Source organism: Anas platyrhynchos, chromosome 5 (assembly GCF_047663525.1).
Source record: "Anas platyrhynchos isolate ZD024472 breed Pekin duck chromosome 5, IASCAAS_PekinDuck_T2T, whole genome shotgun sequence".
Taxonomy (NCBI): Eukaryota; Metazoa; Chordata; class Aves; order Anseriformes; family Anatidae; genus Anas; species Anas platyrhynchos.
Window position 1 is genome coordinate 20,474,419 of NC_092591.1, and position 72,089 is coordinate 20,546,507.

The window sequence follows — 72,089 nt, forward strand, 5'->3', positions numbered from 1 at the left end:
ACAATCCCCTCCCTTGACCTGCTGGCCTCTTTTTATGCAGCCCAGGATGCAGTTGGCCTTCTGTGCTGCAAGTGCTCACTTCTGGCTCTTGTCAAGCCTTTCGACCACCAGAATTCATAAGTCCTCTGCAGGGCTGCTCACAATATGTCCTTCTCCCACTCTATGTTCATGTCTGGAATCACCCCAACCCACATGCAGCACCTTGCACCCAGACTTGTTGAACATCATCAGGTTCATATGGTTCCACTTTTCTAGGTTGTCTAGGTCCCTTTGTATGGCATCCCTTCCTTCTGAAGAGCTTACAGCCTTCTATTCCAGAGTTCCAGTTACACGATCTGTCCCACCACATTTCTATGATAGCGATCAGGTCATAGTTGTCTAATTGCACCATGGTTTCCAATTCCTCCTTTTTTTTTTCCGTGCTGTGTGTATGTGGATGCACTTCAGCTGGGCTATTGGTTGCATCACTTTTCCAGAAGAACCCTTCCTGATTGCTTTGGGAGAGTTCACAAGTGTTGTTCCTGTTTCTCAAAGTAACATTGTTCTCAGATTTGCTTCCTTCACTCAGAGGTACATCACCATCCCTCACTGCATTTATTTTAAATCCCTCCTGATAAGCCCAGAGAGCTTACTGCCCAGGACACTCTTGCCCCACCTAGTCAGGTGAACCTTGTCCAGTGTCAGCATGCCCCCTGTCTCAGAAGTACTAAGACTGCAGAACCTAAAACCTTAAGCATGGCACCAGCCTCACAACCAATCATTCACTTGATCCTTTCATCTCCTTTTTCTTGGGTCTCAGTCACCAACCAGGAGGACAGAGGAGAATACTACTTGCGCTCCTGATCCCCAAAACATCTTTACATCCATGACACCTACCTCTGCCTTCAGGACCTAGGGAGACTTCCAAAGACTGGAGTTCCCTGGAACTGAGGGTCTGGGCAGCTCTTTCAATCCTTGGGAGGTCTGTTTTGTTGTAGGCATCTACCTGGGGAAGTTGTAGCTCCTTCATTTGGGATTCAGCTTCAGACTGGCAGGCTTTGTGGGTGGACATAATTTCTGTTACACTAGAAGGCCCTTTCTCTGCTGCTTTCAGAATATAAAATGACCCACCTTGTGCCCTGCTTGCTTGCCCTCCCTGTGCACAATGCCATGAAAACTGCTGCACCCTGCCCTGACTGATGTGCTGTGCCCTATTCACTGAGTCCTTGTTGTGTGTGTTCCCAAGGGGCTGCCTTTGTATGAGAGTTGAGGGCGATTCTGGCCCCATCACAAGCCTGGTCAGCCACCCTTGCAAGGGCTGCTGCGTCCTGGTGGCTCCCTTGTCTGCCTCAAGTGGTCTCAACTCAGGAAACCCCCTGCACGCAGCTGGAAACTGGATGCAGGAAACCCCTGCTCCACTGCCAAACATCTGTCCCAGAGCCTTGTTGACTTGGTGACTCTCATCAGGTTCCAGCCTTTCAGCTGTAAAGATGCTTTCACAGAGGCCCTGAATCTATTTGATAAGAACTTCCACTACACTGTTCTGGAACATCCGTTCAGTTCAAACCTTTGATAACATAAAAAATTAAGAACCTCATGAGAGACATTGAGAACCTCCATCTCCTATTAACTTCAATGAGGAATAAGGGCACTCATCAACTCAGTAGACCCAAGAAAACATCCCTGCATAAAAGAAAAATGAATTTTCCAGCACATTTAGTTCCAGGAATATCACAATAGCTTTTCTTCTCATGGCATGATTCCTAGTCAAATTATGTAGTGATTACTCTATTTCAGTTTCTGCATTGAATATGCAGTTTAATTGCTCAAAAAGAAACACTTTGCTATTGAATATTAAAAAAAAAATAAAAATAAAAAGAAGAAGAAAAAAAAAGAAAGAAAAAAAAAGAGGAATCATAATCATTTTTGGCTGAGTCTATCTTTCTGTTGTGAAGCAGTGGGTTATCATTTTGGATGTACAGATTAGAGAAAAAATATCTGGTTGCTGCCTTGGGTGCAACCAGCAGAAATTAAATGCATTTAAGAAATGAAACTTTTCCTCCTACTCCTTGAAATAAATGCTTTCTGTCTATAATATGTTAACTTTCTAGCAGTACTGATGACATGCTACTCAAATGACACCTGTAGTCAATAGTCAGGAAGACTCAATTGGATTGTTATAAAATCTATCCTTTAACTGGAAGAATGTCATTCCTCATAACCAAGTGACTATTAATCACTCCTGGCCAACAAACTGAAAAAGTGTATATTCATAAATGTCTAAGACCAAAAAAAGAAAAAAAAGGCTGCTGCCATAACTTCAATAATGCCAATTAATAAGATTTCATTCTTATTTCATCAACAGTGATCAAGTACTTATTTATTAGTAGTATTAGTGTTACTGTTACTATTATTACCATTATTACCATCATTACTATTACTATTACTGTTACTGTTACTACTATTATGTTACTACTGAAAGGGTTGTGAGGCATTGGAACAGGCTGCCCAGGGAGGTGGTGGAGTCACCATCCCTGGAAGTCTTTAAAAGCCGTTTAGATGTAGAGCTTAGGGATATGGTTTAGTGGGGACTGTTAGCGTTAGGTCAGAGGTTGGACTCGATGATCTTGAGGTCTCTTCCAACCTAGAAATTCTGTGATTCTGTGATTCTGTGTGATTTACTATTACTACTAGTCTTGTTGTTATTACAAAAAAGGAAATAACAATGACCTTATATTATGACAGGGGAGGTTTAGATTGGGTGTCAGGAAGAATTGCTTCACTCAGTGAGTTGTTCGGCATGGAACAGGCTGCCCAGTGAAGTGGTGGAGTTGTCATCCTTAGAGGTATTTAAGAGGTGTGTGGAAGTGGTGCTCAGGGACACGGTTTAGCCCATGGAATTGTGGTGTTTGGTGGATGGTTGGACTTGAGATCTTATAGGTCTTTTCCAACCTAGATGATTCTATGACTAAAACATCCCTAAACCTTTCATTGGTTGGTATAATGCATTTTACAACTCCCAAAATTATTAACTAATAAGTATTGATATATATTGACATATCATATATTATATTGATATATAAGTATATATCTCTGCTGTCTTACAATAACTGTAAATAACCCTACTGCTTACACTGGTGGTGGTGTTCTAGTTTTAGCTATTATTTTGGGAAACCCTTGTATTTTCCCACTTCAAGAGCAATAAAATTCTTCATATGCCAATAATTTGATTTGCTGTTCTCATGTTGACTCCAGTTGAAATTTTGACACTAAGATTTTCAACTATGCAGGTTAATGGAAGCCAATAGGGATATAATATATACCAAATTGAAATATTTTCTTTTTACTTAAAATAGGACTGACTACCTTTTGCTCTGCATCCTTTTCTGGATCTTCAATTTTATAATAAATTCAAATCTAATCCATTTACGTCGTCAATTACAAAACAACTGAAAACTTTATAGGAAAACAAGATCCGGGAAAGGAGATATTTATACAACAAGTCTTAAAGTAAGTTAAAAGCATGAATGATGATTAAATTATGTACAAAGCATGTACAAAGCTAAACTAAAACATGAAGTAGATACTATGTTAAAGAAATTAGGAAGCACAGATGAATATGTCCTTACACAAACTATTAAAACTATTGTCCAATTCTGCTTTTCTGAATTAGGTATTTCCTCTGAGGCTACAAGAATTAAGCTCAGTACATGACTTGTTAATCTATGCTAGAAACCCTTTTACTTTAAAATATCCTCACAATTATGGCTACCTTTATATTATTTTCTCATTCTTCCAAGAGAAGAAAAATAAACATTCTGCAGGTCTTTTGGGGCTATTTTCTTCTGTGATCATAAGCCACAGAAAATAGTAGTTCTGCAAAAATATGTGGAATCATATTAATGATTTATGCTGGAGAAAACAACTAATTCAAAGTACTTTGGTTCTTAATAAACAACTTTGGTTTTTTTTGATGCCATTAAAGAAATTTAACTGAGATTGGGGTTCTACCAATTGTCTTTTAATTGGAATGAAAGTTACACATATCAAGAAAGCTAAATTAATATGAGAAATGTATTGTCAAGGCAGCTGTTACTGAGACACAAAAAATGGATCTGTAATTCAAATCGGACTTTTTTTCTTGATCTGAAGGAAAAGAGAGCAAGGGAAGTCAATATTGGGAGAAAAACATAGATGATTTTTAGTATAAAATTTAAAAAATGTAGCAGCTCCTCTTCATTTTCAAAAGTAGTCTTACTGCAAAATAAAAAGAGCAGATGAAAATGCAAAGACTGCATTGTACCCTTTCCTAATCATGTAAGATAAATAGTGATACATGACAGACACTGAAATCTATTCACAAATGACCACTTTCAAACAGATGTTTAAGACAGGACTACTATGGCAGACCTATCACTCAGTAGGAAAAACAATATTTTAAAACTCTTCACAATCTTACCTTGCTAAATGGGAAAAGAAAAGGTTCAGAAAATACAGGCTGAGAATATAACAGAGAATGATCTTCCAAAGGCTCAGGAGAGATCAGAGAGTCCAATCAAACTATCTATTTTCTGCTGGGTAAGTCATTATGGTATCAAAATACACTGCATAAGGTTGTGGAGGGTTGTATGTTTTGTGAACTAAGCTATAACCCAAGTGTGAGAGAGAGAGTTAAAACATATCTTCTTCAGTTCATTATTGCGATCAATGATCAATGCCTATTACAAGTAAAAGATACTTTTACTTGATATTTAAATGTGTTTTTATAAAGAATCCACATAGATTTACATTTGTTTGGGTCAACAGGTTTCTAGGACTTTTATTTAACCTTCAATTAGAAATGACAAAAGCAGAATGGGTAATTCAAATATCTCTTAGATTGCTAACTGCTGAAAAACAGATTTTATCAGAAAAGATTGGACTATTTAGGTTGTTGGTGTGTTCAAACCTCAAAGCAAATAGAAACTTCAGATTTCAGAGTGCTTCTCTCCACATAGCTATTCTTAAAGTCTGGTGAATTCCAGTTGTGCAGACCAGTTGGTCTCTCCAGATTTGCCCAACTGAGGAGAGACCAAATTAATCTTTTTAATTAAAAAAACGCTCACAAACTGTTTTATGGGTGGCCCATATAAATTAGCCATTTTGTAGTTATAAAACAAGAAGTTTGACAGTTATTAAATAGAAATATATTTAAATATATATATATTTAAAAAAAAAAAAAAAAACTCTTGATATGATAATGGCCAAGAGACACGGGGATATATTTATTGGGGATTTTAATGCTGCAAATATCATTCGTATATGAGGAAGAATATGTCCATTCTCACTTATGAGAGAAAGTGTGTTCTTTGATTTTTGGATCTTTTTTCTTTCTGTAGGCTGCAGTTTAATGTTTCTGTAGCATTAAGATCATCATTAAACAATCTCATTACCTCTGAGTGATGTAGAAGCAGCAAATTTCTGCATATGGATTGTATATTAGCTTGCATCCAATATAATCATAATCAGTTAACTTACTGTTATAATCTTTGATGCTGAACTTCCAAATGCCAAGTTATTTTTACTCTCTTGTATCCAATACCCTTGGGTTTCCTAACAAAACTCCTCATAGTCACCACAGAGGTATCAGTGCCTATAGCAACTCTATTAGGAATGAAGACCTCTTAGTCAGACTTCTTTGTCACTGACATTTTAAATGTTTCCAGTCTTCATAATCCTTTGCTAGTTTTAACTGGTAACATATCAGAAAGCCCCAAAACCACATATTATCATTGTCCCTATCCTCTAACAGTCAGTCCAAAGTATGGTGATTAAGTGAAATATAGGGATTGAACTTGGTTTTATTCTGAAGTGCAGCAATAGCACAGCTTCAAACATAATAATGAAGAATGTAGAAACTCAGAAGTTGGCTCCCATTCTCCTCTGGTTTAAGATCCTCATTTGATATTACCAGTGGGAATTCCAGTGCTAAACCAGATTTCTACTGGGTTGATCAGTGATTTAGGTGTTGATTAATAGTGACTTTCTCTCTCTGTCTCTCCAATAATTGAAGAGATTAGTTAGCTCCATGCTATAAAGGTGAAGTAATTAGAAGTCAAATACAGTGAGGAAAATCTTTCTCCCCTGCAAACACAAAATGTGCTCATGACTTTTGGACAGAGAAATCAACTGCTTTCCTCGTCACTTTCTCTGGACTTCATAGCAAAAAATCTGTATTTAAGTTCAAAGGAGGTAGGGAAGACGGAGGCAGCATGACAGAGATTTACAAAAACACTTTTATCACTATCTTATACAACAGAACTCATTTCCAAGCAGTGCCTTGAATCAAACACTTGCTATTTTGAAGCATGTAATAGTCTGATAGTTCAAAAATGAACTACTTTTGAGCACTGAACCACTGTGAGCTAGACTGTGTTGGAAACTTTTCTACAATAATTATGAAAGGAGTCATGGGTAATGCCACTTTAGCTGTAGATCCTGAGGACACTTAAAATTAGGTGAAATACATCAGACTTAATGTCTTTGATAAAATACTACATAAAGTTTAATTAATTAATGTAGGAAATAAGTAAATAACAAAAATTTAATACTTCTTTTATGAAATAAAACTTCAGAAATAAAAGCATATGCTCAACAAGAACAGTGTAAGAAGCCCTGAAAATCACCAAAATGCTTAACATCAAATAAATAATAACCCATTAACTAGAACATCTGTATACACAAATAACAATGAGTTCGGAAAGAGTTCTGCTTTAGAATAATGCAGAAGATATCCATGATGAAGTCAATAATCTCTCAGTTAAAACAAAAACAGTTAACAGTTAAAACAAAAACAAAGGGAAAGAAAAATTTAATACTTTTATCATTCTTAATCATTTTAATGTAAGATACTATTTATCTTTTGGGAAAGAATAATCTGAGTTGTTACCCCAAGCTGAATTCTGAAAATTACTTTTGAACCACAGTTAGAATTACTTTTCTTGTTCAATTTCCTTTTTAATAAGTGAAGAAGATGCCAAGGACTTAAGCAGAGATTTCCTCCAAGAGAAATCAGAAACAAGCTCATCCAACTCTAGTTAGGTTTATAATTGTTTAAGTTTTCCAAATCTGTCTTGACCTTTTCTATAACTCTAGCAAGAAACATCAGTGTGATGTATATCTTAACTTCTACTGTATACACTTCTGTCAAAAATCTGAAGAAAACAAAAACGTTTAATTCAGTAGCAGAATGCACATGGAGGTTTGGAGAAAATTTTCATGATGTTTTTTGAAGGAATCCTTGAAATTGAACTTGGATGAATTTAAAATTTGACTTTAAAAAATTATTTGCTTTCTGCCAAGATATAAATTAAAACTCTCTCTCTCTATATATATTAACATATCTAATAACTATATTTGTTAGCAGTGGTCTGTGTAGAACAACAAGAACTTACACCTTGACAAGCATCTTTTCAAGCTATCTTCTGAAATGTTTTTATTTCTCGAAATTGCTAATTACATTCTTCATAATTAGTAATAATTTCATATTGTTATAAAATGGTCATGTAAAACAAACAAAATATCTATCACTAAAAGTGATGGGGACCATCTGTGTACTAAATTGCAGCATTTCTCTTGATTTTTGTAGTCTCTCTAAACCAGTTCTTTTGGAAAAATTAGCAACCTCATCTGGACATACAGGTATCAAAAACATGGTCATATCTACAAAACCTCTGAAAAAAAAATAATAACTAGACTTGTCATAATAGGAATAGGATATTATGAATCCTTTGTGACAGAATGACTAATTCTACTTCAGTAAACAATAAAATTGGTATTGATTTCAGTAAATTTTGGTTTATTAGAGGATTTTATACAAGTTCTACATATCACCAGTATATATGCAAGTAGAACAAAGAACCTAAAATAGAAATGGTTATATTTTCTGTGTGAACTTAAGGCATTCCATTTCAGTTGATAAAAAATTTGTATTCTGCATGAATAATGGGTATTCCACCCCCTAAACATTAAGGGACAGTTTCAGTCTTTCCAAATGCTTACTGATTTCAGTGTCAATTAAAACAGATTGAGTAAGGATGGAAGGGAGTTAATATATTATTGAGAGCTGTTTTTGTTTTTGGTGGTGTGGTGTGTTTTTTTTTGTTGTTGTTGTTTTGTTTTTTTTTGGGGGGGGGGGTGTTGTTTTGCTTTTGTTTTTGAGCAAATGTGGTATTCATTTTATGATACTTTCTTTCCAATCTTCTGGAACCAGGGTAGGGAAAATATATCATAAAAACCCTGAAAAGTCTTTTGCATGATTCCTGTTGCTATTTTTTTTTATGGTTCTAAATATAAGCTGGCTAGTATTTTCATCCTCAAATGGTAACTCCACAACCTGCTTGGCATGGGTACAATTATTCACAGCTGTATGCAAGATGTTGTTAAATGCAGAACAGCATCTCTAGCTATCTCCTGCCTACTGTCAACAAACAATATTCAACTGATTCCTCTATCTAAACAATTCCTTCAAATGACAAAAACCTGCATATCAAAGACAATTTGGCAACTATGAATAGGGTCTATTTGGTTCAATATCATCTCATTCTTCATATTGATCAGATGAGTGCAACCAAAATGGGCACTGAGATGTTTTTTGTCATCTGCATAAAAATATTTGGTTATTCAGTGAATTCCCTTTACATTATCTTCTCTATAATCACTGGAAAATAATTCACAGTGGTCTCTCTCTACATGAACCCCTTGTAGAAAACTCAACCTGGGCCTCAGATTTAAGTTGTTTTGTAAAAAATTATGATTATGCAGTGCAAACCTAGTTTGTATACTTGCCTTGTCATTCATTATATCCATGTTATTGTCCAGGTGTATATTTCAACACTGCTACTATCCTAATGTCAGAATATTATTAAAATATATTTTAGACTGAAGGATGCATTTGGAAAAGCATCAAAACTACAGATTATTTTCTAGTATAATAGAAAATTTCTAGTTTATAGTTTCTAATTTTCTAGTTTCTATAGATTATTTTTCTAGTTCTACTTCAAACCTTAATTTTTTTATCTCTAATTCACTTCAGTGTACTACATAAGAGTTGCTTTTTATACTCTAAGATCATTATAGCTTCGTAAGGAAAATAAGGAACAAGGTGTTACACATGTTGTTGTATAATACAGTATTTCTGTGAATTACTGTACTGTAGGAATGACTGTAATAGAAAGTCACCCCTTAGTAAACTTGATATGTGACTGTTTTCTTCTCATATTGTGGGGCACATATTATATATATATATATATACACATACATATATATACACATACATATAGGTATATGTGTATGTATGTATATCTGTATGTATATACAGATATATGTAAAATACCTCCTGTCAGAAATTATTTCTCAGAAAAGAGGCCCTATTTTTTTTTAACCTTTTTTTTTCTTTTTCTCGTCACCTCTACCTCCACCTCCCCCCCCCCCCAAAAAAAAAAAAGACAATAAGTATTGTAAAAGTGAGTCTCTTAACAAGAGAATTAAATGAGAAAGATAAGTATTGACTAACAGCACAGAAATCTAAAACTATAACATTTTCACTTGAGAGTTCAGAAATTAAGATATCTGAAAAGTTCTTTCTTTTCAAGACCAAGCTTGAAATGAAATGCTAGAGGAATAATTTCAGTGACAAGGTAACCTAGCTTTTCTGAAATCATCTTTTTAAAGTCTTACTTAAATAAAAAATATATTTCTGACTTTCTCAATCCAACACAAATCATTTCACTGCAGTTTTTAGATTTTTTTCTATATGTAACGAATATTTTCTCTTTTGTATTTGAAGATTTCATCACTGAAACTCTAGATTAATTCTAGGAGTTGTGCTAAATTAGCAAATGTGGTTAATGTTACCAAGCTGTGGTATTTCATCTAGAGTTCACAAGGTTTAGTAGAATGTTTCTTTCCACCCCAACCAGTTATAGCTATTCCCCATGATAGCTGTGAAATTCATTTCTATGTAAAGTGGAGGTAATGCTCTTCAAAAGTAGTATCTTCTCCAAAAGAAAACTAGCAAGACTGGGGCAATTTGAATAAGAAAGGGAGAGATCTCTGAAAATTACCAAGATAATTAGATTCCAATTGCCTTGAGCCAACTTTGTGTCCAGAGGAGGGCTACGAAGATGGTGAAAGGCCTGGAGGGGAAGACGTATGAGGAACGGCTGAGGGCACTGGGCCTGTTCAGCCTGGAGAAGAGGAGGCTGAGGGGAGACCTCATCTCAGTCTACAACTTCCTCGTAAGGGGGTGTCGAGAGGCAGGAGACCTTTTCTCCATTAACACCAGCGACAGGACCCGCGGGAATGGAGTTAAGCTGAGGCAGGGGAAGTTTAGGCTGGACATCAGGAAGGGGTTCTTCACAGAGAGAGTGGTTGCACACTGGAACAGGCTCCCCAGGGAAGTGGTCACTGCACCGAGCCTGACTGAATTTAAGAAGAGATTGGACTGTGCACTTAGTCACATGGTCTGAACTTGGGTAGACCTGTGCGGTGTCAAGAGTTGGACTTGATGATCCTTAAGGGTCCCTTCCAACTCAGGATATTCTATGATTCTATGAACTTTAAGGCCAAAAAAAAAAGCAACCAACCAAACAAACAAAAAGTTCAGAAGCTCAGGTTGTCACCATGAATCATCACAGAACATCTTACATTGTATTCAGTGAAGCATTTAAATATAATTAATTTCCTAAAAAACTCTGTAGTCATTCAATGTCTTACTGTAATATGGTGGACCTGTTATGACTGTAAGCTTTTTGTTTATGGACACTGTTGAAGGTTTTTGAACATTGGAGCATGCCCACTTTACACATCTGCTATAAGATCTAAAACATTAGCAGTGGAGCTGCCAAATCATCAACCTTAGAACAGAGTTAATTTAAGTGATAATGTATTCATTTGTGCTTTTGGAGGCAGTTTTTCAAATGCCTGAACCATCAATTATTTTCAGAAGATTCCAACACACAGGCATCGGAATTTAAAACTACTTTGAAAATGGTCACAACTGAGAAAATAGACTGGTGCTTATACTTCAGAAGCATTTCACCAAATGTAGTGGGTTTACGTGGCAAGATTTTGGTAGCAGGGGGCCATAGGGGTGGCTTCTGTGAGAAGGATTTAGAAGCTGCCCCATGTTTCGTAAGGGCCCCACTGCTGACCAGAGCCGAGCCAATAAGCGATGTTGTTTTGAGCCTCTGTGAGAGCATATTTAAGACAGGAAAGAAAACGCTGCGCCACACACAGCAGCTGGGAGAGTGAGAGGAGTGAGGAACAGCCTTGCAGGCGCCAAGGTCAGTGAAGAAGGAGTGGGAGAGGTGCTCCAGGCACCAGAGCAGAAGTCCTCTGTGGCCTGTGGTGAGGACCATGGTGAAGCAGGATGTCCCCCTGCAGCCCATGGAGTACCACGGTGGAGCAGGGTTCTGTGCTGCAGCCCATGGAGGAGACCACGGTGGAGCAAGTGGCCCTGCACCGACGGAGGCTGTGGCCTGTGGAAGACCCCTGCCGGAGCAGATTCTGGGCTGGACCTGTAGCCCGTGGAGAGGAGATCACGCAGGAGCAGGTGACCTGGCAGGAGCTGCTGCCCATGGGTAGACAGGTTGGAGCAGTTTTCTCCTGAGGGATGGACCCCATGGTATGGACCCATATCTGGAGCAGTTCTGGAAGAAGTGCTGCCTGTGGGAAGCCCACGCCGGATCAGTTCATCAAGGACTGTATCTTTTGGGAGGGACCCCACAGCACAGGGGACGAGAGTGACCGAGAAGGAGCGGCAGAGAAGAAGCGCTGTAGACTGCCATAACCCCAATTCCCCCGTTCCCCTGTGCTGCTCAGGGGGAGGAGGTGGAAGAGGGTGGACGGGGGAGGGGAAGGTGCTTTTGGATTTCTTTCCTTTGCTTCTCACTTCTCTAGCTTGTTAGTAATAAGCAATAAATCGTACTATCTCCCTATGCCAAGTCTGTTTTGCCCATTACAATAATTACTGCGTGATCTGCTTGTCCTTACCTCAAACTTTGAGCCCTTTAAAATCTTATTTTCTCCCCATTCCTCTTTGAGGAGAGGAGTGAGAGAGCGGCTGTGGTGGAGCTTGGCATATGCAAGAATCTTACTGCAGATTAAGTGTCAGAAATATAAATATCTGAACTGATAAATTCTTTCAGATGATTGTGCAAGTATGTCCATCTCTTCACTACTGTTTTTACTTTGAGTGCAATAGCTTTTCATTTTATATTACAATATATTTTAGTACATTCCTGGCTAATTCTTATATTTTTGTTCTGGTCAACACCTGCTTGTTAGACTATTATAACCCATACTGCTAAACTTTAACAACAACAACAACAACAACAACAAACTCATTTTTAAGGAAAAAATAATAATAAAAATTAATTTTTGCAATATTCCTTTTTCAAGAACAAGAATATAAGCATATTATTAAATTTTATTTCCATTACCATAAATGTTAAATATGAAGTACTATTTTACATATGGTGAAAGTCAGAATACAAATCGCCACAGCTGTGCGTAATGTCGTTCTATACTTTTGTGAACTACATCTTCTTGAGTATATGCCAGTTTAATAATGGCACACAATTTTAAAGTCACTTAGCAGTCTCTAAAGAGACAGACACCATATATTACAATTTTAATCTTTACTGGACACAGCTGGAGACTAAATTATAGTTCAGCAATGGCATGAATGGAATAGGAAATAATTTACAGTGATTTTTCCCTCAATCTATTGGGGGGAGAGGGGGGAAGGGCTAGAAAAAACAAACCAACCAACCAAACAAACCGAACAAGTATGGCCCTCCTGGATAAAATAAAATTAAAATAAAATAAAATAATAAAATAAAATAAAATAAAATAAAATAAAATAAAATAAAATAAAATAAAATAAAATAAAATAAAATAAAATAAAATAAAATAAAATAAAATAAAATAAAATAAAATAAAAAAGGAAATTTTAGTAAATTATCTCCTGAAACAAGCAAGCCAGATCAAAATGACTCTGAATTTGAAAGCAACCATATAGGCTATTAGTTTTATGTAACCTGTGTTCAGAACAGACAAGTTGAAATACAAATATTTTCTGTGAAGACCAGAAGTACTATAACATGTACAGCTCACAGCTCACAGCTTTGTGAGTATGTCAAGTACACATTAATAATTACTTAACTCATTAAGTGGAGTCACTTATTTAAGAAAAATTTTACAAAGAGTCTCCATAGAATCTGAGGTTGAAGACTTACTGAATGTTTTAGTAAGATTATTCATCATCCACAAACCCAAGATTGAAGTTATGGCCTACCACAAATGATATACATTGTAGACCAGCCAGAGTAAGATTTACTTCTTCTTCTGGATTGACTACACGTTTCCACACATTCTGTGGATTGCAGAATGTGTGGATTCCTATAACAGATTTCACATTTTCCCTCCAAATGCAAATGTGGCGTGCATCTAATCTCAGGTTTCTTAGGCTAGAAAGATTTGAGAAAACATGTTGAGAAAAAAAAAAAAAAAAAAAAAGCCATATAAAACAGAACACAAGAAAACTTTCTCCCATATAACAATCTGCAGTGAACTTGAAACAATTTTTACCGGTGCAGAATCATGAGACTTAGAAGTAAAATACACAGAAAGTTAAGACAGTTATAAAGCCTCCCACTCAGGTATGCCCTTAAGATATGAGTCCCATTGCAGTTATAATTTACTGCGTTTGCTTTCATTTTTATGTAATCTTACAAAAGTAGAAAATATAACATGGTGTATGCCTTGTTGAAAATAATATAACATTACTTCTTCGTATGCTAAATCATACTAGATTTTTTTACATCAAGGGAAAATCTAGCAGGGGCCTTGCATATGTTGTTATTTAGTGTACCACTAAGAGCAAAACTGCATTATTTCAATAACACACTTCATCCAATTGCATTTGGAACTACAATGAAAACACTATTAGCAACAGAATGGTAATTGATTGGCATGGAAATTATGACAAGGGAATGGTCCTTAAGACCAGTTAAGACGTAAATTAGAGTAGACAAACAGGAGTGATAAATGATGATTTCCTGAAAATGCTACTTGAATGAAACTGAAATATGTTGAGAATACATGGAGTTGCAAAATATTCCTGGTTAACAACTTTTCTGGTGTTGTGGTTTCAACAGTTTCAACAGAGTATAAACTAATTTTGATCTTGATCATGTATTTATTTCAAAAAAATCTTGAAACCCTAAACTTTACTTTCCATCCTTAAACATTAACCTTTTAATCTGTATCTCACTAGATCAAAAGGTAACTTTGAAGTAGCAGAATTTCCTACAGACTGGAAATTGTAAGTTTTATTCAGTACTATTTTTACCAGCATCATCACCATTTATTCTGCAGTAAAATGTGAAATGTAAATAAAAGGAGAGGAAAAGGAAAAGGAAAAAGAAAAAGAAACGGAAAAGGAAAAGGAAAAAAGAAATAGGAAAAGGAAAAGGAAAAAAGGAAAAGGAAAAGAAAAAGAAAAAGAAAAAGAAAAAGAAAAAGAAAAAGAAAAAGAAAAAGAAAAAGAAAAAGAAAAAGAAAAAGAAAAAGAAAAAGAAAAAAAGAAAAAGAAAAAGAGAAAAAAAAAAAGAAAAAGAAAAAGAAAAGCCATGGTATTCAGAATTATTTACAGTCATGGTCACAGTTCACACCTGTGTTGCTCTACATCAAGTTTTCTTTCTTTGTCACCAGGCAAATGGACTTTCAAGACCAAGGCAAAAAATACACTAAAAGAATTTCCCACCTCATGTGTATGAGTTAGCACCTAGATCTTCAACTTGCAGTTATTTGAAAATGCAATTTCCTATGAAATGAGATGTGACACTGGGGGTGGTTATATTGCTGACAAGCCTTGAGAATATCTAAATCCTGGAAAACCTTGGGTAGTCTGCTACAGGAAAATAAAGCACTCTAAGTCCTTGTAGGTAGTTTTGTGCTTCTGGCCAGAGGTCAAACAAAATGTCTGTTTAATATCACCATTTTTGATCAATTCTATGTTGAGAGAAATGTGGTAACAAGGTGTTGGGATATGGGAAGCAATGTGACTACAGCTTGAAGTATGTAGGAAGCATCCCTCTTGGAAGCCCAGAACTTGTGAATTATCTCCAGGTGTTATGTTTTCTGCTGTACATAGCTTCGATATCTGAAAAGCATCTAATAGATAATCTTTATTTTGTTTATCATTTTTAAAAAGGTGACTTATTCACTAATTCACCTGAACTTTGAAATGCCTATTAGAGATACAGAATTATGTTTCTAACTGATTTTTTTTTTTTTTATATTATGAATCAGGTCCCCTGGGTATCATAAATCACATGTGCAATGAATTTCAGGCACAGTTGGATGTTTCACATCTCTGTCCCTCATTTTGCTGTTCAGATGGGAACATGTTAGCAATGTTGTAAATTGCAAACATAATTTCTGCTGCCTGTAGCTTGAAATTGTATGACAAGCATTTGAAATTCTGTGCCATTGTCAACAATTCAACATTCCTATTGAGTGGAAACAACAACTCTTACTTTAAAGGCTTTATAATTATTAATTTGATTATCAACAATTGTAAATCAAACTCAAAAGCACAACAACCATGGTGTTTTAAGGTAGAAAAGCAAAGACAAATAAATAAGTAAATAAATCCAGTGTATGCCTGGTTGTTTCATTGAGAAGATGGACATTCTGATATGTCAGAAAACCTGAAGTTTTACAGAAATTAATTAAATGGTTGTTTAAACATTGTGTTATGATAGAAGGTGCAAAATCTAGTCTGTGTGAAGGCTGTAAATAAACAGCCAGGAAGTCAAGAAGGTGGAATGAGGTGGTAGGTGAGATCTGTATGTTCATCAGGATCAACTACCAAATCATATCGACCTAGTTGGCATTTATCAAGAGAATTGCATTTCCTGTTTGAAATAAAAGAAAGTTTCTTTTGTCAGGGCATTGACAGCTGCCTCATTGAGACCTGAGACTTGCTGAAATTTGAGGTGATAGTTTTGGCAAGTACTCTGGGTACCAGTCACTTCAGACAGAGCTAGCAGCATGAAAATTATGTTTATTATGTGTGCAGAAGTAAAATGTGAGGCTTCAGGAATACCACCTGTCCACTGATGCAGACAGTCACAATCCAGTTTTGCACTGGAAGAGAAAAGGAAACTCAGAAAAACTCAATGCCTCTTAGAAGTTTTCAATTTATATTATTATTAATAACTCTTTTATATTCACAAGATGTTGGCAAATAAATATTTTCTCTTATCTGTTTATTTTAAATGAACATAGTTTTCAATTTAAGAGTGTTATTGCTTGTGACATTTTTATTTTTATATTAATAATGACTGCATTATCTACATTACGTTAACAAGAAATTTCAACCAAAATCAGTCAAGAACACTAGGTTTTTAGGCTGTGTGTACTCTTAAAATGTATGCCTCATACACTATTGAACACAGGAGTCCAAATTTTAAGGACATTAACATTTTATATTCCTATTGTAGTATGGAATATTCCTATTTGTTGCACACAGGAACAGGCTCCCCAGCGATGTAGTCATGACACCAAGCCTGTCATAGTTTAAGAAACGTTTGGACTGTGCTCTTAGTCATATGGTCTGAATTTTTGGGTAGACCTGTGTGGTGTCAGGAGTTGGACTTGATGATCCTTGTGGTTTCCTTCCAACTCGCGATATTCTAGGATTCCATATCAAAGGTCATACCTTTGACCTTCGAGTTAACAAGTTATATAAAGGTTATATAAACCAGATATGGCACAGGTGAAAACATTCAGTGAGCTCTCTTGAGTCTGAATCCAGTGCCTTAACATTAAAAGCATCCTCCTTTAAGGGCTAGAACATTTCAAAAATTGTTGATAACAGCATTAATATGCATTAATACATTTGTGTTATTCTAGAACACATGTAAGGTAATGCATCTCAAAATTGTTTTCCAATTGGATCATCCAAGATTTTTAACTAGAAAAGTAAGTAAATGAAAAAGACATCAACCAACACTTGAGACATGTTCCAATTTACCTAATTTAGGTTGTCTAGTTTTATACAGCCATACAGGTTACTTCTATAGTGAAAGGAGAGAAAAACAGAAATACATCTCAAAAGCACAATTCAGTCAAGCCTAGGGTATGGTTTAGGACTGTTTTGAATTCTCTTCCAAGATAAATCAGAGTAATTGCCTTTTGGAGACACCCTCAGTTTACCACAGAGGTGCTTTATGTAAATGGTTTAGAACATAAATGTATTTAAAAGTTTCTTTTGTAAATCCATTTTTAGATGGTTCCTGATGAGGACCCGCTCCTTTCCTGTGCAGCTGTACTTTATACATTGTTAGAAGTAATTTAGAATATATGAGTAAGTATACTTAACATCTCTCTTTGGACTTAGTATTTTATTGTATTGTATTTTTTGTATTTTTTTTTTCCAAAGATATGTATATATATATGTATATACACCATTTCCTTTTTTTTAACCCTCTTTGAATTGTAATCTGAAAAAAGATGCTCTTATTTTTCCTATTTCTCCTAGGTTTCTGCCATTAAGTTAGAAAAATGTTTTGATTATGATTTGTAGAGGGAAAAAAAAAAAAAAAAAAAGAAAAAGAAAAAGAAAAAGAAAACTGCAATAATTTGTCTTCTGATATTTATTATTAATATGAAATGAAAATCTGTAATTTCTAACAGTATCAGAATTGCATGTTGTCCCTTATTAAATGTACTGAAAAGTATATTCTTTTCAAACCACAGAATACAGAAAAAAGAAAATATATTCAGTAAAACTCTCAAGTTCCATTTTATTCAATTCGTTTTCCAATTCTGTATCTATGAGAACAATTTTCTATACATTCTTAACTCCAGAAATAATTATGAGACTTTTAAAATCTACAATGTAAATTATTTCTTTAAAAGTAAACCAATTGAAAGTATTCTGACTCAGTATTTTCATTTTTTTTCTTATGACATTGGACCACAAAACCGATAATGTAATAAGCTTGGGGTAACACATCTGAGACTGTTTTCTAAATTTTCCCTGAAGAGACTGCTGGATCCATTCAATGTAGAAACATAAAATATAAATGAAGTCATTTATGAACTGCTGTAACTCAAATCCTGTTCCAGGCCAGTGCTGAAAATGAGACCCTCAGTCTCACGTTTTTCTCATATTGGAGGAAATAAATGAAATTGTTTTCTAGCACATGAGCAAAATATTACTAAATTCCAAAGAAGAAGAAGAAAAAAGAATGGAGCTATTTCTAATGGTTATATTAAAATACAAAATTATCCTAAATGTTTTTCCATTCAAACAGCCTATGGCTGTTTACAGTAGCCACATAACACGAAAGGGTAAATATTCCTCTCTCAGAGAAAACAGCCTAAACTTAGATTAGGTACACGGTGAATGTTACGGATTATGGATTCTAAATTTTGTTCAGAAGAATTTCCATATAGATACAAAAGAACAAAAAGAGATAGCTGAATCTTATTTTTAAATGTATACCAAAAAGCAGAAACCAGGAATCATGACATGACTGTATTTAGACCTTCTGGTTACAATACATACATGCAAAGTCCTCATTTCAACATGAAACAGAGTAAGTCTCAAATTCAGGTACCAGTCTTGTCATACAGGGCTATATTTAAGAATTATATTTAACACAATGATTCTCATCTAAATTTGTATTTATTTGTTTGTATTTAGAATGATAAACCCTTGGGAAAAAATAAATAAATAAATAAATAAAAGAACTGTAAAGCACTATATGATTTTTTTATTATTATTATTATTTTTTTTTTAGGTAGCCTTTGATGTTGCATAGACTATTAACTATCAGCACAACAGCATAAAATGCTGGTTTTAAGAAATTTGTCATAATCATCAAAAAATATGTCTTGCACAAGAGAGATATAATCATCTGTGTGGTGCCAGGAGTTGGACTCGATGTTCCTTATGAGTTCCTTCCAACTCAGGATATGCTATGATTCTATAATTCTATGATCTGCTGTAAGCAGTATCTTAAAGGAAGATAAGGAACAGAGGAGTAACTGAATAGTGGAATCCTGGTACAATTTAGGTTCTACCTTTCAAAATCACCTAGTCCAACTACATGTTCAAAACAGGACAATCTGCAAAGCTGAATATTTATTTGAAGTTAGCTCAAGTTAAATGGGGTCTTTTCAAGTTTTGAAGGCCTCCAAACGTGGAGACTTAAAAGCCTCTTTGAGCAATGTGTTCCACTGCTTTACCACTCTCATGATGAAGAATTGCTTCCTTATGTCTGATCTGAATATTATTTGTCGCATTTGTGGCCATTGCCTCTTGTCCATTTCACGTACGTTTTCAAAGACAGTCTGACTCCGTGTTTTCTTTATCCTCCAATTAGTCAGATGATGACAGATTCTCATTTAATTTTCTCTTCTTCAGCCTGCACAAACAACTCATATGTCAGCTGCTCTTGTCCCCTTAACATCTTGGTGGCATTCCACTGACTCACTCCAGTCTGTCAATGTCTTCCTTGTACTGACAACCTTAAAATTTTACACAGTACTCCAAATTTGGCCTCTAAGGAGAAATAATCACTCCTCCTGATCTGCTGGCTGCATTCTTGTGATTAGTCCTGAATAGTGCAAGAGATAACTTCTGATCTATGTACAATTTTTTTCCACACGGACTCCCATGTCTTTTTAAACAAAGGTAGAATCATAGAATTTCCTGAGTTGGAAGGGACCCAAAAGGATCATCAAGTCCGATTGCTGGAACTTTCCTGCCAGTCAATCCCAGGCCTGTACTGCTGTGTGAAGTAACTCTGACATACCACACTGCATTTGCTTTTTTGAACTTCTGTGAAGTTTTGTTTAGCTCATTTCTCCAGGTTATCTCCTGAATGGCATTTTTATACTTCATATGATTTTGCTGAAGATACAGTCCATCCTACTGTCCAGGCTGCTAATGGCAATTTTAAATAGTATTGGCCTCAGCATCACCCCCTGAGAAATGCTGTTGTAACCGGTCACCTGTCCAGACTTGAACCACTAAATCCTGACGGTCCAAGCATTTTTCCATCCACTATCTAAGCATGTCTTACCATCAGTATAGTATAGTATATATACATGTATATTGCCAGTATAACCATCCAGACAATATCTCTTCAGTTTGGGTAACCTTAACCTTTCAAATTTCCTTTCTTATTTCTGGCAGCTCACACAGGAGGAAGTGTGTGCTTTTATCTGTTATTTATTGATTTATTTGCAAGGGAGATTAAATGAGAAGCAGTGACTATTTTTTTGTTATTCTCTGTTTTGCCTCCCATCCTTATGAGGAAATCGTCCTTTCACTTTTGAGGCAGTGTCTACAAGATACCTGTCCTTGGGATAATGAAAAGCTTCAGTCTTTAGTGTTGTCAATAAAAAATTTCACCAGCACTGAGCTACTGTCATGGAGCCAAGATGAGAGAGAGAGAGTAATATGAAACATTATCTACTCAAATTAATATTTGGTCAGTCACTGAATTAAAATACATTCTTCCTATAATGCCATTTCCTGAACATGCCATACAGAAAGGCAGAACCTTTTTAGCAAGTGATAGTACCAGCCTTCTATTTCTTCCTTTGTCTTTCCAATCTCTATCTGTCTATTTTGGCTTTCAAAAGAAAATACACGGGGCATATTTAAAGCAAATGGTCATCATGATTAATAAGGACATCACACTGAGACATAAAACGGCCCTGTCTCCTTCATCTGTTCTTTTGGTGCAGTGATTAACCTTTGGGTTTATGAGTATTTTTGCAGTTGCCTCGGATAAAATGTTTTATTACTTACCTCCCAGGCAACCTGGATTAAACTTATCAGGTCCAGGAAGACAGTGGACCATAATGACTATTCTCTTGGAAATCATATCTACCTCCTTACTGCATTATCAGAACATTCTTGGCACGAAACAGATGGAAACATCAAGATGAGACGATACAACTTGCTAAGGTCATGTTCCACCTTCCTATACATCATTCATGCTTAGTTGATTCCCAGCCCCTCCTAGAGACAGATTGCTATACATCATGAATGCTGAGAATATCAAAAGTTTGTTTTCTTTTGACATTAATTCCAATTTGTAGTCTTCTGCCTTTACTGAAGTTGCTTTGGTAGTGTGCTTGCTAATGACATATCACTGCCTTTCAACACAGAAACAGGGCAGAAGAAAGCATATTTATCTTTTGGCAAAAACATTCTTCTCTGACACAGCATTTCAAGTATTCTGTTCTCAGTGTCAGAGAAGGAAAACCTAAGAGAACAAAGGAGATTCAAAGGAAACCACAAGACGGATCCCCAGAGATTGTGCAGTAAGTAGTTTAAAATGGCATCTTTCTATGTACTTCAGAACTGGTTTGAGGAATGCTGCTTAGCTTCCCTCTCACACCTACATGACATCTCCTTCTACACTATACAAAGAGGGAGTCAATCATTTTGATGCATGTCTTCTAACAGGGAAGATGAATATTTGAGTGTCAAATCTGAACTTGCTGTAGACCTCCTAATCATTTAGAGATACTGAAGTAAGTTTAAGGAGGGGAGGGAGGGGACAGGAGGGACAATAACAAAAACACCACAAAGCTGTAAACATTGTTACCAAAGATCCTGCTCTCTTTTCTAAATATGCTTTCTCTAGCTAATTTAAACAAATGCAATGTGCATGAGTTGCTATCTATAAAACTATTAATATAGTGATGTAGGAATAACTATACGAGGGTGAAACATTACCTTCAGTCTGCACAAAGTATTAAAAATATCTTCAAAGAACTTAAAGTGTAAGACTCCTCTGGCTGCAGCAGTTCAAAATATAGTTATTAAGCCAACAATAGCAGGCAGTAGTCCTGGCAGAGAATATCTTGGATTTAGAATCCGTATCATTACAATAAAACTGTCTGTATACAACTCTTAGAAGTGAAAAACTGGTTTCTGGAAGGGAATTACTTCATTGCTTCTCTGCACAAAGTGAAAAGAGGTGGATGGAAGTCTCTTTTGGTTCCATAGTGCTACAGTCTATCTAAATCATAGAAAAGAAACACAACAAATACTGAAAGCAGTATTGGCCTTTAAAATGTTTTTAAAATCCAAGACTCTGTCCTGTTTAAGTCGCGAGCATGCTGAAGGCTGACTAAATTTAAAATAAATAAGTAAATAAATAACTTAATTATATATATATATAAAAGCATCCAGATATGGATACTTTTAATCTCAGTTTACTATTAAATATATTTTGAATAATTTCAAACCATTCTCTAGTTTTCATCTCACATCTTCAGTTTGCATCACCACATAAGAATATACAGATCCTCTTAGATTAAGCTAAGGTAGTGCCACAAGGAGCACTCCCTATGTTATGCATTTCCTCTTTTAAAACAGAAAACAGATGTTTGTTGGTGGAGTAATTTGGTAGTAGAATGAAGTGCAGATGAGGATCTTTCTTTGTAACTGTTGCTAACACCTGCTTCATTTCCTTTGGCACTCTCAGGATCCTTTCATGTGAACTGAAACAAAGGGAAGAGGAGAGGAAGGAAAACCAGAGGCTTTTTTTGCCTTATCCATTTTAGAGAGCAGCTTCATGTATCAGTTTGCTGTAGAGAGAAGTATCATCTCTGTATTGCTGTCTCTGGCAGAAATATAAACTGTAAAAAATCTTTTATTTTCCGTAAAACGCAGACATTTAGACACGAACTTTACAGCTTCATTGCAAGACACTCTTCACGCAGAGGAACTGTCAGGTCAGAGAAGGAGGATAAAAATGAAACAGATGAGTTTCCTTTACAGTTTCCCGGTGGGAGTGCTTTGCTGAAACGCCAGTCCAACTCTACTGGTTTCTGCATCAACAGATGGCAGACAGCATTCCTTGTGTTTGCTTCCCATTTGGTAAATCACAGGTCACATCTGGTCTGGCCTCTGTTCTTTCTGAACAGATGGAAGTACACATTCATTATCAATTGCAGTGAGGAGATATGGGAGGAGTAGGGAGGAGTGTTCTTGGGGGGATGGAAGTTGAGAAGGAGTTAGAAAATAGAATAGAAAACTAAAGAAGTCTTAAAAAATGAGAGAACTTAAAATGAACGCTAACAAAATAATACTGCTGGTGAAAATGAAAATTTTTAAAAAGTGGTATATAGATAAATGGATACTAGAAATTACTTCCACATGTAAAGGCACAATTGTGAGAATTTACTTAGAGAATATGATGAAAATCCACAGGTTAAATGACTGTCACCTCCTATTCAAAGCTATTGTACAGGACACTATATATATATATATATATATATATATATATATATCATTCCTGATTTCTTTCTACACAAGTTATTAACTAAAAAACAGAAAACACACAGAGAAATGTTCATATGAAATGTTCATATGAATATGTTCATGCAAATGAAAGATTTTTCATTCAACTTTCTAATAGAAAATGGGGTGATATTTCTGAGTCTGTATATATTTTCCTTTAATCAGGTTATGACTGTGAATTTTTCATATTTTTAATAGCAATCTTTTAAACATTTATAATTACATACAAAGTTAAAGATTTCTAATTACCTCAACAGAAATTTTAAAATGTTGATTTTCAGTTAGAATTTGAGTTGTAAAGAAAAGATTCTAACATATTCTACTTTCAGAAATGTAAATAACCTGAAGCTTAAAAGTGAATGTGTTATCATAGTTTCAAATACACACAACACAAACCTGCTTAAGTATAATAAATTCTTCTTTTAAGTGGAAAAAATGCACACAAGGGCATAGACTTTGTACATATACATGCAAAACACAAACATTGTTGATCCCTAAACAAGATGTAAATGTATTTTACACTTGCCAAATACTGCCAAATGAGTAATAAAATAAATTTACTTCTTTGGTCTTAAGAAGCAAAGTAGACTTGAATGACTTGACACAAAGCAATGTCATGCAGAGCACACTAATCAGAGCCTTATAGGAAGAGCTCTGTGTTTTCCTGGAATACAATAAATATTTTTTAGGACACCTAATTTGAACAGGCTGTTTTGACTCTGGCCTTTTGGTGTTTTACACATTTCTACCATCTGAAAATATATTTTGACAAGCAGCATTGTCTATTAGCAGTTGTCTATTACTATCACTACTGCTAATAATACAACGTGTTTGAAAATTAACTGTTCAATAATTTTCCCAGGCGAAAAGAAAAAAAAGTGTTTTTTTTTTTTTTTTGTGTGTGTGTGTTTTTTGTTTTGTTTTGTTTTGTTTTTGTGTGTGTGTATGTTTGTTTGTTTGTTTGTTTTTTCCCTTTCAGCCGTTCAAATGGTTGTTTTTCTTCAGCTTAAATAAAACAGGATTTAAGGTGGCTTTATAGAGAATAAGATTGTTATCATTGTTGAAAAGGTTAAAAGTAATTCAAACAAAACTAGAACAGAACAGATAAGCAAGTAAATTTTTTTTCCTATTTTTGGTCCATGTCAGTGTGAAAGTCAGCATGGACATTTGTACCTAGCTATGAGCAGCAACAGAAAGACAGGAAAAACTTTTATAATCATAAAACACAAAGCATAGTAGCTCAATCACCTTAATATTTCCTGTTCTTGAATGAACCCTAAAAAGAGAGATAAAGTATGTTTTTGTTTTCAGAAGGTTCTTTTAAGACCAAACACTATTTTCATACAAAATCAGGAACAAGCTTATGTACTTTTGGAAGTGGCATATTAGATCTTAACCAGATATAATGATTTCAGAGTACCTGAAAAAGTTCAAGGATATGAGCCTCAACACACATCAATCCCAAAGTCAAAGAACATACAAAGTTCCCTGTCTTATTTGGTAAGTAGAAAACAGTAATGTCACCAGATCAAGAGTATTGTTGAGTTAGGCTTTCTGACAGAGCAGGAGTCACAGTTAGGAATAAATAAGTAAATAAATATTTCCATTCCTTTAAAAAACTCCTTTAATAAGAGCTTTGTCTAAACTAGAAGCTCAGTATAGGAATAAGGCCTGGCTTTACATAACTGGCCTGTGTTTGGATGGGGTTGTGTTTGTTTTTGTTTTTGTTTTTGTTTTTTTGTTTTGTTTTGTTTTTATACTTCTTCAATACTCTGTTTGAAGAATATAGAGTAGAATTTCAGGGCCTAAATATGTCTGCTTCTGGCTTTAACTGAACTGGCAAGTTCCTATTGACACTGAATACAGAGATAGTTCAAAATATGTGTTTAGAAAAACAAAAAAATTTCCACTGCATATAAAATTAAGCTGGGAACGAGCAATGCAGTGTAAAAGCAATGGAATTGGTTGTCCTGGTTTCAGTTAGAACAGAATTAATTTTCTTCCTAGTAGCTGGTGGAATGCTGTGTTTTGGCTTAGGATGAGAAGAGTGCTGATAACACCCCGATGCTTTAATTGTTGCAGAGCAGTGCTTATACTAAGCCAAGGACATCTCAGCCTTTTGCTCTGTCCTGCCAACGGGCAGACTGGGGGTGCAGTAAGAGCTGGGAGGGGACAGACCCAGGACAGGTGACCCAAACTAGCCAAAGGGGTATTCCATACCATCTGACGTCATGCTAAACAATATATAGGGGTGGCTAGCCGGGGGGGGGGGGCCGGACTGCTCGGGGTTAGGCTGGGCATCGGTCAGCGGGTGGTGAGCAATTGCATTGTGCATCACTTGTTTGTACATATTATTATTATTTCCCTATTATCACCATTGTATTATTATTATTATTATTGTTATTATTATTTTGTTATTATTATTTTCCTGTCTTATTAAACTATCTTTATCTCAACTCACGGGCTTCACTTTCCATTTCTCTCCCCCGTCCCAGAGAGGGAGGGGGGAGGGTGAGCGAACAGCTGCGTGGTGTTTAACTGCCGGCCGGGTTAAACCACAACATTGGTAGAACAAAAAAGCTGTATAAGACAAAATCAAAAATTATGAAAGTGAGACAAAAAAAAAAAACAAAAACAAAAACAAAACCATAAAATGTTTGGGAGTCAAGAGAGCTTTTAAAAAAATGTTATGTTGTGCTTCAAGCAAGCCAAAATCAGAAAATATTATACCAGAGAAATTATGATTTTTCTGTTTCCTTTAGCTTATGAACAGGCTAGACACAGCTTCTATACTGTCCTAAAGAACCTGAGTAATAGTAGGGATAGCATGAAATCTAAATTAAACATAATGTGTAATTCAGACTTTAGAAGACTGGGCAGCTGTAGTATAAGCCAATAGCACTGGGTACTATTAAGTCAACTTGGCATTTTCCATTACGCAACTTTGAATACTTGCTGATACTGGAAAACAGAGATTAACGCCAGCTAAGACAATATGGAGTTAACTATAGGAAGAGATATTACACAGAGAATTCAAAAATGGGGATAAAGGGGAGAAAGAGAAAAGGCAGCCAAAGAAAGAAAGAGGACAGGCAAGAAGAGAAGAGGAAGTGAAAGAGACGAGAGGAAAGAGACAGGAGGGTAAGAGATCAAGAGTGGTGAGGGAAGGAGCAAAAGAGAGAGAGGGAAAGAGGAATTGAGGGGAGAAAGAGGGCAAGTGGAGAGAACATCAGAGAAGAATGGAGAAAGAAGATGAGAGAAAAGGAGAGAGAAAGAGAAAAGAGAGAAGGGAGAAGGTGGAGAATGAGAGTGAGAGTGAAAGAAAAGAGGGAGATCACAACAGAGAAAGGGGAAGCAAAAAGAGGCAAAGATAGATAAGATGATAAGGAGAGAGAGCATACGAGGACAAGGGGGAGAAAATTGAGAGGAAGAGAGAGAAAGAAACCTAAAAAGAGAGAGTAGGGTGAGAGTAATAGAATCATAGAATGGTTTGGGTTGGAAGGGACCTTAAAGATCATGTCATTGCAACCCTTCTGCCATGGGCAGGGAGGGACATCTCCCACTAGATCAGGTTGCTCAAAGCCCCATCCAACCTGGCTTGACTTTGAGAACTCTAACAATAATAATAGTAATAACAATAATAAAAAAAAATGATCTTTAGACAAAGCAATAGAATAGATAGCTTGGAACTATGTACTGTTCTTTCTGGTATCATTTACATGTGCCATTTAACACCACTGCTGACATGTCAATATTTAGCAGCTTTGATTATAAAAACAATGAGCTCAATTTTTTGCATATATATGTATATATATATATATATATTTTTTTTTTTTTTGGTTGGTTGGTTGTTTTTTTTTTCTTTATTCTTGTTTGTTTTCTTCTGAATTGAGACTGGTGGAAGGTTAGGTTCTTGTATTTGTAACAGTAAGTAAAAGATATAATTGACAGCTATAGATTGCTTTGGAGCTACAACATAAGTGAATCTATGTGACAAAGAACACAATATTTCAGGCAACCCAGAATTAGAAAATTGTAGTAATTAAGATTGATTATTACATCTTATTCTCCTTCCCTTGTGCATACATAGTGCAATACAGTTTCTAATTCACACAGCTGAAATCTGTGCACACTACACACAGATTTTACTTAAAGAAAAGCCTTTTTGATTCAGTTTTATTATCTCTTTTTGGTATAAGGACCTATGTCTCATGTACTGCACACTATCCAGCCCTTCATTCTCTTTATTTCCTTACTAAGTTTTTATGGGGCTATATTTTTATTTTTAGAACCCTATAGTTCCTTATACTTCATATACCTTATATTTTTTATTATTTATGAGGAATAATGTAGCAAAATTTTTTCTTTCTTTTTTTTTTTTTCCTTTTCTGAAAATATAAAAGCATTTGGTGTACAGAGATATTGTAGTCAACAAGTATCTAGATAGTAATGTTTATCTTCTGTACTTAAGAATTTATGGAATACATGTGTGTCAAGGGCACTTTTCTTGTTTTTCATTTGTGGCACCAATAGCTGCCCCTACAGCATATCAGACCTCCAAGTGACTCATGATTAGCTCTTACAATAGGAATCATCATGCTAGCATTTAGGATAGATTCCAGGTTACATATTCTTCAAAACCACCTTCATTAATGGACCTTGTTTTCCCCGTTGATGTCAATTTCTCTATTAATTGCATGAGGTACTGTACAGGTTTGTATCTTAATCTTTTAGTTAGCTCCAAAAATATCATAAACCATAATACATAGACTAATTGGTTTCTTTCATGGAAATTAATGTTTACTTCTGATACGGAAGAATTTTTATTTATCTAGAAAGCTTGTCTTAGGAGCAAACAAACAAACAGTTAATTCATGCAAAGGGATACAGTAGGGACAAAATTCATCTGCAGATATGTGCACTAGCTTTTTTTTTAATATATTTTTAAAAATAATATATATATATTTAGTTTTATAAACTAAAGGTTTTGAGAAAAACCACGTATAGAATTCAACAGAGAAACATAAATGCAAAGAAATTTTATATTCATAAAGGAAATTTAAAATAGTGACACTTCTTCAGTTACTTTATTTTAAAAATCCTCCAAACCTTTGTTTTACCTCAGAAAAGCAGGAGGCCCTAATTAATATTTTCAGATGGCATGGTATATATGAATAATAAATATTTTTTTTCATTCCCTTTATCCTCTTCCCCATCACTGCATGATTTTCTCTCCTTGATAGACAATTTGTATCTTTTCAATGTTTACGAATAGAAATGTCTAAAGCTAGACAACAGATCCCTCTAAAATCTATCATAAGGTGGGAACATTAATGCACAGAACTCAAGTCAGGAACGTCTTTGTTTATGGTATCAGTAAAAGACGGGTTACTCACTCTCTCTTCTCCCACATCTAATTTATAATATACTAGGACTGTATCCATTTCTATTCATTATCTTAAATATCATCTTTAAGTCAGTAGTTTTGGCTTACTTAGATTCCATTTCCCAGTTGAAATGCCACAGACAGCTGTAAGTGCTTCAGGTAATGGTACACTTAACCCAGGTTTACATTGCTGCATGTTTTCTGATTCAAGAGTCTGGCTTGTCAGTCTGCCTGTTTGTGTAAAGAAGCACACTACACTAATGATCATGTTTTACCAATCAGGTGAATAAATAAAGATATTTATCTGTACAAGGATGCTGATCTGGTAGCTTTCACCAGTGGTACAATTAGCCGAGAAAATATGTGTGTGTGTACAACAGAAATATTGAAATTTTCCATGAAGCTTTAACACCTCTTTCAAATACATAGAAGGAAACACTATATTTAGGAGAAACTATTTAAAGATTAGACTGAGGAAAAAAACCTTGCATAGAAAAGACTCCTGAAAATAATTTTCTCTTATACAGAAGAACTGTTCTCATTTTTTTCTTGGGGGAGAGGTAGGAGAGTGGTGGTTGTGGTAGTGTTTGTCCATGATTTTCTTATCAGAAAAGCCTTTTTATAGTATCAAAACTAAACCAGAACCTTTTAATAAGCAAAATCTGTTCAGGTTTGCAATTAAGCTGCTTCTTTAAGAAGGTATGTTATGATTATTTTAAGCCTACATCATTTTATTTTTTCCCCTGTGGGCCTTTGTGTCATTTTTGCGTTATCTTCCTACACCATACCACAATCCCTTCTATTTTAAGTCTGCCCATTGTACTGCAGGCTTTGTCTTGATCATGTTGATAATACTCAAGTTAATTCTGATTCATTCAAGTGATACAGAGGATAATCCAGAGTCCCTGACAAAGGTCTCCTAAGAGAATTTTTTAGCACACAGATTTTATCCCACAAAGGTATTTTATTATTTTTGTAATGGATTCTTCTGGACACAGTTACTTTGCATCTTTGTCTTTTCTGCTCCCCTCCCCACATTTCTAACAATTCAAAAAAAATAAAAAATAAAAAAGATTGGAAATAATACTGTGAGGCTTTCCAAAATCTTGATAAACTTAATTATCTACACTGTTTAGATGAATAAACTGTCACATGGTGAATGTACTAACCCATAAAAATTAAAAGTGAAAACTAAAACACAGTTTTCCAAAACTATCAAATGTAGCTTCTGCTTATGGTCTGTTTTCCCTTTTTGTTATCTAAATTTTCTACATAACTCATGTGCATAACTATAATGTAATGAAAGAAAACATCTACAATTTTTTGAAGGACTTTTCTAAGAACTTCTGGTCTGGTTGGCCTATTAACAATTCACCTGTCATTAAAGAAAATCATGCTAATAATTACATATCTGAGTAAAACTTTTCTTTGTGACTAACAGTGACTTGTATGTACAGTAATTCTGGTACACTGTTCTGCCAGCTCATTACTAAAAGCACATGCACACAAAACTGGACAAGGAGTGATTACTTTTTCTGATTACAGGTAAAAAGATTTTCAGCATGTACCTTGAGACATGTACCTTCTTCTATGTTTTTCTGAAAGTACAATTTAATAAATATTTATTAATATATTTAGTGCTTCCTATGAGAAAGCTAATTGTGGGTAAATAAAATTTTTCTCCCACTGCCTGCTGAAAGTGGAGAAGAAAAAAAAAAAAAAACAGCAAAATGGAATTCTATACTTATTGTTGGATGGTAGATCTTTCACTACAATCAAGAACAGACAGAGGTTTCAAATCACACTTTCTTACAGTGGTTTTGTTTTTACCTCCACACTTTTCTTGTACTCTTTTTACTTACCTCACTTTTATCTAATTTTTTTGAACCATAACTGTATAGATTGATACAACACAGACAGATTACAACAGACTGGTACTATGCCTTCATATTTTAAAATGTATGGTATTAAGAGATGTTTAAATATTTCAATTCTTTGTTTTGTTTTATTATATTATATTAGGGTAGTTTAGTTTAGTTCTTTTCCATGAGAAAAAAAAAACTCACTATTTTTTCTACTCTAGTAACTTTATTACTTAATCAAAAGTTCACATGGCATTCACTTTAGCTGAATGAGACAGATTTGTGCATATATAATTTTTAGTCATAACTGTAAGTTTTAAAATCTGTTGCCTATACTAACTGATAATGGGATTATTTTAAAATAATTTCCTATCAATATATAATATCTTTCTTCCTATTTCTCTTCAGGGTCCTTTCCTTAAATCATTTTAGAACAGATGTCAGGAATTTTCTGGACTTTGAAAATATATGTAAATAAATAAATAAATAAATAAATAAATAAACAAAGCATATATATATATATATGGGGGATTATATCTACTGTCAAGAGAAGCTCTGAACAGGGTGAAGGGAAGAAAGAAATATCAAACTAGGTTACATGGCATTTATACAGACTATGGCATTGCAGTGGATAGATTAAATATGTTCCTATTTCTATTTACATCAAAGACCAAACATTCTTTGCACTGTGATTGTGCAGGATCCAGACAAGAGAAACACAGACAGACAGAGCAGTGATGAACTGTGGAGCCAAATGATAAACTGAGTTACTCCACACTTGTGACCACCTTCCCTGCACTTTCCAACTGATTCATCTCCTTTACAGACCTTTTTGATATTAGAAGCCAAGAGCAACTTCAAATACATTCTAATTTTCTTTTCTAAAGCAACATTCCTTTTCCCACTAGAATTGTCCTAATCCAAAACTTAAGGCAAAAAATTTTGGTCTTTTACAAAACAGGTTTATAGATCAGTATTTTGTTATTGGTTCTGGATAACAGCTTTGGATGAATATATACCAAAATATGCTGTTCTGGAAGTTGAAGAAGAATTAAGGTACAGTAATTACAATTTAAATGTTTAAAGGATTTTAAATATTTATATATATATGTATATAAATTTAGAAATATTATTTAAGATTTAAAAAGCCAATACATGAAATAATGTTTTGATCAAGCAGAATAAATATTCTTTATTAGCTGCTTGTGTGATAAAGCTGAAAATAATACAATGATCAAAACAAAACAAAGCCTAAGACAAGAAACCATCTCACATTACCTTCTGCATTCTCTTATTATTCCTATATGTTCCTCTAAATGCTGCATCCTCTGTGTTTTCTTTTTCTGCATAATATATTTTCTCCAAAGAACAGTCCCTGCTGTTCTGTCAGAGATTGTACAATTAAAGAGTTTAGAGAAAGCAAGCAGGACTTATAAGATACTATCTAATTTATTAATAAATATATGGGATTAAACTTCTCACACACGTTCTACCAATCCCTGTCAGCGCTGCCAGCAATAAATGTGTGAATGACAGACTGCTCTATAAAATCTTGCAAGAAATCTTACAATCTATGGCACCAATCATAAATTCAAAGCGTGAAATGGGTTTATTTAATTCCCAGTGAATTAGTGTCTCTGTTAATAGAGTTCTAAATATATAATCATATGAATGTCAGAAAGAAAAGTCTTAATCAGGCTTTCATTGTGCAGTTATTTCTAACATAGAGCCAGATCCATTAAACTTTGGGAGCAATACTTTGGTTTACTCCATGATTGGACTTGCTATCTGAAATTCCATGCAGAAAAAAAGGCTGGTCATGGATTTTATCAGGCTTTGTTAGATTTCCAAAGCACCATCAGTTCCTCGATCTGTTTTTTAGATTTTTATATACTACAGTCCAGATGACAAACAGAGGGTCTTATGACAAGCAGATGCTTGTCAGATGACAAACAGAGGGTAAATATAGTATTGAACATTAAGTGAGGTAGCTGATTTAACTGTTACAGAACAAATACAACTAGTAGGAGAAAAATAAACTGACATAGACTTCAGAATCAAATCTGGAAGTGGAAAATTTCTAGCTAAATTTGCTCAAACTTTTATGTTCATATGGTTTGGCTCACCTTAATTAACTTAATTGTTATTTGATATGTGAATATTTCAATGTGAATTTATATGTGATGTCATAAAAAGTATCAACTAGAAAAAAATACTACTATGTTTACAATAAATAAATTCTAAATTACTATGTACTTGATTATAAGTATTTGGGGATAAGGGACAAAATTTTAAGGCTTTGCTTCTCCAGAATCATATCACATGCATTTTTACACAATAAAAAGTTATGAACATGCTATCTGGTTGTAGTAAACATTTACACATACTTCTAAATGCTATCTGTTTGAATGGAACTTTGAATGAAACAAAGGAGGGCAACAAAGATGGTGAAGGGTCTAGAGGGGAAGATGTATGAGGAACAGCTGAAGTAACTTGTTTTTTTCAGCCCAGAGAAGAGAAGACTGAAGGGTGGCATCATAGAGGCCTACAGCTTCCTCACAAGGGGAGCAGAGGCCCCTCTGCACTCTGGTGACAGCAACAGGACCCAAGGAATGACATGGAGGTGCAACAGGGAAGGTTCAGGCAGGGTGTTAGGAAAACGTTTTTCACTGAGAGGTTGGGCACTGGAACCGGGAAGAGGGAGGCTGGGAACTGGAACTTCCCCAGGGAAGTGTTCACAGCACTGAGGCTGCTGGAGACAACACTCTCAGACACATGTTCTGGTTTTGGGGTGGTCCTGTGTGGACCCAGGAGTTGGGATTGATGATCCTTATGGGTTCCTTCCAACTCAGGATATTCTAGAACTCAATTTATTCTTAAGTGCATTGCTAAATCAGGTCCATGCTGAACTTTAGAGATTAAACATAAAGAATCATGAGCTCATGAGCAACGTGTATATGAAGATATACATTACTGTCCATGAATACTTTCTGAAGAATGAACAGTCAAAAACTGCTATTTTTTTGATCAGCTAATTTACAGAACATCAGGAAAGATATATATATATATATATATATATATATATATATTTTTTTTTTTTTTTCCCAGTTACTCTTATTTTACAAGTAGAGAAATTCCAAATGCATATGTGCAAATATGTGTATATACTTACAGGTCTGGGTATTCAGATCATCATTACAATCTGTTCCAAAGAGTTTTGTTCAAAACTATCCTGATGCAGCTCTTAAAATTATACTTTGTTTCCATTGTAAAACAGTAATGTGAAATAACACCATTAAAATTACTGTTCTACAGATGGGATCATTATGTTAAAAAGGTTCCCAGAGTCCATTTCGGTTGCTAAGAGGTTGTCACTTTGCCTTTCAGCTTCTTATTCAATGATTCTCCTCAAAATTCTCATCACAATAATTTCATTATAATTCCCCAACTGAAGAAAACGTGTTCAATAGGCATACTGAAAATTTTATTGATAGTCTTGAAGGCCCAGTGTACGGATGGCCAAATCTGCCACATGCCTTGAGTTTCAACACTTGAATCTTTGAATCAATGTATTCTTATTGGATTTCGATCTAGTTCTATGTCAGGGTTTGTGAAAAATGTATTTTTTTCTGCTGATCTGGAACTGCAAATCAAATATTTCTCAACTTTTCTGATCTCTTTCAGGTAATCACAGACAGCTATCCAGCGAAGAATTATTTGAATATGCATAAAACTTTACTTGATTTCAAAATCAAGGGGATTTTTGTCTGATTAAGCATATTTGAGGTAAATTCTTGTTTTATCAATACAGTCTTACAGTGTCTAGATTCCATTTTACATTTTTAAATGTAAGATCTTAAGTACACTACTACCAGTAAAATCAAAATTACTGTTTATTATTATTATTATTATTATTGTTATTGTTATTGTTATTATTATTGTTATTATTTTATTATTTTATTATTTTAAATAAGAAAATATCAAATGCTCTCTATAAAATGATTTTTTTTTCACTTTATAATACTATGACAATATAGGAATCATCTTTACAGGCTTTATATTTCTTATGAATATGAGAGAAAAAAAAAAAATATATATATATATATACAGCTTTACAGCCAATACCTGGTATGCCAGACATACATTAGATATACACAAGAAGACCAGTAGTCTTTACCAGTCATGCTATCAGACAAAACTACATAAAAATTATGAAGCAATCCTGACAAAGTAATTATATTTTTGCAGGTGAAAATTTGTGTCTGAATCTGTCCTAACCAGCTCTTCACTCTAATGAAGACTTAATTTAGAACATATTTCTCAATGAAATAATTTTTAATTATTCTGAATTTTCTTATTAATCAAAATATCCACTGTCAGCCTTTTTCACATATTTTCCTATTCAATCTGCTCCAGCTTTACTTCTGCAAACTCTCTGGATTCCCAGTTTTGCTCTTCCTATTTTATCCTTACAGTCTTGTATTTAATACCCAAATATTTTAGTAAAACACAGCTATTTGGATGACTGAGCTTCATATCCTTTCTAAAAAATTGTGTTAAAAAAGAAAATCAACTTTTGAGAATTAGGTGTTACATTAAATCTAAAAAGTCAAGTAAGTTACATATTTTGAAAAATAAATAACTGAACTATACAGGTAAGCTAATATGCCTTATATTGTCATAGTCTCTATTCATTAGTTTGAGGAACACTACAGAGTTCTGTCAGTTATGTGTCTTTATTTGAGAGATGTAGACATCAGTTAGCCCAATGGGAAAACCATTTCATGTATTTCAAGCCCTCTGGTCTCAAAAGAGATCATATAACTCAAAGAGTCTTATTGCTTAGGTTAAAATCTGCATAACAGACTGAAACTGAGTTCCTTCTTCTTCATAACCTTCCTAAGTCTTCAACAGCATGCTTAAGTTGTACTCTTTTATCACCCTTCATCTTGTCCAAACAATTCAATAATGTTCAGTTGATTAGCTTGTACTTACCCCTTGAATTCAACTAGTGGACACATCTATGGCCTTAATTTCTTCCCTGAAACTTTTTATTTCTCATGACATTAGAAGAGAGAATTGGAGACATGCTGCCTAGAGAAACAAACAAATTTTGTAGGTCAGCGTATGTCTTGATGCTGAACTTCAACCTTCTAATGACTTCAGTGTACAAATTGTTGGTCTTAGTTCATTGCTTTTATTTAAATGCAGTGATCTGGTGTATTTGTTCTCTTATATATTGCAAAGAAAATTATTGGGCATCATACTGAAACACTGTCCTGAAGCAGTCTGTCATGAAATATTCCTGTGGCACGAAACCAGATGCTTCTATAAACAGGTAGAACTATAAAAATCACAGAATCACAGAATCACAGAATTTCTAGGTTGGAAGAGACCTCAAGATCATCGAGTCCAACCTCTAACCTAACACGAACAGTCCCCACTAAACCATATCCCTAAGCTCTACATCTAAACGTCTTTTAAAGACTTCCAGGGATGGTGACTCCACCACCTCCCTGGGCAGCCTGTTCCAGTGCCTAACAACCCTTTCAGTAAAGAAGTTCTTCCTAACATCTAACCTAAAACTCCCCTGGCGCAACTTAAGCCCATTCTCCCTCGTCCTGTCACCAGGCACGTGGGAGAACAGGCCAACCCCCACCTCGCTACAGCCTCCTTTAAGGTATCTGTAAAGAGCAATAAGGTCGCCCCTCAGCCTCCTCTTCTCCAGGCTGAACAAGCCCAGCTCCTTCAGCCGCTCCTCGTAGGACTTGTTCTCCAGGCCCCTCACCAGCTTCGTCGCCCTTCTTTGGACCCGCTCAAGCACCTCGATGTCCTTCTTGTAGCAAGGGGCCCAAACCTGAACACAGTACTCGAGGTGCGGCCTCACCAGAGCCGAGTACAGGGGGACGATCACCTCCCTAGTCCTGCTGGTCACACTGTTTCTGATACAGGCCAGGATGCCATTGGCCTTCTTGGCCACCTGAGCACACTGCTGGCTCATATTCAGCCGACTGTCCACCATCACTCCCAGGTCCTCCTCTGACTGGCAGCTCTCCAACCACTCATCTCCCAGCCTGTAGCTCTGCTTGGGGTTATTGCGCCCCAGGTGCAGGACCCGGCACTTGGCCTTGTTGAACTTCATACAGTTGACCTCAGCCCATTGGTGCAGCCTATCCAGATCCTCCTGCAGAGCCTTCCTACCCTCGAGCAGATCGACACATGCGCATAGCTTGGTGTCATCTGCGAACTTACTGAGGGTGCACTCAATGCCCTCGTCCAGATCATCGATGAAGATATTAAAGAGGACCGGCCCCAGCACCGGGCCCTGGGGGACGCCACTAGTGACTGGCCTCCAACTGGACTTGACTCCATTCACCACGACTCTTTGGGCCTGGCTATCCAGCCAGTTTCCAACCCAATGAAGCGTACGCCAGTCCAAGCCACGAGCAGACAGTTTCTTGAGGAGAATGCTGTGGGAAACGGTGTCAAAAGCCTTGCTGAAGTCAAGGCAGACCACATCCACAGCCTTTCCCTCATCCACCCAGCTCATCACTTTGTCATAGAAGGAGATCAGGTTCATCAAGCAGGACCTGCCTTTCATAAACCCATGCTGACTGGGCCTGATCCCCTGCTTGCCCTGCAAGTGCTGTGTGATGACACTCAAGAGGATCTGCTCCATGAGCTTCCCTGGTACTGAGGTCAAACTGACCGGCCTGTAGTTCCCCAGGTCTGCCCTCCGGCCCTTCTTGTAGATGGGCATCACGTTTGCTAGCCGAAATATATCAAGAAATAATAACATACCACTTAAAATTCAACACATACTAAACCTGTTCTCCTTTCTCAAGTTGACTTGGTTAAGAGTGTTTCTACAGCAGACATAGTACTAGATGATTAATACATCAACCTTGAAGTATGAGAGTTGTTTTAGTTATGAAATATATAAAAATTACACAAATGTTTCTACTTTAACCTCTTCATTTAACATTTCTCCATATGGCAGATGAGCAACAAAATCTGGTGCAAAGATACTGAATTATTGAAATATTTCATTCCAGAAATGGAATTTGTAACAGGTGTGTTTCAAAGTCATGAAAATGTGAGGAAAGCAAGTTAAAACTATACAGTACAGTATCTACAACATAATTCCAGCTTTCAGCACTTATTCTGGAGCAAAGTTAATAAACAGCTAGTTAGTCAGTGATCAGTAAAATATTACAAACAACCTTAAACTAAAGTTTTGTTGCTGTTGTTGTTGTTGCTTTAAATATATATAAAGCTTTTGGTTTTGGACAAAGTCAATTGCAAAGTAGTTAATGCATTCTTTTTAAAGAAATCTAACTGGAGAAAAAAAATATAAATCCAGTGTGGACTAGATTAATACAACTTCTGAATATTTTTAGAAAACACTGGAAGATCACTCTTCTACACTGGAATAATCTTATAAGAACAGACAAGTCCTAGGCTGCCTTCTTTTTTAAAACTATTTTTAAAATGATGTTCATGAAAACTTTACCTTCACAGAATAAAATTTAAATTTTAAAATGTTAAAAAGTCATAGAGTTTATGGAAACTGCTATCATAAGGATAATCTCCAGCTCTTGTTTGTGATAGCACACACCAAAATCAACATTAACAACTTTAAAATGAAGTACTCAAGGTGCCCATATTAGGTTCTTGCTCTAATTCGCCCTCTTGAGCAATCTTTTTTCTGATCATTTATGCAGCCTTCAAAAACTAGCCCAGTCTAGAGCTCCCAGCTGGATATCTTAAGTATTCAGCACTTATCATTGCAGCCCCAAAGGCAGGCTTGAGTCAGAAAGCAAGTCTGCACTTGTAGCTTCATTATCACTCAGAACAGTTTGACATCATCAAATCTAGTTTCACACAAAGAAAAATATTTGTATGTATTCATCTCACATATGAATTATGGTGGCTAATTTGTGTTTTTAAATGAAATGCAAGGTTCAGCACAGGAAGAAGATTCATGTAAAGAAATTCTCTTTTATAAACTGTATTTTTTAAATTTTATAAACACAAAGCCAGCTTTGTGTGAGAAGGCAAGCTTATGTGGCAGCCAGTCCTGAAAAAAAGTAGACAACTCTGCTTGTCAGTCTGCATGAGTCAAAAAGCCATGTGACGTTGTGGAAACAGCAGACCAAGTTGTGAGAAACTTTGTTTTCGGTATGTCCAACCTCCTGCTACCCCCTAGTGTCCTAGATGACCTCTGATAGCTGCACTGCTGTAGCTTTCACAGGCTTCCTCAGGAGTTTAGTCATTTGCCCTGTACAGCTCAAAATCTTTTCTTCATCTAACCTTTGTTAGCCTCAGGTCACCAAACCTTGTCCTATGTCTTCTAAGACTGTGAATAATTCCCCACTTTCAATTTCCATTCCTATCTTAATAGTATGAATCTGAGAAGAAAGAGAAAAGAAAACAAACACGCACGCGCACACACATACACACACACACACAAAAAAAAAAAAAAAAAAAAAAAAGCAAAAAAACTCATTATCTCCCACAGCCTGTGAGCCACAGCAGGATTATCAGGATTTTTAATCTTCCAGTTTGCTTTATGATAAAGTTATAAAGAAGTCAAACCTGTCATATAGTACTATTAAAGCAGCACTACCCTGGATTAAATAAAAATAGTCAATAGACTGGGCCTTTCAAGCACTTAAAAGGAGCCTTTTCCTCTTTCTATTTACTGGAGAGGAGCCAGGCAGCCCAATATACTGTAGGCTAAGAGATTTCTTAATTAAAATATTCTTGCATGTACTCTCAAACACTGCTGTTAACAAGCTAAAGAAATTACAGATTACAAAAAATTACAGATTACAAAAAATTACAGATTACAAAATGTTTTGTTGTGGTGGTAGTTTTTTGTTTGTTTTGTTTTGCTTTGTTTTTCAAAATATAACACAGAAATTGATTGATCTATAGGGTACTTTAAAGAATTATCTTTTTACGTTATGATGCAATGAACTATAGAAATCAGGGTCAGATTGCAAAGATAATGCACATTCTACGTATATTTTATTATTCATAATGCTGGACATACAGCATTGGACAAGTACTGTAAGGCATAGTACCTGACCTATGGCCACAAAATAATTGAGAAAAAAAAAAAAAGTCACATAACAGATTACAGCTAATGAATATTTTTATGTACTCATATTTGGCTTTAAAGTTTCACCTATTATAAAACTCTACCAAGTATTTGAAGTGACAAAGAAGGTAACCATTCCCAAACTGTAAATAAATCCCAAAGCAACTGAGGAACACATGAGAAGAAATTCTCTATGTATTTTAGATAAAACTCCTGATTTATCATGTCTCCTGTATTTCTGGTGTTCATGAGATATTGTCTTAGCCCATCCCATGTAGCACACAGTAGTTAAAAAAAGATATATGATGAGAAATTTTGATTTATTATCTTCAGTGCATTCTGTAATTGTGATACATAATTGTGACACAATACATGTTATTTTGCTGTGGTTCATTATGGTGGGCAGCCAAATACTGAAGGGGGAACAAAACACCACAACTTGAACTTTCATGGGGTGCAAAAACAATTACACTTCATGTCCAAGATTCAAGCTGGAATGACGTATAGAGATAATATTTCTTTTTGAAGGGATGGTTTGAGCTTCAACAGCACTGTTTTAGATCTTATATAAGGTTTCCCATTTCAATATTGTTCCTATCCAACTCCATATATACTATGGACTCCAAAGAGAAATACAACCTCATTTCTTTCTAAGATGTATATTATAAATTATATTATTAATAATATAAAATATTATATATTATTATTGGAGCAAGTTGTTGATGAGTCCTCAATTATGCTATGAGTGGGTTTGATACTGTACTGCACAAGTTAAAACTCTATTTCAGAGACTTAAAAAACAAACAAACAAAACAACGTAAAACTTAAAAAAACTTTTTTTTTTTTTGAGTGTTTAAGTTCCAATTTGGAGATATTGAACATTTTGAAAAAAAAGAGGGAAAAAAAAAAAAAGCACTAATTTTATGGAGCACATGGGAACATATTTTGTGCCCACCTTTCCTCATGTACCTCTACTTCAAACCAATATTTAATAAGTGACGGCAGAATATTGTTCACTGTGTTTTTTTTCCAGTGAGAAAGGATGAAAGTAACATTAACCAAAAATTAACATTTCTCTGATGCCTGAAAAGCAAAGAGGAAACCTTACACTGCCATTCAGTCTAAAAGCTTGATCACAAGTGAAGCGTTCTTAGACATTACTTTCCCCTCCTGTTACACCCAGCCCATAATAGCTGACCCATGACATCATCAGTAGTTGAAACTCATGAAACAGCTAAGACAACATTCCCTAACCCAGTGTAAACATTTATAGATGCTCCAAAGGATGTTTTATATTTGCTAGTCCGAGACCTGTTTTAGTACACTGACAAGAGTGACCTTTAAAATACTGTATCTGCTATTAAAAAAAAAAAAAAAAAAAAAAAAAAAAAAAAAAAAAAAAAGGAAGGAAACTTTATAACCTGAATTTATTGCCTCCAAAATCATTTCCCAGCAAGAAGTCTGATTATAATCAAAATAACCCACCAAAATGAAACAGCTTACCTGTGATCAATTTTTATGTGGTAGTAAAATGCTAATTATGGGCAAAAACACATTCAAGTTTTGTGGTATTGTCTATAAAATCTGCATGGAAACTAAGATTCAGTGATGTGTAGCACATATGGGAAAGCAGATGGCTGAACGATTATTTTTAAAATCAGGACGTTTGCTGACAAAATATAGAATTGGTAGGGTATGATCAGAAAGCTAAGAAGAAGTTATTTATGGGACAGTAAGCACATATGCAGTATTTGAATTCTTACTAAATAGAAGATAAAGCAGACCTTTGTGAATTAAGGTAATAAAGACAGAGTTGATGTTTTTAACAACAACACCTTCCAATATTATGACAAATTCAATCTGGGGAGATTTTTGTGTGTGTGCTGGATGTTTCTTGGCTGATTATTAAAAGTAAAATATTTCTAGATCAGGACACCTAAAAGCTTGAGCTAACATAATTTTTCTCTAGTCTACTAGTCTAGTTAACTTCTAGTCTAAACCAAAAACTAAAAGAAGTACAGAGTCAGGCAACATTTTGAATAAAGTAGGACTTTACGAATAATTTTGAAGAAAATTTCACATTAAATATTATCCTAAATTTAAAGCTTTTTAGGACTTTTTTTCAGCTAGCTTTCCCCGGTGTTCTGCCCTTTCTTTCATATGTCTTTTTTGGAGCACAGTCACAATTTCTGTAAGAAAGTTCCACCTAAGATACAACTACTGAATCTCATGCAAGATATCATGCAAGCAAGTTATATACCCAGATGCTTGTTACAATAGGATATCTTCTAAGTTGCACAATTAAATACTACATTAGAAAGCAGAAAAATTTGCAGTCTCACATTAGAAAGCAGAAATACACAAACTTGCAACTTTAAAGAGAATAAATGTTTGTAAAGGTAAAGGGATTTGTATTTAGGGAAAATATGTAAACGCATATAAAAATAGAAAAAAAAACTGAGCTGGAGGATACCCTGAAACACTGTTTCAGGAGCAGAGTAATAGTTTAAGGAAACTTAGTTTTCTTTCATCTCTTAATCATGAATATTAGCTTTTCCAGTGTTTTCTATACCTTTTCAGCATCCTTCCCAGAAAGAAGGCCCAAGATATTTTCTTTCACGACTCTATTCTTTAACTGCATTTCTGAAATGCTTTTCCTTTTAGGTAATGTGAAATTCTGTTTAAATATTTTTCCCACTGTTTTCTCTCTAGATTTTCAAAACATAGATTAGCTCATTAAAAATTGGGTAAACTTCTTGTAACATTGTTTTCATGACAAAAGAAGATAAAACTGAAACACAGATCCAACAGTGTTGTAAACTAAACTGCATTGTATTACCTATATCAAATTCTACAGGTCTTTCTGTTTTGTGTTTGAGAAACGGTCTCTCAGAATCTACCTGATCATATTGCTGAATGGTGGAAATGTCTGAGTACAACTAGAATTTCTTGCAGTAGTTCCAAGCTTTTTAACCTACATCATATCCCTATCTCTCTATAACACGTCATTTTCTTCTTTATATATTGGTGTCACCTGTTGAAAAGGTAGATGTAATCTACTCTGTACGGACATATAAATTATTTTGACTTACTTGGCTTGTTGAATTTTCTTTCTTTTACCTCTCCATTTTTGTTTAAAGTTTTCTTCAGTACTTATTAGCATATATACATGAGACATGGTCATCCCTATGTACTGAATTATTTTTAAGGGGGCTGAAGGCCCAAATTTAAGATTCTTCCATTCTGCTCATGCAGGAGAGCTAATAGGAACTGAGTTCTAATTTTGGCATCTCCATATGCTTAAAGAAACAAGCACAGAACAACTGTGATACCTTGGACAACACAATCCAGCCTTCACACTCCACACAAGCAGCCTCATCAGAAATGATGCTGTGTCAGAAGAAGGGGAGGATCATAGGGGAAGAAGGATGCTGCTATCAACCCAGACAGCTGGGTGGAGACTGGGATCACAGAATCACAGAATCACAGAATTGAAAGGGTTGGAAGGGACCTCAAAAGAAGGTCCAGTTCCCCTGCCAAAGCAGGTTCCCTAGAGCAGGCTGCCCAGGTAGGCATCCAGACAGGCCTTAAATATCTCCAGAGAAGGAGGCTCCACAACCTCCCATGGCAGCCTGTTCTAGTGCTCTGTCACCCTCACCATGAAGTTCTTTCACGTGGTGGTGTGGAACTTCCTGTGCTCTATCTTGTGACCATTGCTCCTTGTCCTGTCCCCGCAAACCACTGAAAAGAGATTGTCCAAATCCCTCTGTCTCCCACACCTCACATATTTATACACATTGATGAGATCTCCTCTCAGTCTTTTCTCCAGGCTGAACAGACCCAGGTCTCTCAGCCTTTCCTCATAAGGAAGATGCTCCAGGCCCTGTATCATCTTCGTGGCCTTCCGCTGGACTCTTTCCAAGAGATCTCTTTCTTTTTTGTATCGGGGATCCCAGAACTGGACACAGTACTCCAGGTGAGGCCTGACTAGGGCAGAGTAGAGAGGGAGGATCACCTCCCTTGACCTGCTGGCCATCCACACCCTGTTTCTGAGAACGCATTTCTTCCTCTTCTTCCAGACCCTGTAAGGTAATACCAGCTTTTTAGGTCCTCATGCTAGGCTGTGAGCATCTGCAGAAGGAGGCACTCAACCACTTTGATGTTTGCTGCCCAGATATGTGTTTCTGTCCCAGAGGGGAAGCTGAATGGAAGTATCTCATAAAACAGGTCCACAGACCCCATTGGAAGCATGTTTTCCTAAATAGCTGGATATTTGTGATAGGCTATTAAATAACAAAAACAAATCATATCCAAAGCTCATACAAAGGAAGAGAAGTTGCAGATGCAATATGATGTACAGTTGTGGCATGGACTCTTAAAGCACAAAACCCTTATCTCTCCACTGCCCTTTTGAGAATCTTCCTTCCCTTCTAATTCTGTATCATGTAAGCTACAGTGCATAACTGCACTGCTGAAAAAATTTCAGATAAGTAGTGCTTATTCATGGTATGAGCAGAGTAGCAAGTGAATTTTCTAAAGAAAGTGTGTTTGTGGCATGTCTATGTTTGAGTTAAAGAGAAAAAGAGAACTGACTTTGTTTAGTCAGATCAAAATTTTCTTTGCTTTAGCAAACAATATCTTGGCATCAACAAAGAACACTTTTTTTTGTTGTTTTTGTTCAAGGATTACATTCTGACAGATTCCAATATTGTTAATCACCTGGGGATAATGGATAGATTTTACCACAACGTTTAAATTTCAGTGAGGACTCTTCTGTTTTATGAAGGCTGTGAATGAAATGAATCGTATTTGTACAGGAGATTCCAGCTGCATTATTAAGTTAATAATTGTTACTAAGTAAGGTTAAGCACTTTTACTTTTTTTTTGTTGTTGTTGTTACTGGTGGTGTTTTTTTGTTTGTTTGTTTGTTTTGTTTGTTTGTTTGTTTTTCTTTCTTTCTTTCTTTTTTTATTTTTTTAAGTAACCTCGAACAACCAAGTAAATGAAAAAAATCTTTACTAAGCTATTGAGTTCTGGCAAAAATTTAGTGACAGAGACTTATCTTTAGTGTACATTTCAAACATTTTGTTTTCATTCTTCATGTTGCTTCCACTTGCCAACCACAGTTGCTAAATGTTTTGATAATTAATAAGTCCCAAAGGTGAGTAATTTGTCCTCAAATCTGATATAATGTTAAACTCTTGGGTTTTGTCTTTTTCATAGTACAAGCATAACTCTGTGAGAGACAATCAGTTCTCTCAGTGCCCATGCTCACACAAGAGAGACCTGGAGAGATGTCAGTCACTTAAGATCATTCAGATCAGCTTAGTTTCTTTTAAAATGCAACATGTATTTGCACCCAACGTTGTATGTTGTACAGTGCACTTGTACACACCACAAACATGTAAACATGTAGCTATTGATGGAAGAAGTAGTTTGAAAAAAAAAAAGAGAAGAGAAGAGAAGAGAAGAGAAGAGAAGAGAAGAGAAGAGAAGAGAAGAGAAGAGAAGAGAAGAGAAGAGAAGAGAAGAGAAGAGAAGAGAAGAGAAGAGAAAAGAAAAGAAAAGAAAAGAAAAGAAAAGAAAAGAAAAGAAAAGAAAAGAAAAGAAAAGAAAAGAAAAGAAAAGAAAAGAAAAGAAAAGAAAAGAAAAGAAAAGAAAAGAAAGAAAAGAAGATGGAAAAGAAACCAAGCTATAGTTGGACATCAGTGAACCATGGCCCATCTTGGATATTTGCAGTGAAATAAACATTGTTCATAATCTACTGTGACGCCATGTGTATCTCTACAGTGTTTGTATGTCATTAGCTAACATTCTGAATTTGTGTGTGATATAGTAACATTATGCTAGATACCTGATGTTTCCCAGATTGCCCAATACATAATCTGTTTATTTTCACACATACCATAGAAGTGAAAAGTTTGTCATTTTCCTTGTTTAGTTCCCAAGTTTCCTGGTCTCTGTCACCTTCTGCTTACTAAATGTAAGCTAAGCTCTTACCTCATCTCCTAGAACTGTTGATTGATGTCATGGAGTGGTATAGGGAAGACATATAGTCTATCAAATAGAGAAGTAAGAAAGAACTTCAGGCTGGCCTCGGCTATGAAAGGAGACAAAGAGAAAAATATTTTGAATTCCAAAGCATTTATATCTATCATTCCTGGGGCCAGGTTTGCAAAGAACAAGGAAGTCAATACATTGCAAACCTATGCCTACCAATGTGACTTTCCAGCGTGCTTACTATTCCCCCACACATTTCAAACGTACTGATCTTTATTTATTTTTATATTGTTCATCTAAAATATTTTCCTTTTGAATTACAGTAATGTATAGCAGCTCAGAGCAAAATCCTGGATTAGCACTTTTTAAAGAAAATTTAATTATGAGTAATAATAGTAGAGAGAAAACAAGTGAAATAGTAAAGTGTACCTAAGGGAAGTAGCTTGGCTTTGTTTTGATTCCACAGTTGGAATTTAAGAAGTGAATGGGTATCATTTTATGAATTCAGCTAAAAAGCAGTTAATTTCACTTTGAAGGTGCATGTAAGAAAAAAAAAAAAAAAAAAAAAAGAAAGTTCTTACTTGAAGGAAACTCCCCTGCGCTTGAGATTCAGGAGGAGAAAAGAGCTTATTCACCAAGAAAGTATGGCATTAAAGAATTCACTTATGTATGCTTTATCCTCAGGAACATAGTCAGTGATTTCATAAGGAACCAGACAATTAAGGGAATTCAACAAAAACTCAACAGGGGCCTTTTGCAGAGGCAAAGATTGAATTTCTAAAAAGGACTGAGTCACAATTCCCTCAGCTGTTTTCTTCATGGAAGAGAACAAGATGAGACGGAGGAGAGAGAGAGGAGAGGAGAGGAGAGGAGAGGAGAGGAGAGGAGAGGAGAGGAGAGGAGAGGAGAGGAGAGGAGAGGAGAGGAGAGGAGAGGAGAGGAGAGGAGAGGAGAGGAGAGGAGAGGAGAGGAGAGGAGAGGAGAGGAGAGGAGAACTTAAGACACAGATGACAAGGAAAAATGTATGACAGAGGACAGCTCTTAAATTACCTGTTTTACTTGTTTGTTTGTTTGTTTGTTTTATATCATTTCTACCACTGAGACAATACAGAGAGATAAGAGAAAGGTATTCTCAGTGAGCATAAACTTCACTTTCTGTGCTGTAACATGAAGGTTTTCTGGGACCTGATTTTTTGTTTTTGTTCAATAACTAAGAACAGATAAGTGGGCCAACATATTCCTGTCACCATTCCCCTCAACACTTAAATACAGACTATTCCATTTTTTATGAATGATTACACTTTTAAAAAGTCCCTTAGATTTGATAAGCCTCAAATTTAAACTGAGTTAAATATAGTAAGTTTTAAAATATGCCTAATGATTTCAACCAAAAAATATTATTCCTCTGTTTCTGTACTTTGCATTTGAAAATAATTGCATGTCTTAAATATATAAGAATTTTATAGTTGTAATTATTTTATGAGTGATAAAATCTACATTTAAAGACACTGTTTCAGCAAATAACTTCCTTTTACTACTAATTTTAAACACGGGAGAAGCCTTGTGACATTAACTTTTTAGGAAATACTTAAGATATCTCTCACTTAAAACATCAGCTAGGTATAGGATAATCAAGTTATCAGCTTTGCAAATACAAGTTTTCACCACAATTTCTAAACAAGAAAAAGCAAAAGCAAATATATTCTTCTGGGTACTAACAGTTTGTCAGAGTTTGGAGAAATCATTTCTTCATCCCTCACATTTGGAAAACACCACAAAATAAGCCAGAAATAATTTTTTTAAATAGCATTGTTCAGTTAATTTTTTTCTGAAAACTGGGGAGGAGGAGGTGTAAAAAAGTGTAAGTTCTGATATTTACACGCGTTAAGTATTTCAGTATCAAGCTTTGCAATGTCAAGCTTTTCATTATATCATTAATAAAACAACATTTATTACAATAGTTTTAAAACTGCTATAGAGTAAGGTGAATATGAACAATCATATAGGTGCAGTTGTCACAGAAAAAAAAATCTTACTAAAAAAATGATTTCATGTAAAATTTGTTTAACATTTCTAACGGCGGTATCACAGGTACTTTTGACTGAGGTACAGGCCAAGATGTTGAATTGTAATAAAATAATATTTGAGTATTTTAAGTCCCACATAGCATTAGTGTCTGGAAGGGAATTTGGAAAACGATGGAAAGTAGGATTGGATAGATTCAACTAATCATTATTATTATTGTTGTTGTTTTTGTCGTTGTTGTTGTCATTGTTGTTGTTATTACAGTCCTCCCATAATTATAGCTGGCCTTTGAGTGGCAGTAAGTTTTTCAAGAATATCTGCATCTCCGTTGACGTTCCCCAGTGAGTTTACTAAAGTAAGTAAATCTAAAAAATGTAAAAGGCCAAGTTCAATAGCTTTGATATACTACACAAAGAGAGCAGAAGTTCTTAAGGCCACCCTCATTACATATCCAATAGTAGTATAGAGTTTTTTAAACAAGAACTAAAAAGTCATCTCCGAATGAGATTAATACAAGATAGTTATCCAATCTTCTTTTTTATCTTTAACGTGAACCTCCACAACAGTGGCTGTTTTGAAACAGCCTTGAATCTTAAAACGCTTTCCTTGTTTTTAAGTTTGAAAGGCAGTTTGTCACTGCCAGCTGGTTATAGATCTTCTAAATTCCATTTCTAGGCTTATTTATGTTATATATTTTTATTTGATCAGTTATCAATACCATCTTTTAGGTTTACTAGCTCTTTTCCTTCCTTCATATCTACCCTGGATGCATACAATTCGTTTTTCAAATTTTGGTAGGTTAGATTGAATTAGTTCCAAATCTCTCATCCTAATAGAAATATTGCATTTACCTAATCATCATAATAGCTATTTTCTACAACTGCTCCTTTACTATGTTCATATTGCTGGAAAATAGTTCACCAGAACTGTATGCAGTATTCTGAATCAGGCCATCATCAAAACATTATAAAAAGAAATTAGTATTAATTTATGGCTGTTTAAATAAATAAATAAAATTGCTTGCTATTTTCCAGAACTTCACAGACCCTTTTTAGTGCTTAAGCACATGGCCATTCAGTCACCTGGCAGGTCCCCAGTTTAAAAAGAGTTATTTTTTTTTATCCTTAAATTTATGTTGTATGTTATCTCACTGAATTTCCTTTTCTTCTGTTAACAGAAGAAAATTCAGCCTTTCTTCATATCGATAATATATTGCTTTGTTGTCATCTGCAAATTCCATGAATGTACACCTACTCCTTTTCTGTGCTGTGCTGTACTGAATCTCAAAACAGATTCAAATATTTTTGAAGGATTTGTCTCCATGTTGCTTCAATATGACTTCCATATTACGGTTCATTGTCTTCCTATAGGCAGGCTCTTATTCAATTTGTATTTTTTTAATAATATCTTAATATAATTAATATCTTCTTAATTAATATAATTAATATCTTCTTTACTTCCACATCAATAGTAATCTTGATAAGACAATGTCCACAACTTTTCTTAAATCTAAGTAGATGAGGCCTGTGGCATTGTCATTTTAGAAATAAAAATAATATATGTATATATATATTCCAATGTTCTTCACTAAAACCAGAGAAATAAGTCATTTTCCATAGCTTCTTAACTATTATTTCTGCAAAATTTTGTTTCAAAATTTTTCATATTATTGAAACTGACAATGATACAGATTAAGCTGAGTTTGGTTACCTTAACGAGCAGAAATACTGAATTAGCTATTTGCCCAATCAAAAGGTAATATTGTGTATGTAGGCATTTTTCACTACTTTTGCTAGTTATTCCACTGATGTAAAATTTTGTTGTGCATTGCAGTCTGTAAACAATGTGAAGATGCTAATATGAAGTGACTGCTGATATAGCCTACTACATGAATAGCTATGATTTTTATTTTTATATATATATTTTTTTTTATTGAGTGGTTACAGAGCTGTTGTTCTTAACTCCAGATTTGGCTTCATTCCTCTGATGAGAAATCCTTCTATGTAGAAAGTTTGGTGTCACTCTTAAAGCCAACCTGAAATATTATATTAACACGGCAAAATGACTAAGATTAACACAGATTTTCTCAGAATACAAATTCCAGCTCTAACTACATTACAACTTTATTAATTTCACAATCCTTCCAGAATAGCTTTACTAGCATACTTTTGCAAGTCATTAATTGTGCATTCTGCCACTCTAGCTTTAATGACATTGTAATTTATTCCCAAACTGCTAGAGAAATGAACTGTAAAGTACAGTTTTCATTAAGTGGTCTGAAAAAAGAAGTTATATACAGACAAACTAATAAATGGATTATTCACAATCATTTCAAAACACTGAATATATCTCTTAAGACACACAGAAAATAAAATGCTACAATGCCACTGGAAATGTGAAGTCCAAAATGACATCAAGAACAAAATAAACCTTCTTGTATCTTACTACGGATTTCCATCAAGTTATTTTTATCTTAATTTAGAAGAAGTATGACACTGGAAAACTATATTTGTATTTATTATGAATTATTTCTTCATAGTATTTCTTGGGCGTATAGTTGCCCCAAAACTCTTGAATATTCTCTTATGGATGCTTCCAAATTTTTCCTTTCTTTTAATAGCAATATTAAAAGTTCACAGACATCTTTTAACAGATTTTTTTTTTTTTTTTTAATGGGTCATGGAATAACACAAGTAAACCTATTAAGGTACATAGAAAGACCTAATAAGAATGAAAAAAATAAATAAATCAAAACCAGTACAAACCTTTCTGGCTACAATGGAGGGAAAATGAAGAACTGAACTAGGAGAAACAAATTTACCTTTATCTGAATGAAGAAATACAGTTAAGCATCTGCATAACATTTAACAGAATAATGGTATTAGAAAAAAAAAAAATAATCAAAGAACTTAAAAAAATAATATTGGAATTCCATCTGGAATAGTATTTTATTAAATACATTTATTTATTTATATTTCCTTCCTTCCTTGCTTGCTTCCTTCCTTCCTTCCTTCCTTGCTTCCTTCCCTCCTTCTCTCCTTTCTTCTTTTCATATGACAGCCATCTGTTAACAGCTCCTCTTGGTTTATGGTGTCTCTTCCAAGCACTATGTTGTGTCGGAATGAAATCAAATTGGGCATCATTGTGGCTTCTGTATGATATAAGCAACTTCTGTGTCACCAAAAACTCAGTGATTTTTTTCAGATGTATTTTGGCAAAGTATTTTTTCATCTATTGTACTGCCTTCTCTGAATTCTTTTATTTCTCTCTGTAAAGCAGAACCCCAAACAACAGGGGACAACAACAAGGACAACAACAACAACAAAATACAAGACCTAGGCTTTTAAATGAGAGCTCTCTGCTTGGTGGAAAATAAATAAATAAATAAATAAATAAAATAAAAAAACATGAAAAGACACAATAATTCCATAATATCTTGTTGTTCTTGGTGATAGAGAATTCATATATATTATTTATTTATTTATCCTGAAATCTGAAATTTCCATGAATCTTTAGCATCTTGGAATTTTCTAAATGCCTGTATTCCAGCTGAATTTGTCATTGAGCTGTACAGGGTCTGCAACCTATCCTTCACTGCCCATTTACATGATTATGCTAATATTGCCTGCCCTGTTTATCCCTTCATCACTTTAGTAAGTGATGTAGCGTGGACATTCACGGTTCCCCCAAAATCTTAGAAAATAATATTTCAAAAGGTAAACTTAGTAGTTCCTGATTAAAGTTTTCTTAATGACATAACTTCAACACCACTGTAACTCTTAAGAAGCTTAATTGTTGAAATTAAAATTGAAAAATTGAAATTAAAGTGCAAAGGACTTCAATTTCTTCCAAAGTGAAGTCTGAAACATTGTGCCTCAAGTCCAAGATTTAGTGCCTGAGATTCTTTTTTTAACATCCTTTCAAAGCCTGTCTGTCTAGCAATAGCAACATATTGCAAATTTTTCTCTTGATCTAATATACAATATCGTATCATGTCACATTGTATTATATTTTATCATCACTTCTATTTCCATCATTGTTTTTCTGATTATATTTGAACTGATCTCAAATGCTTGCTCTTGCCTTTAAATGAACTTTATGGTTCCCCTTTAACTTTCAGTTCGTTATCCTTCACAAAACCTTGAATTTTGCTTACATTACAACACCTATGCAACTACTGAGTTATTGAATCACTTGAGTGATGAGTCACTACTGAGCTACTTTTTCTTCATACATCTCTACATTCCTCCATGTTATTCATTCTGTAAAAATCCTTCATATTTTTTTTATTGTTGTTTTTTTCCTTTCATTCACCCCACTGTCAAACTTCTTTTCATTCATCGTTCTACATTTTCCAAGAGGTTCCAACTTATAATTGCCGTATTATTTTCCTCAGAGTTCCATTTTCTTTCCCTCCTTTCCTCTTTGTTTGTCTTTCTTTAGTTTTGTTTTGTTTCACCTTCACATTTTCCTATTCATTATGGAATTCTAGTCTCAGCATTTTTTCACCTTTACTGTCCCTTTCTCACTTTAGCTATTAATTCTTTTTGCTTCATTTTTTGATAATCAACAAATTTGTGCAACTCAGTTTATGACACATAAACTACTAATTTCTGCTTCTCACTGGAAAGTAGTTTAAAAGGATTTTCAAAAAGAACATTATAAATAAAATACAATATCATTTTATATTCTTCTCCCTAGCTTTGCTTGGGCTCCAGATGCTGTTCTTGTGAATAGAGAAATTATAAAATCAGAAGTGTCAGAAGACAAAAACAAAGAAAATGGAATGGCAAAATATTTTAAAATCACCCTAAGAACATAATGAAAATAAATAAATAAATGAATGTCCCAAACTGAAATAAATTTCTGACTACTATAAATAAGTTTTAATAGCATTGATTTTCAAGATATCCAATCTCTTGGCTAAATGAATTACTAAATGAATTACTAAAAGGATTCTAACTGTGATTTATTATCTAACTATATGTTAAAGAGTTTTTGAAGGGGTTATTTTCATATCTCTCACCATTGATTTAGTAGCATCTGGAACCTACCTTTGTAAACTCTATTTTTATTTTTTTTTTTTTGCCTGTAAATTCTGTGTTTATGGGGATGAGTTTATTTTTGTTTTCTCATTTGTGAGATGAAAATGGGATTTATCTAAGAAATTTCTCAAGATTCACAGTACATCGTTCTTTCCTTTTTTTTTTTTTTTTTTTAGTTACTATTTATACTTCCAGAAAAACAAGCCATTACCAGACATTAGAGAATTAAAAGATCACTTATTTTCAAAGTCTTTGCTAAAATGATTTTCAATCATCATGTTTTGTGTTCGTAAAAGTCTTACAGGTTTACTGAAAAATGTAGATTTCACAGAATTCATTGAAGTGCTTTTGAGGACAATATCCTGAAGATATAAATCAAATTATTTAGTTTCCATGAAATTAGCATACTTAAGGTTGTCTCGATTTGTGCCTCTTCTTCATTTCTGTGAAAGGAAGGATAATATGAAACTGCAAAACTTAGAATAAAGTAAAAGGAAGTCAAATGTTAGACATTTGCATTCTGAGAGTTTGTAGTCACAGATGAAATCTGCAATGCTTTAAATTCTTAATAAGGATCATACCCAAATTCCAGACAATTTTTTCTCTTGAGAGATAAAATTTTTGATTGTTCAGAATTGGAAATTAACTGCTTGTTCATAATTCATTTTTGCTTCCTTACAAAAAATTAACTAATGCTCTGTTCAGTAAGGAGACCTGACAATGTATTATTCCCATGCGAAACTTTCTGCAATCTAGAAAAAAATAAATTTCAGGCCATATCAAGTCATAAGAGATCAAAGAAACAGACCTGATTTAAATAAATGAACATTTATTAGCTTTCCAAAAATATTTGGAACCTTATGAAAGGCATACAATGGGGAAGGCTTTGAAAGAACAGAAGGAATAAAACCAAACTCTTTCAAACTACACAAAAGAGTAACATGAAAATTGAATGATTTTCTTGATTTCGGCTACATGAAGGATAATATATGAGAATTTTTTATAGATGCAGAATGAAAACCCATGATTGTATATGAATGATTGCAGATGCATATGAACACATTGAGTTTTAAGTTTAAGTCTGTATTTAGAACAAAAATAAGTGCTGAAAACAAGTAATATGCTCGAAATTAGACATAAAGAATGGGATTAATTTAACCAAATTTCATATATATGCAATGAAGATTTCAGCACCTAATCTAGTCTTTGTTGCTCCTTTAAATTTTAATGGAGTGAACTGGGCCTTTTCAGGATTCAACTGATCGATCCATCTATGACATCTTTTTTTAAGATGAAGTATATTGAGCCTAGAAACAATTATAATTCATGCATAAGCTTATTATTGTATGAGATAATGCACCTCACTATTGTCTTAATACTTTTAGGAATGGGTCATTAACATTCTGTGTGATAATATCTCCTGTGCTCACAATAACTCTTTCGAAAATTTGTAGAGAACATATGGAAAATATAACAGTTTAAATGAGACTGCAGTAATTTCTGAATCTATGCAGGAAGTATTGGTCATCAATAAACTTTTGGAAAAAAGGCATTAGAAAACTTACTGTGTGTACAAAATACTTTGTTATTGTTTAATATAGTTCTTTAGCAAACACTTAAATCTCAATTCTGATGGCCAAAAATTTCTAACCATTTTCCACTCTGAGCTGAATCATGCACAGTTTACACACTTTTGATTGTGCAGACAAAATAAGCTCATGCTTTGACAGTAGATTATCAGGGGCAATAAATTGGCAGCCTAGTTTGTCCATGCAAAAACACTACAAAGTCTTGTTGCAATTGTCTTTTTGCTTCCAAAGGAGATGTTGATGTAAACAGGAGAAATTAGGAAATTACTATACTTAATTCTAGCTTGTATCACAAAATATTATTGGCTATATAATGCCCAGTTTTTGTGAAATTAATTGATACAATAGTATATCTGACTTTATGGTGCTGTTCTGCTTCTTTCCTTAATCTCAAAGAATTATCTTTTGAAATTGAGTTTTTAGAATTCTAAAGAGCCTTACTCCTTATGACATCATTTTACAAAATAATAAATCATTCAGTTGTAATTGCCCTTTTTATAATGGGTTTTCTTAAAAATAAATAGTTGAAAATTATTTCAAAATATTGAGCCTGATTCTCAAAATGTATTAACATTTAAATTATTCTGAAATCTCTGCACTCAAACTTAGTATAGAACTGATTCAAATAGGGTAACAAATTAATCAAATTATAACTTGATCAGTGAAAATGATCTTCCTTAGAAAAGAAGTGTCTAAAGGTTCAGTCTACTGAATCTATGTTCTTTTAGAGGGCAGGACACTAACCTGAGGAAAATATGATGGGCTTTGCAATCTGCAATTTCCTTTGGCTTCATAAATGACCAGTAACTTCAGGCAATAAGAAACAATAATTACCATGTGCAAGATATAGTTTTTAACACCAGTCTCAGATTAAGATTTGAGCTCTTCTGAACCAACAATTCTTAAGTTGTTCTGACCCAACAATTCTGAGGTCAAATGTCAGATAGCAGGTAATGAGTTATTTAGCAGTGAGAGTGTTAGAGTGCAAATTTCATGCTGTTCTGAAAGTTATGAGATGTTATTAAATGCATGATGAATTAAAAGCAGGCAATTCTATTTTTTATAACCTCCTTTCCAGCTGCATACTGGTTTATTATAAAGAGCATTAACATCACCAAATGTTTCTTGACATAGTGGAAGAAAACACATTGGACACAACACCAGCTACTCCTGAAGTCTAAATTCAGGGTTCAATGACAACATATATTCAAGTGTGCAAATCAAATCAAACTTCCATGAAGTCTTCCATGAAGAACAGAATTCATAGTTAAATATTCCTCTTAAGGGGACATAAGAAGAATGTGTTTGGAGGACTGGTGAAAAAAAAAAAAGAATGAAAAGGATTGTAGTGGGTTTATGTGGCAAGATTTTGGTAGCAGGGGGCCATAGGGGTGGCTTCTGTGAGAAGGATTTAGAAGCTGCCCCATGTTTCGTAAGGGCCCCACTGCTGACCAGAGCCGAGCCAATAAGCGATGTTGTTTTGAGCCTCTGTGAGAGCATATTTAAGACAGGAAAGAAAACGCTGCACCACACACAGCAGCTGGGAGAGTGAGAGGAGTGAGGAACCTTGCAGGTGCCAAGGTCAGTGAAGAAGGAGTGGGAGAGGTGCTCCAGGCACCAGAGCAGAAGTCCTCTGTGGCCTGTGGTGAGGACCATGGTGAAGCAGGATGTCCCCCTGCAGCCCATGGAGTACCACGGTGGAGCAGGGTTCCATGCTGCAGCCCATGGAGGAGACCACGGTGGAGCAAGTGGCCCTGCACCGACGGAGGCTGTGGCCTGTGAAAGACCCCTGCCGGAGCAGATTCCAGACCGGACCTGTAGCCCGTGGAGAGGAGATCACGCAGGAGCAGGTGACCTGGCAGGAGCTGCTGCCCATGGGGGAGACAGGATGGAGCAGTTTTCTCCTGAGGGATGGACCCCATGGTATGGACCCATATCTGGAGCAGTTCTGGAAGAAGTGCTGCCTGTGGGAAGCCCACGCCGGATCAGTTCATCAAGGACTGTATCTTTTGGGAGGGACCCCACAGCACAGGGGACGAGAGTGACCGAGAAGGAGCGGCAGAGAAGAAGCGCTGTAGACTGCCATAACCCCCATTCCCCCATCCCCCTGCACCACTCAGGGGGAGGAGGTGGAAGAGGGTGGGGAAGGTGCTTTTGGTTTCTTTCCTTTGTTTCTCACTGCTTTAGCTTGTTAGTAATAAGCAATAAATCTTACTATCTCCCTATGTCTGTTTTGCCCGTTACAATAATTACTGCGTGATCTCCTTGTCCTTATCTCAACCTCTGAGCCCTTTTCATCATATTTTCTCCCCGTTCCTCTTGAGGAGGGGGAGTGAGAGAGCGGCTGTGGTGGAGCTCAGCTGCCCACTCGACTGGAACCACCATAAAGATAAATGCTTTAACTGAGCATAGTTTAGTTTTACTAGGTTTGAAGCACTGAAATTCTGTGACACTATAAAATCGAAATATAAGAGTTTACTCACTGAGCATTCAGGCCAATGTTAAAATTATCCGTTGTCAAAGGTCACTTGAAGTTAAGCAGATGACACTGAAAGTATTGCTTTTGTTTATTTATTTATTTGTTCGTTGAGAAGGGGTACCGAATGAGCAAAATCAAAATTTTCAGTGATACAGAGGGTAAATGACATAAGAAATAAAATGTCTTAAACTTTTCATAGACACAGAGTAAACATTATTCAAATATGTGTATATGTAAGTAAATCTCTTGATAAAAAGGAATATGCTTCCATTTTGAACCTAAAGAAAATACTCTAGAATTAATATCTTTGCAACATGGAATGGGCAATGAAAAATTAAAATTAATTCTGATTTATTGCAATAGAATACCCTAGAATAGCACTACCTGCATTTTATAGTCAGGGTATTGTGGTAGAACTATTTCCAATATACATTAGGAAAATCTAAATCATGCATAAATTCAGTTTATCCTAGCCACATAGGGAAGATAGACTGATCTTTTTTCTGTCTATACCACAGTGATTCCACTAAACTGTAACTTCAAAAATAAATGAAGTGGAAAGCAAGCATGGAAAGCAAGTTCCACCAAAAAAGGCAAAGCCAAAACCTTCCACCGAGTTCAATGGTCCTGGAATTAAGCTTTATTACAACTAAAGCAGTAAATAAAGCTAATGATGAGTACTTATAAAGTAAGGTTTGCAATCCCTACCAGTCTTATTAAATTTTAATTTCCAGGAAAACTCATATTGGCATGTGTTATATTTCAGAAATATAGGAACTCGTCCTTGAATGAACTCATTTCATTTCTCTTCACTTAGTTTAGCTAGATATTCAATACATACTAAGATCTCCATGGCTCTCTGTAAGAATAATTTATTTATTTATTTATTTACCCAGCCTTTTAATTTCAGCTGAAGAAAGCAGGATACAAGGGTACAAGGAAGCATTTTGAACTAATATTCTGTTAGGTAAACAGTCTGTTCCTAGTCATAATTCATTTTGTTATTCATTTATTTTTTTATTTTAGTCTGAAGCCCAAAGAATCACAGAATCACAGAACTGTAGGGGTTGGAAGGGACCTTGAAAGATCATCGGGTCCAACCCCCCTGCCAAAGCAGGTTCCTCAGAGCAGGAACATTTACGTATTTTAATCCAAACCTTATTTCTTTCTTGAAAAGTATTCTTTTCTGGAAGGTAAGGTCTTAACTTTTAATTTATTTAAGACTATAACATTTTGGGAATTATTCTTTACCACATTCCCTGTGTAATCTAATAACTTGTTGAAAGAGATCCATAATTTCCTTAGAGAACCTTTTTTTGAAGTTTAGAGCAGTTTGCTCATCTTACTTTACTAATCACAAGAGGAAATGTAGAACACTTTCTGTCCTGTGACCATTTTCCTTGTCAATAATGTGTTGTGTTCACTGTGTCACAGTGCCTGTTCACTTAAATTATTGTAAAGCAAGAAATACTGCTAATCAAAAGGATTTACTTTATCCAGGCTACAGATTAAGTAGAAAATTACACTGTCATATAATTTAACTTTTTTTTTTTTTTTTCTCTTGAACTAAAGATGGATCTAAATTACATACATGTATTTGAATATAAACTCTCCAACATTTAAAATGAAATCAATTCATACTTAAAGCTGAATAGTGATGCAAAAGGCTCCTGAAACACAAGGGTTAATCTAATAGCTAGATAACTTATAAAAAGAAGAAAGATATTTTAAAGGGTATTAGTGGAATGTCTTCGTGCTTCTTTATGGAAGGAGGAAACAACAACAACAACAACAACAAAAGCAGAAGTCATGTAACTTGAATTTGAATAAATTAAAATTGAAATTTGAAATTTAATAATTTGAATTGAATATTGAACAAATTCAATTTTAATGGCAGGAAAGAACGGCAAACAAACAAGAACAACAAAAACCCAACTATACATGATATGGCCAATGTCAAACCCACAGATCTACTATGAGAAAGGAAAGCATAAACTCAAATATGGTAAACAGATACTGAAAAGGACTGTTGTGTTTGTGCAACACTGAAAGGGGTTAAGAATTCCACAGGTGTGAAGTAAGCATAATGGATAAAGACTTTCCTGTAAATTACTAGATAAATTCTGTCTTATAGGATAGAAGTGTAGTCCTGACATCTCATAAAGATATGTAGCTAAATTGGATCTTACATAGATAAGGACCATAGGGTAAAAAAAAAAAAAAATAATGCAACAGGGAAAAACAACTACATTTCTCTCTTCATAAAATGGTTGAAGAAGCTGACAGTAGATTTAAGACACGGTACATGTCATTGAGCAACAAGGCTTATATATGTATGTATATATATATATATATATAATGTAATAGAATTCATAATATATATATTCTCTTTATTAAATACATATGTTTATGTTATTTATTAACTGGATGACTGTACCTGTTCTTTTATTTATTTGAAAAATTGTTTGAAGGATGAAAAAAGAACCAATACAAGCCTTTATACAATACTTCATGAACTGTAAGTTCCTCCATGTTTTTCTTTGTTTTATGAATTTGTCAAAAACGTTTTTTTGTTTGTTTTGTTTTTGTTTTCCACTTCTCAGTAAGACTGTTAATAAGTACTAGGAAGGAAGCTTTTATATCTTGCTGCTGGGCTAGGCTACTTAGAAAGGTTAGATAATGAGATGACTAGGTCTTTGGTCCAACATGGTATGACTATCCTTATGATATGTGACAAAATGATGCAGAATCCAAGCAGGCCTTAACACAAGATTTTTGTATAAATGGGTTTTCAGATTTCAGTCATTCAACCATTTGAGTAGCATTTTTCTATTACTTCAATTCCGTTTCAAGAATTAAGACAAAATTCTTTGATTCATATTAAGTGACTCCTGACAAGACGAGGCCTGTAGCAGGAATACCAGAAAGGGAAAATTTCTAAAAATGTACAGACAGAGCTCAAATGAAAAGGGTCATTCTCATACCTAGATATTTTCTGAAATACATATGTACATGTTATTAACTTGCTGTTTCACCTGTTTTGTCAGATGCATTTTGTCTTCCACAGCAGAGTTTGAAGCCTAAAACACTTTGCCAGCAGTAATAATGGTAGTTGTTTTTTACAGGAGTACTACAATTTTCAAAGATGCTTCTGTCCTACCAAAATGCAAAGGCCTGTGGTTAGTTTGTTCTCTATGAGTACTTACATGATTTTGAATCACAGCAGTTTGTCGCTTGGTAAATGCCTAACACAGACCACTGTTAAAAAGGCAAATCCACCAGCAGGTCTGTGATAACTTTAGTACCTATCTAATTTCCTGTTTAGTTATAAAGACCTGCAGATATATTAAGTTATGCAGTACAGAAGTGCTGGCGTACTTTCATGTACCATGGTTGTCAATTGCAGAATTCAAAGACTTTTTTACTTTACTAATTTACTTATCTATAGGCAAGCTTTATCATGAATGCTTTGCTTCAGTGTTAAAGAGGATGGAGCTGGTCTCTTTTCTGTTGTGCCCATTGACAGAATGAGAAAAAATGGGCACACACTGAATCACAGGAGGTTCCAGGGGCTGTTTAGTCTGGAGAAAAGCAGGCTCAGGGGAGATCTTATTGCTCTCTACAACTGCCTGAAAAGAAATGGTGGGGAGCTGGGGGTCAGCCTCTTCTCACAGGTAACTAGTGACAGGACTAGAGAGAATGGCCTCAAGTTGCACCAGGGGAGGTTTAGGTTGGAAATTAGGAGATATTTCTTCTCAGAAAGTGTAGTCAGGCTTTGTAACAGGTTGTCAAGGGAAATGGTGGAATCACTGTCCCTGGAGTTGTTTAAGGAAAGGGTGGACTTGGTGCTTAGGGACATGGTTTAGTGGATGATATTTGTAGTAGGGTGATGGTTGGACCAGGCAACCTTGGACATTTTTTCCAACCCTAATGATTCCATGATTCTATGACTTCTGATAGTAGACAGAAGTTACCAGAAATAAGGTAGACATTGGATATTGAAACAAAATTTTTCGAAGGTCAGTGGCATCTATTAAATCATTATCTTTATCCTCAACTGTATGATGACCTCACATGTTCATTAAACTACAGACCAGAAATAAATCTGCCAGATTTTGTGTTTTGTATGCAGGAATTCTGCATACAGTCTTCTGTCATTCACAGATGATGAGCTTTAAAATCTTTTTTAGTTCTGAAATCATGATGATGCATATTCTATTTTATCATTTTTCTTAGTTCTATACTTCTGAAGTCTTCTACTTTTTCATTAAAAGAGATCCAGGAGACTGACAATGCCTTTGAAACTATTTTCAGTAATTTTTCCTTACTTTCTGATTTCTGCACAAAAGTCTTTCATTTTACTCTCCTAGTTTCCTTCCTTCCTTCCTTCCTTCTTTCCTTCCTTCCTTCCTTCCTTCCTTCCTTCCTTCCTTCCTTCCTTCCTTCCTTCCTTCCTTCCTTCCTTCCTTCCTTGTTTTGGTAGAAATTCTATTATGTAAGTATATATTATATTAGAGGACAGAGACCAGCAGACGGCTTTAATACTGCCCAAAATAATACACCCCTCTGAGGCGCATAATCAAATAGCAACTATGTGGAACATTGCATTGAATATCATGGCCATATTCAGCCCTCTACAGAGCTTTTTAAATGGGTTCTTCATCCTCTTGAGTGAACCTTTTAAGTTCTGTATTGACAACAGTATAATGATGTTTTCTATTTCTACTCAATACTGTGTATGAACCCAACTGGCAAAACTTTATTGTGAGGCGGATGTATTTATTTTTCATTGAAGAAAAATCACTCAATAAATTTAAATGTGATGCTAATTCTCTATGGCACAATGAAATGCCATTTCACAAAGATACGAATACAGCTTAGTCTGATAAAAAGGTTTAGATAACAGGCACTTCAACTGAAGTTTATGTACTTAGTGCTACACAACCAAAATGTAGCCTTTCAATCCATAAACTAGTTACGTTTTTGTAATGTAGATCAAGATTTTCAGACTTTCAGTAGAACTCTTCAGCAAACAAATGTAAATAGGTTCTCATTCCCTGCTTTCTCTTCTCAGCAAGTAACACTCTGTTCAACAGAGGAGGAAATTCCAGATTTCTTATGTGCTAGTATAGCATGAGACATCTGAAAGCAGGATCCACTTTATTTTCACTACCTAGAAGTGAAGTACCTATTCTGTCTCTAGTAATATAACCCCCCTCTGCAGTCAGTGGAATTTTCCATGGGATAATCCCTCCTATACTAAGAAAGAAGTATGTGAAAGTCTTGGAATTGCCCTTTACATAGCAATGCCAAAATCTTAGCTAAAATCTGCTTGAAGAATAAATCTATACTTGCAGCTCATCTTTATTCATCTTCAATTATGTTTAAGTAACACCTGGTGCTTATTTATATTCCTGAATAAGAAATAGTACCTTCTGTAGGCAGTGAATTTGTCTGAAAAGTTTGTATGGTGCTCATATATACAGTTTAACCACTGGTAATAATTTCCCTCAATGTTGCTCTCTTTTTAAGCAGAGGAATGCATCATTGAGGCTGCTGTGAAGAAAATTAACTCCATCTGAGGCAGACCCAGTAAAAGATTGCTGGATCATTCTGAGGCACGAAGTTCACACATCAGATTAAAACATTGGTACCTACAGAGGAGGTCTGTATGCTACTATGGGGGCTGCATATTCCTATAATAGTCGCAGAAGACAATACATTTTGTTTTCTTTAATTCCCCATTCTCTCTATCTAAACTTCTTTTATAATACACAGAATAAAACATAATTGTAGTATAATTTCCATTAAAACTTTTAAAAGACATACATTTTAGGTTTTTTTTTATTTTTAAATCCAGATTTTTTTTGAAACGCTAATTCTGATGCAAAAAGCTACTGGTGTCCCCCGACAAAATTCAAAACAGTTTACTTTGTTCTTACTCTTTCATTTCCCATGTTACATTTTATTATTATTATTATTATTATTATTATTATTATTATTATTTATCATTTCCCCTTTCTGCTTCTTGATTTCAAGTTCAGGACCTTTTTGTTATTTAATTTTACAGTTCTGTGTAACAGGCAATGACATCTCATGACTGTGGCATGTTAACAACAAGATATATATGACTTCAACAATTCTGCTTCCACTGTGGGTGTAAAGCACCTCATTTGTACACATTCTTCCCTTTTACAAAAAGTACAGCTCAGCCTCAAATGAAAGGAATTCAAGGTTGGAAGTTAAATCATTCCATGGGAAGGTTTGACCTTTATTAAATAAGACACTGTTACCCATGACCACCATCTGATTATCATTCTCTAAACAAGTGTTCATGGTTGAAACCTGAGACACTACAACAGACTAATTACCAGAAAAGTGAGAAGAAAACCTATTAAAGCAGTAGTGTAGTAGCGCTGACGTTAAGACATCAAGGCTTTTAAATAAAGTGATAAATCAACAAACAAAACAAAACAAACACGTCAAAACAAACAAAAAAAAATCCTTGACCTATTAATGTACTAGAAAGAAACAGCTAAAGAGCTGTATCTGTAAGCAGCAGCAGGATGTAAAATATACTTATGAAGTCCAGAAAAAAAAAGGATTTAGGTAGAACAGACTAAAGAATTCAAACAAACTAAGTAAATGATCAGTTCCTTGACAAATATGCCTACAATTGATAACATTAATGTTATTAAAATTAATATCTAAACTTAGAACAGTTGTGTCATTACAGAATATAAACTAGCTATAGAAACTCACAGAAACAAACTTCACAAAACAAAGATTTCTTCAAGTATATTTTAATGCTATAAAAGAAGTAGGATTCATAAAGGAATAAGTAAATCAGTGACAAACCTTCTCTAGATTATATCATCCTATAATTCACATATACTGCAGATTGATCTATCCAAAAATATTTTTGAAGTTCAGAGAAGAAAATGAGACTGAGTAAGATTTTTGGAAAATTCATCTATCTGTGTAGGAATATGAGTTCTTATCTTACAAAGAAAGGGATGTTAAAAGCATATAGCATAAATGTGGGAGAAATGAATAAGTGGCTTCTGTTCTCCCTGTTATGTAACAGATGGACTAAGTGTCACTAAGTGAAAATGAAAATTGAGAATTGAAAACTGATGAAAAACAAATATTTTAATGCTCAATGTGTAATTAGTCTGTAGGTCTCATTGCAACCATAGTTTAAGTTCTTTCAAAATTTAAATCTGGGAGGTACAGTGGCAATTAAACAAGAGGTTTGAAAGCAACAAATAATATAGCACATCTCAGGAATTAAACTTTTATTTTACTAGTATCAAATTTTCACAAAAACCCAAATTTGAATAAGTGCAAGACATTTCGCCACATTAAGCATCCATTTTCTGGAGAGAGGATATGAAAATAAATGGACCACAAGTCAAATTCATCAGTCAACTATTGTGTTCTTTTATGTGTATGTATGTTTCTGAAGAATTTGAAGACTATAAAGACAACTCTTTCCTTCTTAAGACTACAATCAATACAGCCAGAAATCAAACCTAATATCTCCTCAATAAATTAATCAATCGAGATTTATTAAGAATGGAAAGAAAAAAGGTATTCAAAATCATCTTCAGTATGGCACTGGCCTGAAGATTCAGGAGATTTTGTTTCTACTAACCTCTTTTAATGAACTCTACCTCTCAGTGCTTGGCCTGTCTATGTGATAAATAGTATGTGACTACAATCACTTCTTATTAGGCCTAGTGAAATATAGACCCTAATCTCATTCACTTTCAGTTTTTAACATAAAGAATTTTCTTCCCTGAACCTCAGCTAGTTTTATAGTAGAGCATTCAGTAATATATAATATTCTAGAAAAAAATATAACTTGTTTGTAATATAAAGAATATAAAGTCATTAAATTGACCTATTAAAACTGCTATTCAGTTTATTTGAATGTGCAGGTTATTCCTGTGAACTACAATAATAGAGCTAAACATATAATAAGCACATGAGAGGCAAGTATATCAGTATGCATGATTAGTCTTCATTTGTGATGTTATAGGGAAGAGGAAAAGCCGTAAGAAACCATTGGATTACTTTACATTGATTAAAAAAGAGCTAAATAGCAAAGACTTGCACACATATCATGAACTCCTGAATGTAATCAGTCCTGCTCCATTCCCTATTCACTGGCTTCCTTACCTTCCTTAGTACATCAATACATACAGAATCACAGAATCACAGAATTTCTAGGTTGGAAGAGACCTCAAGATCATCGAGTCCAACCTCTGACCACTACTGACCACTAACAGTCCCCACTAAACCATACCCCTAAGCTCTACATCTAAACGTCTTTTAAAGACTTACAGGGATGGTGACTCCACCAACTCCCTGGGCAGCCTGTTCCAACGTCTAACAACCCTTTCAGTAAAGAAGTTCTTCCTAAGATCCAACCTAAAACTCCCCTGGCGCAACTTAAGCCCATTCCCCCTCGTTCTGTCACCAGGCACGTGGGAGAACAGAGTTTGAATTGGAAGAGCCCTTAAAGATCATCTAATTCCAACCCACCTGACACAGGCAGGGACACCTCCCACTAGACCAGGTTGCTCCAACCTTGCCTTAAACACTTGCAGGGATGGGGCATCCACAGCCTCTCTGAGCAACCTGGTCCAGTGCCTCACCAAGTAAAGAATTTCTTCCAAATATCGAATCTAAATATACCCTCTTTCAGTTTAAAACCATTACTCCTTGTAAGGAGTAATGTAACTCATGACAAAAAGTGTCCCTCTCCTGCTTTCTTGCAGGCCACCTTTAGGTACTGGAGGGTCACTATAGGGTCTCTCTGGAGCCTTCTCTTCTCCAGGCTGAACAACTACAACTCCCTCAGCCTCTGTGAAGATAGGAGAGGTGTTCCAGTACTCTGACCATCTTCGTGGCCCTCCTCTGGACTCACACTAGTACATCCACATACTTCTTGTTCTGGTGGCTGCAGAGGCAAACACAGTACTCCATGTGGGGTCTCAGGAGAGCAGAATAAAGATGGAGAATCACCTCTCTTGACCTACTGACCACACTTCTTTTGATGCAGCCCAGGATGTGGTTGACTTTCTGGGCTGTAAGCACACATTATTGGCTCATCTTAAGCTTCTCATCAGTCTAAGCCCTCCTCAGGGCTGCTCTCAATCCATTCACTGCCCAGCCTGTATTTGTGCTTGGGATTGTCCTGACCCAGATGAAGGACCTTGCACTTGGCCTTGTTGAACTTCATGAGGTTTTCCACAGGTCCACCTTTCATGCCTGTCAAGGTCCCTCTGGCTGCCATCCCTTCCCTCCAGCATGTTGACTGCACCACACAGGTTGGTGTCATTGGCAAACCTGTAAAGGCTGCAATCAGACCCACTGTCCATGTCAAGGACAAAAATTTTAAACAGTGCTGGTCCCAATACCGACCCCTGAAGAACAGCACTCATCACTGTTCACCTGGACATTGAGCTGATGACCACAACCCTTTGACTGTGACCATCCAGCCAATTCCTTACCCACCAAGTGGTCATTTTCCATTTGCCTTAGCATAGCTTCCAGGAGAAACTGCTCCGTGATCTTGCCAGGTGCAGAGGTGAGACAGACTGACCTGCAGTTCCCCAAGTCTTTCTTTTTTCTCTTTTTAAAAATGGGGGTTATGTTTCCCCTCTTCCAGTCAGTGGGAATTTCACCAGACTGCCACGACTTCTCAAATACGGTGGATAGTGACTTATCAACTACATCTGCTGTTCTCTCAGGACCCGCAAATGTATCTCATCAGGCCCCATGGACTTGTGCTCCTTTAGGTTTCTTAGCTGGTCTCAACCCTGATTTTCTCCTACACTGGGCAGTTCATTTTTCTTTGTCCATCTGTCAAATCCATGTCTCTCCAATTTAGAAACAAGGATATTGTGTTGGACGTCAAATGGTTTGCATGAGTCCAGGTAGATGAATTCAATTACTCTTGAAGAGCATTGCTCTTATAGAGCATTGGTAGATGCTACCCTGCTTTTCTTAGAGGAAGTTTCTGGTACGAAAAGGTTACGATGGGAACTATGTTGTTTGTATTGTCCTAAGAAGAGAATGGATAACTTGGAAACAATATTTTCTGCCTTTACCTTCATGTGCCATCAAGATAGAACCTTTCATAATATTGTTAACCTACTACTAGCGTTTATATTTTCACCATGAATAATGACCTATTCTTTGTCAAGAGCATTGAATACAAATTTTTGGAAACAGGAATCTGCTTCAGTAAACCTTCTGCAGCTTCTTGTCAGCATCAAAACCAGTTTTGTCAGTGACATTATCCATAATACATTTGTTTCACTTTACTCACTAGATTCTGTCTACTTGCAGTTTGACATTTCAAGTTTTACGTTAGTCTAGAAGACACCTATCAGGTAGTACAGTAAGCATTCTATTTCTTGCTATGAGAACACACAGAAGGGAAGAGTCACACATGGAATATTATGAAGTACTTTCAGCTAGTAAATATTGAAGGGTTCTTACAACTGTATCCAGGAAATTAAAACAGTGATACTTGTTTTTAGTTAACTAATTTGTAGTATGTGAAGGAAATTTTTCTAGTACAAAATGCACCTTAGCAGTATTCATTTTTAAAATGCCCATTAAAGTATATACAAGTGTTGAATACAAACTTCAAAAATGACAAAAAAAGAGAGTATTTATGTTCCCTTTCTAAAGGTCATTTTTAATTATTATATAGGAGGACTGAATACAAACAAACAAACAAACAAAAAAGAAAGAAAGCTTTTAAGCTAAACTGCACTAAGGCTCAGTGTGGAAATTTTCTTAATCACAAGAAAACAAAGATACAACCACTGGGCTGAGACAAGTATCTGTAATGTATGCAAGTACATTTCCTGAAACAGTTCCCTGAAGTTCAATGTTCGTTTGTTTGTTTGTTTTTTAAGTATGTTAGTTCTTGCTTTAAGAGAGAGAGTACAGGGGATGTAGTAAGATTCTACAGTTAGAAATAATTCCCCTGAGATATCCAGGGTTGTGGTGGTTTTTTTCCCTCTACTTTTAAGACCATTTTGATTTTCCTTGTAAGGAACACTTATTTTCCCAATGTTTACTTTCATAATAAAGAGGGATCTTCAGAGATTGTTTAGAAAGTGTCAGTATTTTTCTTCTATTTTCTGTAATATTGAAAGCAATAACAGATGTGACATATCTTCTCTGCCATTTATTTTTTTACTGGCTTTGGAGTTTGATATCAAAACAGCTCTATGTACAGATTAGCTGCATTCATCATTTATATGAATTACAACACTGCAAAAAATGTACATCCAAGAAAACAAATAAGAATTTCAGAGGTCAAGAGTTCAGCAGGTTTCAAGGATTTCTACCTCCTTCATCTAACTATGTATGAGGTAAGTATTCATCTCATTCAAGTTCTAGCTATTGAAGAGGGGATAAGTAATATATCTGCTGCAGTTTACAATATTTATTTGGGAGAGGATTACATCAGTACTGTGTAAGATTTACTGTAAAGGTCGATATAGATTTTCACCCTAATTGTATTTTTGCAGTGCCTGCGTTTCTTATGTATGAATATATAACCCTCTCTAGGCAAGTATCCAATATTATGAATTCTAAAAACTACCTGCTGTGTAAAACTGATTTGGAGATCAAGGTATATCTATGAAGTTCCTGATTGTACAAAAGACAACCTTTATTTATTTATTTATGAATTCTCCATATTTTGTACTTACATAAAGTTCTGCCATCATGTACTTCACTGCAGTTCCCTTGGAAATTCTGTTGTGTTTCTGTGTGTCTGTATTGGCTTTTCATTTGGAGTAACAGATGGTGGTCATCTTGGAAATTAAATAAAATAAAGAGTTCATTGATTTTACTGGCCTCATAGTGTCATTCTCTCTCAAACATTCATCTTCTCTTCGGAGGTTGTTTAAGAGGCCCATCATAGTGAAGGACATCTGTATATCCCACATATATTCACTTGCGTAAGTTGAACAAGACACTCAGCAGTATATTAAGTTATTGGTGGCAGTGAGTGGAAATAAACTGAACATGGCAAGTGAAATTACATGAGGGACCAACTAATAGTTGAGCAAAAAAGTTCAAAACAAAAAGTGGCCTTTGCACAGGTCCAAGAATAAGCAGATCAGTTTGAGTACCATATGAATTTCATCCAACCCTCAGATAAAAAATATTTTGGTTCAAATAATATGATGAACGAGTGTATCAGTCACCAGGGGCAAAAGTTTTGATTCCAGCAAGTTCGCTTTATTTATTGCTAACTAATGTGTTTGTTTTTTATTTATGGATTCAGGTACCAAAAACAAAGTAGACAAACAATAAAACAGCTAGAGAAAAACATTTACTCCCCCTTTGCCAGGTTTATCTTCAGTCCAGTATATGTTGTTGCCCCTTTCCTAGCCTCAACTCTGCTCGTTTTTTCAGCACATTACACTCAGCTTAGGCCTAGCCCTTTGGTGAGGCAGCAGGCAGTGCAGGACGTGTGGTCAGTGCACAATTGTTACTTTCTGCTGCTCCTTGCTTTTTACTGATTTTTTTTTCTCTGTTTTTTGAATCTTACTTATTTTCTGTGCTTCACTATGGGTTATTCATGGGCTGCAGTCCCTTTGTCCCTGCCCTGGTATGGCCCCAGTCCATCAGTAGTATCCCGGATCGAGGCCATTGAGAGGGAGCTGCCAGGACCCGGCAGCCCTGACAAGGCATAGGCGGAGCCAGCAAGGCCAGGGATGGGCCATTTAAATCGGGCGTCGCCACCATTTTGTAGTCACTCGCCGAGGCAGCCACCCCTTCACTGTATAAAAGCAGCCCCTAGGGAGCGCTATGAACTGGACTGGCTTGGCAGATAGTGCAGGCAGTTTGTGCAAGGCAGTTCAACTGGGGCACAAAGGAGTGGGGGTAGGATCCTCTCCTTCCTTTCATACGTCCCTTTCTCTTCCTGTCTCTCCTGTCCCTTTCCTTCCCACAACTTAAAATTTTAGTGAAGAAGCTACTGTAGAGAGTACTAGCCAGCCTGCTGCTGGTTTGCCATGGTTGCACCCCAGTGGAAGGCTGTTGTCAAGAAAAGTGTGGAGACCCACACAGAGGCCCCACACAAACATGCAAGTGCACAGGTCTCTGGTTGCAGCAAATGCCAGAGCCTGGCCTTTGCAGTACAGGGTGACAGCAAAAACACCTGCGGCTGATGCGGCTGAGTGAATGATTAATTCAGCCTTGTGGCTGACCTGAAGGAGGCAGTGGAGAGGCTGAGGAGCATTAGGGAGAGTGAGAGGGTGATAGATTGGTGGTGCTTATCAGGCCTGAGGCTTAGGCAGCCAGCAGAGGCTGCAAGAGAAACACATCAGCCCCTGCCACCTTGCGAGCATGTAATAGGAGGGGACCAGCAGGCAGGCAGAGATCCTGCTACAGTGAACCCCCTATTCTCTCCTCCCCCTAACAACAATGGCAATAATTTGGGGGGCAGGGGGCAATGGCAAAAGGTCCCTGCTCAGCGTTACAAGTGTAGCGGGTGCACCTGCCGAATGATTCCCCTACCTCCCCAGCTGCCCCTGCAGAACAGGTACACTGCTTTGCGAGGACAAGTGGTGAGGGTGATGGTTCTTCCTACTTGGAGGTATCACCAAAGTCTAATCAGACTACCCACTGCATTAAAACTTTCTCAGTAAAGAATAAAAGACAAGTCATTGTCATTGGTGACTCACTGCTGAGGGAGCGGAACGCCCAATATGCAGACCAGACCTGATACACAGGGAGGTCTGCTGCCTACTAGGTGTCTGATAAGCAGTTACTAAACACCCACTAGTAAACTGGAGATGAGATTTATTTGAAATATTGGACTTCCTCCATCTGTACAAAGAAATTCTACAACTACTTTTGATATTAAAAACAACTACTTTTGATATTAAAAACTTGACATCAAAGGTGTTTTTTTGTTTGTTTGTTCATTTTTTATTGTTTGACACTATTCGTGTTCTTCATATTTAAAATCTAACAAACCCAGCTAAGAAACCCAGAAGAGGGAGAATTTTCCATGGAGTGTTCTTATTATCTCAAAACCCAACCATGAAGTATTATATATATAAACATACTCTGTTATTTGTGTCATATGCTGACATTCAACATCTGCTTCTATATATAGGCCTATTCTTACCATTTTAGTTTTTTCCTGACGTACTTTCTCTGCAATTTCCTTGTCTCCCAAAAGAGACCATACCTCTCAACATCATCTCTTACTCTACAGACATTGGTCCATTTACAGTGCTTCCCCCTTTGATCTTCCCAAGCATAGCTCAGAAGCTTGGCTTGAATCTTTTTTCTTTCAGTGATGTCAGTGTAGGATTCTGTAGTGTCACCATGCTCCTGTTTGCAGGGAATCTGACAGGGGCTTTGTTTCTTGCTTTACTAGCTGTCTACATCTTGCTTTCCTCTTGGCCAATGTGTACATTTCTTCAAATATCTGTAATCTGCAGCTGTATAAACTAAAGTGGGATGAGCAGCAAGCTTTAAAACACTATGCTATACTCTTCCTTGAATACTGTCATTGTGCAACAGAAATGTCACAGCCCAAGACTGATAGATGCTGTGAATTTATTTTTCTAATTTGAAGAAAAAAAATCATATATTGTAATAGCTGGTTTTACATCTGTGAAAGAGCATGGCAATTGAGAAAAGGATTTATTCCTGTAACAAGGAAAGTTTATTAAAAAAAAAAAAAAGTAAAGAACTGTTAAAATTAAGAGTATTTTGTGCAAATGTCAGCAAATTAAGTGTTTATGAATCTCTTCAATCATTGGATAAATGAAATATCTCTTTCTGCTGAGTAGGTATGAGATGATTCAGTCTATCTTTCAGTCAAGACTGTGACTTGGTGATAAAAGAATATCAGTTTTAACTGCCAAAAGAATGGCAGTTAAAAACCATGACTAGGATTAGCCAGTTACACTTTATGGTAATTTTTAATTTAGATTATAAATAACAATGGCAGATCATTGGCTAGGGATATGAAGAGATGTACATAGGATGGAAAGTTATCTTTTTTCCTCTGAAAAGCCAGTACATTCTACTAGAAAGAAAAAAAAAAAAAGTCCTTAGAATTTAATATAGGATGTAGTGTGTATTTTAAAAATGTATATTTTATGAATGCTGTAATGTTATAAACAGACATGAAATTTCAAATACTTGTGGGATCATGAAAGTAAAG

The 72,089-nt window shown here is 35.4% G+C and overlaps 1 long non-coding RNA gene across 1 annotated transcript; it reads left to right on the top strand.

Moving 5' to 3' along the window:
• The first annotated feature begins 25,644 nt into the window (after positions 1 to 25,644).
• On the top strand, positions 25,645 to 57,492 carry LOC119717218 (uncharacterized). Its single transcript, XR_005266412.2, has 4 exons — positions 25,645 to 25,682; positions 34,301 to 34,402; positions 48,012 to 48,102; positions 55,460 to 57,492. It is a non-coding gene; the product is annotated as an uncharacterized lncRNA (long non-coding RNA).
• Positions 57,493 to 72,089: the final 14,597 nt, after the last annotated feature.